This window comes from Hydra vulgaris, chromosome 02 (assembly GCF_038396675.1).
Source record: "Hydra vulgaris chromosome 02, alternate assembly HydraT2T_AEP".
Classification (NCBI taxonomy): Eukaryota; Metazoa; Cnidaria; class Hydrozoa; order Anthoathecata; family Hydridae; genus Hydra; species Hydra vulgaris.
Genome location: NC_088921.1, coordinates 19,179,620 through 19,251,708, shown reverse-complemented (window position 1 = coordinate 19,251,708; position 72,089 = coordinate 19,179,620). Strand labels below are relative to the sequence as shown.

The 72,089-nt window shown below is 27.4% G+C and overlaps 2 protein-coding genes across 3 annotated transcripts; one reads left to right on the top strand and one right to left on the bottom strand.

Annotated features, from left to right (window-relative positions):
- Positions 1-21,138: 21,138 nt before the first annotated feature.
- LOC100201282 (N-acetylgalactosamine kinase) lies at positions 21,139-46,538 on the bottom strand. The gene is made up of 15 exons (XM_065790265.1): positions 46,369-46,538; positions 44,611-44,699; positions 43,254-43,377; positions 33,753-33,828; positions 32,690-32,761; positions 28,824-28,907; positions 27,107-27,165; positions 26,989-27,028; positions 26,825-26,908; positions 23,345-23,419; positions 23,163-23,251; positions 22,513-22,588; positions 22,226-22,378; positions 21,607-21,701; positions 21,139-21,454 (listed from the first exon to the last, which is right to left on the bottom strand). The coding sequence occupies exons 1-15, from the start codon at positions 46,443-46,445 to the stop codon at positions 21,247-21,249; spliced, it is 1,401 nt and encodes a 466-aa protein (XP_065646337.1). The 5' UTR covers positions 46,446-46,538; the 3' UTR covers positions 21,139-21,246.
- An 8,538-nt stretch (positions 46,539-55,076) lies between these two features.
- On the top strand, positions 55,077-71,204 carry LOC100207791 (uncharacterized). Of its 2 annotated transcripts, XM_065790266.1 has the most exons (9): positions 55,077-55,464; positions 55,765-55,799; positions 55,955-57,826; positions 60,296-60,436; positions 61,265-61,356; positions 61,540-61,714; positions 62,594-62,647; positions 68,956-69,600; positions 69,793-71,204. In XM_065790266.1, exons 1-9 carry the CDS (start codon positions 55,442-55,444, stop codon positions 70,950-70,952), a joined length of 4,197 nt encoding a protein of 1,398 aa, XP_065646338.1. In that variant the 5' UTR covers positions 55,077-55,441; the 3' UTR covers positions 70,953-71,204. The 2 variants fall into 2 exon arrangements, with proteins under 2 accessions (XP_065646338.1, XP_065646339.1); XM_065790267.1 differs by lacking the exon at positions 60,296-60,436 and having other exon boundaries at positions 55,175-55,464.
- Positions 71,205-72,089: the final 885 nt, after the last annotated feature.

Sequence of the window (72,089 nt, the reverse complement as noted above, 5' to 3'; positions counted from 1 at the left end):
AATAATGTTCCAAAAAATAACCGCAAACGAAACATAATCTGGTACATAATCTGGTACATAATCCTCCATTTAGTAAAAATGTTACAACCAAAATTGGTCAACGCTTTTTAACCCTAATTGACAAGCATTTTCTTAAAAACCACCAACTACACAAAATATTTAACAGAAACACACTTAAAATAAGCTACTCCTGTATGCCAAACATCAAATCTATTATCAACTTACACAACAAAAATATTTTATATGGTGATCTAAAATTATGAGAAAAAGCCTGCAATTGCATTAAAAAATCTCTTTGTCCACTGAACAACAATTGCTTGTCTAACAATATCGTTTACCAAGCCACCGTAAGCTCAAATAAACCTCAATACAACGATAAAGTATACATTGGGATAAGCGAAACCTCATTTAAGCTACGTTATGCAAACCATCAAAAATCTTTTAACATAAAAAAATACAAAAACGACACTGAGTTGTCTAAGGAAGTATGGGAGTTAAAAGAAAACAATTTTACAACTTCAATCAAATGGAATGTTATTAAACGCTGTAAATCATACAATCCTGCGTCAAAAATTTGTAAGCTTTGTTTAAATGAGAAATTCGAAATATTATTTTACAAAGGGAACAATCTGCTAAACAAAAGAGGCGAATTAGTTTCTAAATGCAGACACAAAAATAAATTTCTCCTTTCATTATTTGATAGCGGAGATTAGTTTTCCATTACGTCTTCTTGTAATATAACGTCAGAACTCATTCTACCGTAGTTTGTAATTTTTAAACGGTTTTTTATATTTTTGATTTTGTACTTCATGGCTGATGATAGGCATGAAACTTTAAGTTTCATTAAAAGTTGTTTTTTCTAAAATTTAATTATAAGTATATATATATATATATATATATATATATATATATATATATATATATATATATATATATATATATATATATATATATATATATATATATATATGAAGACCTCAGTGGAATATATATATATATATATATATATATATATATATATATAATATATATATATATATATATATATATATATATATATATATATATATATATATATATATATATATATATATATATATATATATATATATATATATATACATATATATATGAAGACCTCAGTGGAAAACGGCGTTGTCACATTTAAAAAGTATTGAGAAAGTATTTATTGATCATTAATAAGTCTTTATTTAAAGCAAATGAAACTAAGCAATTTAAAAAAATTTATATTATAATTATTTTATTTAAAATTTATTCAAAAACAAAACATTTTGTAATTTTTTATACAAAAATTTTTTTTTCTTTGCTTTAAATAAAGACATTTATTAATGATCAACAAATACTTTCTCAATACTTTTTAAATGTGACAACGCCGGTTTTTCCACCGAGGTCTTCATATATATATATATATATATATATATATATATATATATATATATATATATATATATATATATATATATATATATATATATATATATATATATATATATATATATATATATATATGTACTCATATTATATATTTGTATATGTATATTTGTTTACGATAAAAAACTTTTATGAAAATATTTCAAATGCAAACTCACGAGTTAAAAAAATGCTGGGCGAGTACATATTGTGTGGGAAACTGTAAAAACCTAAAATCATATTTGCAAAAAGAAAAAAATGGTTGTAGCTATGAAGATGCAGGTGGTAAGCCGCAAGATGGTTCATAAGATTTTGGTTGAAAATTGGTAAAACTTGCTGAAAACTTTAAATTTATTAAATAAAATACTTTTGATCCCTAATCATAAATGGCTGATTAATTGAATACCAGGTTAAAAATCCCTGAAATTGAATCCATATATATATATATATATATATATATATATATATATATATATATATATATATATATATATATATATATATATATATATATATATATATATATATATGTATATATATATATATATATATATATATATATATATATATATATATATAGATATATATATAGATATATATATATATATGAATATATATATATATATATATATATATATATATATATATATATATACATATTAGGGTAGGTCGATTTTAATTCCGCATATTGCGTAATATTGCAGTAGTTAGAGACAGTTAAAATATGAACACTCTCAAAATTTGAGAGATTTTGGATGAAGAATCGTTTGCGGATTTAATTTCTAAGATTTGTAGGATTATGCGAAAAAACATCTTAGAAGGCGTTATATGCAAAAATTGACATTTTAAATATGTTCATATTTAATTGTTTTTTAAAATTAACTGCATTTCTGAATGATTTAAGTTTATAATAATTTAAAACAATTAAGCTAATTTTATAACAACTTGTTAACTATTCGAAGATTTAGTGAAACTTTTATTCTTATATTTACATAAGAATATCAAAATAAACATTTTTACAATTTAAAACATTTTGAACATGGACATATATATTTAGGAAAATATTTTCAATTAAAAAACATCATTAGAATGGGAATAATGTCCTTTCGAAACATATGGTTTAGGCATCTTCCTGCTAAGTAGTTTAGTTAAAATGCAGCTGTGTCGATTCTCGAATCCATAGATATATTAGGATGCTTCCGACACAAGTTTTACCGCTCGCTCAACACTCTGGGAATGAGATGGAAAGTCGGGGATTTCAGGTTTAACATTATTGTCAATCATATATTGGATTTGCTCAATTGAAAAATGTTGTGTTGTTGGGGGCTCCGTAAGTTTAGTATTGATGATGTCAACCAACTCATACCAATGATTAGCATTAAAATTAAATTCCGGAATTTTCTTCAAATTTACTTCCAAACTTTTGTTGATTACTCTATAAATATAAATCAAAGGCAATTACCACATTTTATGTGTCTTTTTTTTTTAATTTATTTTAAATAGTGTTAACCACCTTGCATGGTTAAGCGGTCCAATTTTATAGGCAGCCCATTTATCAGAAACTTTACCAATACCTTTTCCTTTGCAATATTCAAATAAAAGTCTTTGATCGCAACTAAGGTCTGTTAGTGTTTCTTCTGGAATATATCTATCTACAATTGGGTTTTCAATACATTCAAACAAAACTTGAATTCTATCCTGATTATTTTCAGCACATCTTTTGCCAAGTAGACCACTGAAGCTTTTTGGCCCGGTTGTGTCACCATCAAGTTTTGATGTAAGGCGCATCCAAGTAGATGTAGTTTTCTTTTTAAAAACTCTTCTAGTTTTACCACTAAGCCACTTATTGGTCCAGTATTGGTAGCAGTATTATCAAGAAGAGCAGCTTGTATACTTTCCAAACTGTTATGTTCTTGTAAAACACTGAACGTTTTGGTAGCAAGAACTAAGCCTGTAGCACCAGTAACAGGAATCGTCCTATGAGTCAAATAATTTCCACTCGATTTTCCATCTTCATAAGTAAATGTGAGGTGATGTTCAGGTTTAATGCATTTCTTTAGTACTTCTCCTTGAGGCGAGTTTATTAATTTACTTGTTTTAGTTATCTGATCGAGCTTGCTATCAACACCAAGACAAGTTAACTGTTTTTTTTGTTCTGAGTCCACATCTTTACTAACGATTTTTTCTTTTGACTTGGACCTAATTTGCATATGTCAATCAAAATATCTTTTATATCAACGTCATTTTTCAGGAGATATTTTATGTCATATAGTAAAGCATTTGCAAGGGCTGCACCTACGTTAGACGAACATTCGTTTCTGACTAGTTCCATAACAAATCTTGGAAGTTTAATCAAGTTGTATTTTCCAATAGGATTATTTATTGGTTTTTTTATTTATTGGATTATTTATTGTTTCCAAAAGGATTATTTATTGGTTTCCATTCACCTTCATCCTAAAAAAAGTTAATAAAATAAAATACTTTTTGTTTCATCTACTACAAATTTTTCATGTATTTATAAAATATTTACCTCCGTAATGGTTAAACCACTTGTTTCTTTAATTAAGTTTATGTGTGGTATGAGGGATTCATCTTCATCAACTAACATATAAGATTTTTTTTTTTGGTCTTTATCAAGTCTTTGAATCCTTTTGACAGAAAATCTATCAACAGAAGAAAGTTGATATGCACCTTTTGGACCAATTTTTTTCCTCTGAACACGAAGATAAGCTCTGTCTTCAAGAGGTACTTTATTACTTTGAGAGCAAAGACATACAAAATGTTCTTCTATGCAATTTTCTTTATTACATGAAACTTTTCTGTCACTACAGGGAAACACATCTAATGAACAGGAACATGCAGAAATATCAAAAAGTTTGTCTAAGTTTGCATCAAGATTTCTTTTAGCGCTTGCTTTTCCATGCTTGCGATTAATATCCTTAACAAGTACGAGAAGATCTTTAACTTTCCTATTAATAGATTTGTTCGTTATAAGAGGTAAACTTGGGTTTACTGTAGCCCAAATTGATTTTATGTTATTGCTTATTTGCTGAGTCACTAATACGATATATGCATTTGGATTTATATGAACAAGGTAGTAATAGCACTGAATAACCTGTCTAAAAGTGCTTGTATCTGTTATTGATAATTCACATGGGCCACCACAATATATTTTTTCACTTTTCATCCGTGTAATTGTAGCCTTTACTTTTGGCATTTCTCTTGGACTAATTATATATGTAAACTGTATTAAAGTATAACACTTAGAGTCATGGGCAACAGTGTGACTTTTTAGAGGCGGTGAAAGCACCAAAAAAACCTAAAATATCAAAACTTACTATTAAAAATCTGCTTTGCTAAAAAATAAAGAAATAAAACCCTTTTGAAAAAATTTGGGGGCCCATGGCCCCCTCATTTTTTCATTCAGGAGTTAAGTTTTTACTCATTAGTTCCTCCGACTAAATTAAGTAAATCCATTAGTTCCTTCGAAAAGTTGCAAAACAAAAATTATTTTGTATAAACAGGTAAAAACATTACTTTAAATATAATAATCATAAGTATTTACCTTTGATATAAAAGATTTCTTTAATTTGCGATTTTTTTTTTGAACCTACTTTTAAATACTTTATATTTAATTTTAAAACCAACTTTTAATTACAAACAAGATATAATACTTTTAAATACAAGCAAGAACTTTTAATACAAAAATCGTTTGCAAAATTTAAATTTAAATGCGAGTAAACGATTTAGCGAAAATTTATTGGCTTCTTAAAACAATTGCGCTTTTTAAGAAATCGTTTATTGGTCACTTTATAAATTCGAAACGAGATATTTTAAAACGAGATTATTAGACTTAAAATAAAATATTTCAACATTTGAAATTAACAATTTAACAAAACTAGTCTAAAATTAAGACTTGAAATGTAAATCCGCAAGCCATTTTTAAACCAGGATACTTGAGATTTGGCAAAACCTCATTTCTAACCTAGAAACAGTAACTGCAACATTACGCAACTTAAAATTCAAAAAAAAAGCTAAAATCGACCTACCCTAACAGTGGCGGAACTTCAAAATTTGGACCCCCCCGCAAAAGAATGTTTTTTTAAAAAAAAATAAAGCTTCACATATTAAATAGATATTTATTTCATATATCATATTTAAAAACAAAAAGTTAAATAAAGATAAAGATAACTTCAAAACGAAACTAAAACTTAACCGAACTTAAATAGTGAAAACTTTCCTCCTTGATTTCATATTGGCAAAATCGGTAATGATGTTTTTCATTTCCATTTTTATAGGCGCTTTTGGCTAAATAGAAACTTTTGCAAGGTAGCTTAAAAGTTCTTTACCAATGGTATTTCGTAAATAATTTTTTATTATTTTAAGTTTCGAAAAAGAACGTTCAGCTGATGCAACAGTAACAGGTAATGTAAGAAACAATAACAATGCTGTTATCACTTGTGGAACGCTTGCAGCTATAGTTGACAATTTTACTATTAAAAGGTCAGCCAATTCACGTATAGATGATATTTTTGATATTTCATCGTGTAGCATTGACTTTACCATAACCATTTGCAGCGGAAATTCATTTGCAGCGGAAATTCAGTCATCTTCACTATATTTTCTCTGAATGGCTTCTGCACAGCTTATGATCTCACGTTCTTTCATTACCATTAATTTATTTGGATGGATGCAGGAAAATAATTGTACCACTTCTTGCATTCCTTTAAATCTATTGTCGAGTTGGTTGATAACGACGTCCAAAATTTTTATAAAAATATTGATGCGAAAAATTTCCTCACTACTATCAAAACGGTAATTCGTCAAAATGCCTTTTCACAATTTTTCTTCTTTTTTGAAAAAATATTGCAGGAATCTGCCACATAGTCGCTATTTCTACCGCTTCAAGTTTTGCTGAATCAAACATCTTTCTATATTGTTTTAAATTTTTGCTGGCATTTTCTAGAGAACCTGAAGCTGTCGTAAGATCTAAATTTTTAGTTTGCAGTAATTTTGATGGTATATGTACCTCATTAAGGATTTTAGACAAAAGCACGCATAAAAAAACAAATTCGAAACTGCTCATATTTTTTGTATTCGTACTGCTTCTTCGCGTTCTTCACGTTTTGTACTTGTTATTGATATCTCGGAAAGAGCTTTCATTATATCAAGAAAGCGAATTTTAACGGCGAAAAGAGAAGTATATCGTCCTGCCCATCGCGTTGGATTTAACCTTTTTAATGTTATTTGTGATTCTCCTGTATATTTGGATAGTAGATCCCACCTGTTTATGCTATTTCCGAAAAATGAATACACATCTTCTAGCATTACAAAAAATGAAGCAACTTCAACACAACATTTAACCGCATCGTTAATAACAAGATTTAAATTATGAGCTGCGCAATGCATATACATAGCATTGGGTTGATTTTTCTTAAAAAGGGCCTGAACCCCATTGTATATCCCACTCATGACGTTCGCACCATCATAACCTTGACCCCTGCAGTTACTTAATTTTATACGATGTTTTTCTAACAGATTTAAAATTTCTTCATGTAGTCCAGCAGCAGTGTGGTTATATATTTCCGTGAATCCCAAGAAAACTTCTTTAATTTCAATTGATGTGGCTTCATCTTTTTCATTTTTAATAATTTTTACGTATCTAAATACTTGACTGAGCTGATCTCTTTTAGTAATATCTTGTGTTGTATCCATTATAATTGAATAAAAAGGTGAACTATTAATATCAGCAGTAAGAGTGGCTTTTAAATGCGTTGCAAGGCAATGTATGACTTCATTTTGAATTTGATGGCTTAAATATTTTATAGATCTATTTGGCATACTCAAAACTTGCTTCATAACATTATCATATTTAGCTAAAAGTTGAACTTGGGTTAAAAAACTACCATTATATTCATTGTCAATTGATTCACGATGACCACGAAAAGCCAAGAATTTTTACAAAGTGCTAATGTTATATTTACTATCCGCTCTAAGACTTGCACCCAAAAATTTGATTGGTATCGTATTTGTTCTTCTATATTTTTATCAATTGTTTCATTATGTCGCCATTTTTCATAAATGCAACAAGCAAATATATGTTGTTGACTATTTTCGTGAATTTTAATTTTTTTAGAAAGACCACGCCAATCTCTGACACCATGCTCACGCCAGTTATCCTTTGCTTTTCGTTCTTCTGAGAAAAGCCAACAAGGCTCGCAATAAACGGCATCAAGTTTTGGGGAATAGCAAAGCCACATTCTTTCTATAGATCCATATTTTGTGGTAGTTTTATAATATTCCTTGGAAAACCTACGATTTTCTTGCAAGGGGTCGCGTATAAAAGGACCTTTTGGCCGACACGATTCCGATAATACAATTATTTTCTTAATATCTTTTGTTAGTATTTTACCATGAAAATTTGCAATGTCAGTAGAAAATAATTCACTTGATTTTTCTAAATTAATTTGTTCAATGGCGTCATTCGTATCAGAGTTTGAATCTTCTTTGTCTTCATTTCGGTGGTTTCTTGGAGACCTATTCACATCTTCTTCGTTCACATTTTTATTACCAGTAGCAATGTTTTCTATATTAGACGCACAGCTACTATCGGGTGTAAATAAAATCGATCTGAGTATGTTGGCCTCAATCGCAACGGCCACTCAAAGTTTGTACTCTTTAAAAAAAGTTCTTAAAAAAATTATTTTAAATTTCACTGCCTAGAAAATGACATTTTTAAATTAAAAATTAAAAATATGCATTTTTACAAAAATTTTAATTATAATTTTTTTTTTTCTCAATGTTTTTTATAAAATGAATGAATTTTTATAAATGCTCCCAAAACCATTACTTGCTATCTTAACCGAAGTGGGTACTTCAGTTTCGTTTCACAAAAATCAACCCCTATTGACTCCTGTTCAACAAGAAAATAGGGTAAAATGGTGTGAAGAACACCTAAGAACAATATCAAATCAATAGGTATTTAGTGACGAGAGTCGTTTTGAGTTATTTCGAACTCGAGAAGGTTGATGGGCAAAGAAACGACCAAGAAATGGCGAACCAAAGTTCAAACAGAGTCTCATGGTTTGGGGGTGATTAGTTCCAAACGTAAAACATCATTGCTTATAATCAAGGGCACTGTTAATAGTGAAAAATACAAAGAAATACTTTTTGAAGCTGAGCCAACTCTAAAAAATCATTTCCCAAGGAGTTTTACATTTCAACAGGATGGGGCAACGTGCCACACTTTAAAATCAGTTTCTGAGTGGTTTACAGAACATAAATGGTATATATATATAGAAAGAGAAAAAAAAATGTCTTTTGTTTTTTGCAAGGTATATAGGCATACATATATATATATATATATATATATATATATATATATATATATATATATATATATATATATATATATATATATATATATATATATATATATATATATATATATATATATATATATAGAAAGAGAGAAAAGATGTCTTTGTGAAGACCTCTTGCAATTTATTAATTATAAATCAAATACAATTAGTATTATTGTTGCGCAAAACATAATCTCTGCTGTTGATGATATTTGTTTCGATTTCCAAAGATGTAGAGATCATAGATGTCAAGGTGCGCGGGCAATGTCTGAAAAATTAGGAGGTGTATTAGAATTAGATTTATAAATTCAAAAGGTTTTTTTTTCACTGTGTATGCCATAAACTTAATTTAGTTCTTGGTAAATCATGTAATGTTTAAATTTTTAGAAATGTGCAAGCCGTCATAGTGAGTTCATTTTTTCTGGTCAAGTAAAACTAATTGATACATGTCAAACTAGGCTCAGAAACTTAGAGTTTAAGATGTTTTTCAATTGAAGAAATTACATACAACGAAGATAAGAAATATAGCATTGATACATTTTCAAAAGCCTAATATTTTAAAATTTTATGAAAAATATTTCTTATGTTGTGTAATTTTAATAAAATAAATTCTCATAATAGACTATTTCTATGCCATCACTGTTGTTCTCTACTGAGGCGTTTGATATATCACAACAGTGTTTGTGTCATGAAATTGAATGTTTACTACACTCAATTTCATGACACAAATTCTACATCTAAAAAAAATATTGATGTCTATCATACCGACTGGTGCTCGATTGCTCTTGATCTAACTAAAACTCTTGATGTTTCGGTTTAAACATTGCACTTCATATTCGTTTAAAGATCATTTAATTTTTTTTTGAAGACCTTTTTTTTTTGAAGATCAATTTTTTTTTGAAGCTCAATTTTTTTTTTGAAGATCAAGATTTTTTTGAAGATCGTATTTTTTTTTTTTTTTATTTAAAAAAAATTGGCTAAAAGTTTCTTTGGAGAGAAAATTGACAAATTTGAAGGAAAAATAGAGCAATTGAAAAACGAAAACATATCACTAAAAAATGAAATTGCTACAATAAACAACGGGATCAACTTTCAAAACGAATAACACAAAAAAACCATAAAGGAAACGAAAGAACTTAATGAAAAACTAAAAATTCACATCAAAGAAAATGATAAAAAAAAAATTCAAGCGAACTTTATGTAGACAAAATTGCTGAATTAGAAGATCGCAGCAGTAGAAACAACTTGAGGTTCGAAGGTTTTAAAGAAAAAGAAAACGAATCATGGTAAGAAAGCGAGTCGAATGTAAAATATTTTATTAAAGAAAAATTAAATATAAAACATGACATTCAAATAGAAAGGCCCCACAGCACTGGAAAAAAAAAAAAAGAATCTGGACAAAAAAAGTGACGAACAATAGTTTTAAAGTTCCTAAACTGTAAAGACAAAGAAAAAATATTACATCACTATAAACGACTAAGGCTTTGGAATGATCGGATATATCTCAACGACGATTTCAGCGAAAGAACGATTGAAAAAAGAAAAATACTCTTTGCAAATGATAAGGAATTAAGATCCTCAGGTAAGTATGCAAAAGTAGTCTATAACAAACTGATAACGCACGATTAATAATTACAATAACAAAAAGAAATTCTTTAAACTTGCGCACATAAAAAAATAATTACAAAAATGAATGACTTTCAACCACTAACCTATAATTTTTACAAAAAATACATTATATTAGATGAAAACGCAGACCCAGACGTAAATTTTTTTAGTGATATGTACACGGACAGTTTATATCATTACCCCAGCACCATTAAAGAATTTCTTTTTAAAAATGTAAATGATATAAACAGTGAAAGAATCAGAATCCTCCACATTAATATAAGGAGTTTAAGCAAAAATAATGAAAAATTGCAACATTTTTTAGAAGAAATTGAAAACATTTTTAAATTATGTGTTACGGAAACTTGGTGTTCTTCTTTCGAACTTGAAAATAATTCTAATTTTCATCTTTAAGAATTTTGAATTAGTCTCATTAGAAAAACAAACAAACGCGGTGCAGGAGTTCTGATATGCGTTAAAGAAAACATTGCATATAAAGTTAGAAGCGATTTGAGAATTTCTGATAATGATAAAGAGATTGCAACAATTGAATTAATTATTAACAAAGGAAAAAACATACAGTATTGTGCAAATTAATTGCATCAAAATTAAAAAGAATAAAAATCCAGGAAATTTTAAGTTTTCTTACTCTAATAAAATAAAAACTCATGCACTAATATTTAATGTGTCCTCATGTGCTGCTATGACTTTCTGCACACGATTTGGCATGGAATCCACTAAATTTTTACAAATTTCTGTGTCAATCCAAATCTGAAGGATAGTGGCGGTAAGCTTAGTTTTAGTTGTGCAGTCATGTTTTCGCAGTCTTTTTTTAACAATTGCCCAGAGATTCTCCATTGGATTAAGATCTGAGGATTTGCCTGGCCATTTAAGGGCTTTAATATTATTTTTTACCATGAATTTCTTGATTTTTTGGATGTATGGCATGTGGCTAAATCCTGCTGTAATATTCCGTTTCCATTTAGAAACATTTTTAACATCTCTGGAATTAAATGTGTTTGCAAATACTCAATGTAGGTATCAGAGTTGATCATGCCAGTAACTGGGTAGAGTCTTCCTGGTCCAAAAGTAGAAAATCAACCCCAAAACATCTTTTTTTCTGGATGTGTGCCATATTGTTCAATGTGTCCGGGTCGTATAGACTCACCATCAGAACGACGAACAAACTGTGACCGCTGGCTTTGCACTTTTAAATGTGATTCATCCGAAAATAAAGCCTGCAATCAATAAATAAACAAGTTAACTGTTATCAAGTCTCTTCAATTTAATAGCTTCAATTTTTAAAAATAGTATGATTATATAAATATAATAAATAAAATAGCTGTAAATTTAATAAACCTTCTCCATTGTTATTTAGTCCACTTTTTGTATTCCTTTACCCACAAGAAACGCCTCTTCTTCATGACATCTGTAAGTAATGGTTTTTTAGAAGGTTTTCTGGCAAACTTTCTAACAGCTATTAACTTCCTCCGCACAGTACTCGAGCAGACATAGATATCATGCGTAGCTAAATCATTCATTAGTTTGTCACTTGTCAGATATCGGTCATATCTTTCTGTGGTCTTTCGTTTTCGACCACATCTTCCTTGTCTTAATGGTGCCTGTTGCAATTTAATGCTTCTTAACCCGGCTAACTGTAGATTGGTTTGCTGAACATAATGTGGCTATCTCTCGTTGAGATTTATCAGAATATTGGAGTAAAGTTAATATTTTAGATCTTTTTCTTGGTGTCGTGTCCATCTTTGTTTATTTACTTTTTTTAAATTTATTTATCCTTCTAATCATAGTTAAATTAAAGAAAATACAGAATATAACAAAAAATAAAAATAAAAAATGTTTGATGCAATTAATTTGCACAATACTGTACTTATAAGCAGCCGCTATAGGCCCCTGACGGACCGTGCGAAAGTTTTAGCTCTTATTTGCAACATAATATAGTTCGCGCTGGTAACAACAAAAGAAAAAAAAAACTTTATAATTGGGGATTTTAATTTGGATTGTTTTATTTATAACGACGACAAAAAAGTGAGAAGTTTCTATGATGAAATTTTTATAGCAGGCGCAATTCCCCTAATCAATCATCCAACTAGAATAACAAAAAATTCTGCTACTCTCATGGACAATATTTTTACTACAGACATCTTTAATAACTCCATTCAAAAAAGGTATCATAAAAATTGATATATCGGACCACTTCCCTATTTTTCTAACCCTTTACACAACATTATCAAATCAAATTAAATAAAATAGAACTGTAAAAACATATTTACAACGACAAAAAAATAAATGATTTTAAACATCAACTATGATTATTTCATTGGGGGCATATCAACTTTAATGAAGATGCAAGTACTATTTATAATAAATTCTTCGAAACATTCTACATAGTATATGACGCGCACTTTCCAGTATGTGAAAAATTTATATAAAAGTCATAAAACCTTTAATAGCCCTTGGATTACAAAAGGCTTAAAAAATCTTGGAAAATAAAGTTATATATAAAATATTTAAAGTCTAAATCTTCTGCAAATGAAAAAATATATAAAATTATAAAAATATATTTAAAAAGTTTCGTAAAAATCTAAAAAAAAAATATTATACTAATCTGATCAATAAGTTTAAAAACAACTCAACGCGCACCTGGCAAATAATAAAAGAAATAACAGAAAAATCAAAAAATCACTCAAGTTCTTTACCACAAACTATAAAATTTGAAGATGTAAATATATGTGAACCGAGCAAAATTGCAAACATACTTCACAAATTTTTTACTGAAATTGGAACCAATCTCTCTTAAAAAAAAACCTATGACCGAGAGTTCGTTTGAAGACTACTTGTGTCCTATAAATAAATCTCATTATAACAATGAGTATTCTTCTGAATTATCCCAAGACGAGCTCGATATAGCCTTTAAATCTCTAAAAAGATATAATGCTACTGGTGCTGATGAAGTAAGTGGTAACATAGTTGTAGATTGTTATGAAAGTCTGAAAGATATTCTTTATAAAGTATTTAATGCATCTATAAATCAAGGAGTTTTCCTGGATCAATAGAAAATTGCAAAAGTTATATCAATTTACAAACAAGGCAATAAAACAAATATTAACAACTATCGCCCAATTTCGGTTTTTTCAACTTTTTCAAAATTATTAGAAAGAATAATTTATAATATATATTTAAATATTTTGAACAAAATAATATACTATATACCAAACAATTTGGATTTAAAAAAAAATATTTCAACTGAGCTCGAAATTATTCAATTTGTTAGGGAAATCTCAGAATCTTCCGAAAAAAACAATATACCCAAGGAGTCTTTATTGATGTTTCGAAGGCTTTCGATACCGTTGACCATAAAATATTGCTTAAAAATTATTTATTATATTATATACTATTTATTAGTTATTTATCAAATAGAAAGCAATTTGTGACCTCTAATAATGGCCTTCAAAGTGACTATATTGAAATAACCGGTGGTGTCCCACAAGGCTCTATTCTAGGTCCTCTTGTGTTTTTAATTTATATTAATGATTTAAGTAAAGCAGCTAATCTTCGGAAAACTATGTTTGCTGATGATACGAATTTGTTCTTATCAAACAGTAATATTAATGAGCTGTTTCCTGATATGAATAAAGAAATTAAATGCGTATCTGAGTGGTTTAAATGTAACACTTTGACCTTAAACCTTGATAAAACAAAATACATTCTGTTTCACCCTATATCTAAAAAAACGTTTTTTTTACAATCATATTAAAAATTCTTATTGATGAACTTAAAATAAAAAAGGAAATTTTTACTAATTTTCCTGGCATTTATCTTGATGAAAATAGTACATGGAAACCGCATATTGACTACATTTGCACTAAAGTTTCTAAAAATATAGGAGTCCTCTATAAGCCAAGAAATTATTTAAACAAAGCCATTTTAGTCCAACTTTATTACTCGCTTATACATAGTTATATTAACTATGCAAACATTGCTTCGGGAAGTACAAGCAAAAGTAAGTTGCGTACTCTTTATCATCATCAAAAAAAGCAACACGCTTAGTTTGTTTTGAAAATCGACTTACGCATTCAAAGTTTTTATTTAAATATATAAAAGTACTTAATATTTATGAAGTGAATGTATATAAAATACTATGTTTTATGCTTCAATGTAAAATCAATCATTGCACATTTTTAAAGATTTTATTACCTTAAAAACAAAAAATAAATATACACTACGAAATGATAACTTACTCTACAGGTATACGTACTGCAAAAACATCAAAAAAAGCACATCTCAATAACTTTTTTATTATTTGCTTTTGAGAAAAACTGTTTTGAATGTGTTTAGAGTTGCTTAAAGTTTTTCCCAGCTAGTTTGATTAATTTTTAAGAAATAGTTTTGTTGTTATTGTTAACTGAACTTTTGTTGTTTTTTGTATGTGTCCCCAAAAACCGCATTCAATTTATCGATTGTATTTCTGCAGCTAGTAAACCTATGAAGCTGAAATTTGACGTGTCCTAATATTATTTGATCTGCTTTAAATAAAACCAGTTACTGCTAACTTAATCTTGGAAAAAATACCCGATGCACCACATAAACCACAAGATAGGTGTACCTAAAAACAACATTGTTGTTTTTAAAATAACATTTTATAGGCTATACATGTGTTCTCGCTTTTGACTATGATTATATTTGATTCTATGTAACTTCTTGATTCTAAAGATGTCATTGCAGTGTTTTAAACAAAGTTTGCATCGTGTTTTTTACGTATTAAAAATCAATAACATTTTTAGAACATAATAATTGTAAGAATTTATCAAAACTTACTTTGTGTTTGAACCTAGAGCAAAATCTAAATTTTTACTTGAAAGTTGATTTTTAGTATTTAGATATGTTCTGTAAGCAATTAATGTACTCTAAAATGTTTAACGATAATTTTTTTAATCAAATAGAGTTAGAAAAAAATAGCATATAAAATGAAGCCAAAAATTCAGCTCAGACAGGAAAAATTACAATCTATTCGTGGAAAAAGTAAGCCAAGCAAAGCCAAGCAAATGTCAAGCTTTTGGCCTAAAGCAATGTCCTAATTGTCTTGATGTTCTCCGTTCAATTTGCAGCAAAGTGAGTTGCAGAGTTGATGGTGTTAAACCGGTTATGCTTTTACCAGCAAACCAGCACTTCTCCACATCTAAAAGACTGATATACGACCATTATAACAAATGCAAAGACAATCAATAATCTTTTTTTGAATTAAAGTAATCAGTTAAAGTACTATTTTATTTATCTGTGTTATCTTAACATTGTTGTAGTAACCTATTGTCATAGTAATTTAATAAAGTCTGCAGCCATTTTAGATGTCTGTGTTATTACTGCTGTGTTCAAATATTGTTTTAAAGAAAAATATATATTATTTTCTTTAAAAAAAAGTAATTACAATGGTAATTTATTGCTCCTGTTTTTTATATTAAAACATGGTCTATAAAGTGAATTCTATAAAATGTACTCCAAAAACAACAAAAATACTTTATCTCTTTATGAAGGTGTTATAAAGATTTATAACTAGTTGAAAAAAAAAAAACTTTTTTCAGTATCTAGTTATAATCCATAGGTAATAGAAAAACTATATTTTGCTAACTTATTCTCTGATGCGGTTTCTAGGCTCCAACAAAACAAAAAAAAAAACTCCACACTTTTATAATTAAAATTTTTACTCTTGTGCAAATACCAAAGTATTTAACAAATAAAAAAACCACTAAAGCTGCTTTAATTTATAGGCTGACATATTAGCTATCATAATATATCAAGTTATTTGAATCCTAAATCTTTTTCTACATGCTAGGTCACTTAAGGCAACATTGTGGTTTTTGCGGTACGTATACCTGTATGAACCCTTTTGTTGAACAAAATTCAATCAGTTCTCTATAGCATAATCGCTTCCGCATTTAGAGTTATCGGAAGTGTTTAAACTTGAAGAAAAAATATGCTTTACGTCTTACATACGGATACATTACAATTATTTATTTTGTATTTAATTGTTGATAATGAATTCAAGTAAAGATTCAGAAATATCAATAAAGCTTGTACGGGAAATATTCCAAGAAATGTTTTTAAAACAGCAAAAAGATATAACCAAGTTAATTAGCGGAAACTTTAAATTAACTAACGATCGAATTGACGTTTTACAAAAAGAAGTTTCGTCTTTACAACATTTATATGAAGCATTAAAAAAAGAAAATGAAGGCAGAAAAGTCGAACTTTTAAAAGTAAACATTAAAATATTACATTTTGAATAAACACAACAAGGCATTGAAGAAAGTGTTTTCGCAAGATTACAATGACAAAAAATTGGAAAAAAAAATGATTTTAAAGTCAAGGAGAAGAAGATAAAAATAAGATACGCCGACTTGAAGATCGTCAACAAATAAATAATCTTCGTTTTGAAGGAATTGTAGAAAATGACTCTGAAAGCTGGAATGACTCGGAAAAAAGATTTATTAATTTGTTAGAAAATGAACTTAATGTAAAAGGAGTAATTGTTGAAAGAGCGCATAGAATAGGGAAATTAGATACAAAAAAACCAAGAACTATTGTAACAAAATTACTAAACTACAAAAATAAGGTTGGAATTTTTAAGAATGCAAACAAACTAAAGAGCAATTCGAAAAAGACTTTTTGAAGAAAGTAAAAGTCATAGAATTAAAATATTCTATTATCATTTACGATAAGTTACTTGTCAAAGAATTTAAAAATAAAAATTTAGTTAAATGATTTTTTTTTTATAAGATTTGAATATTTTTTGATTTTTATTAATTTTTCTTTGTTATATAATATAACAAAGAAAAATTAATATAATATAACAAAGAAAAATTAATATAATATAACAAAGAAAAATTAATATAATATAACAAAGAAAAATTAATATAATATAACAAAGAAAAATTAATATAATATAACAAAGAAAAATTAATAAAAACCAAAAAGTATAACTTATATTACTTTTATTTAAAATTGCCGAGGATTCAGCTTTGAAAAACTTTAAATTTAATTCATTACTAACTAAAAAATCAACACTTTTAAAAAGATGATTCTGATCCTGATATTAACTTTTATAATAATAATGATCAAATAAAAGATATTAACCCATTGTATTATAATGTAAATTCAAAAAATATCATTAAAGGAATGAGGAACTACTCGTTTTCGATTCTTCATGTTAATATTAGAAGTCTTCAAAGAAATTTTGATTCTTTAAAACAATTTTTATATAAAATTAATATTGATTTTCAAATTATTTGTCTCAGCGAGACATTGCGTGATGACAAAAATATGGTAAACAATTATAATTGACATTTACCAAACTACAATGGACATTTCCAAAAAATCACGCACGGAAACTCTTATATGTTTTTCCTATCATTTTCATAAAAATAAAACTGGCGATCTCCAATTTACTCTCATTTAATTCTAATCAATATAAATATTTTCTAAACAAAAAATGGTATACATTAGTAATATTAACAAAGAATAAATTAAGTTTGAAGTGGAATCACGCACAGAACAGAAAAACTTCAACTTTAGTTACTAGATAAATAAACTTTAATTCCTCGGAAAATATAAGTTTCAGCGGTATACTTTTAAAAAAAAAAAATACTATTTAAACATTAGTAAAGATTTCCAGAAAGTTACAGGGTTGCACTATTAATCATAAAGTCACAACAATCGTTTAAATGCAGTTCACGCACGGAATTCACGTTTATCAATCGTTTAAATGATCACGCACGGAAGTCACGCACGAATGTTGCGAATTTGTTAATTTCATGTTATTATTTTTATGAAAATAAATTGCTTGCGAGTGTTTCAAGTGAATTATTATACTTCTACGACTCATATTTAATATATTTTTGCTGAGAAATGGCAGTCATTAATTATTTCAAGCTAGAGTATGGCGTTTTGAAAGTAATTGTATATTTTTCATAATGTAGCGATATTATTATGCAAAAAATAAAATTATAAAAATATTATATTTAATTTATTCAGGTAGCCTAAAATATAATTTATTAAAAGTATAAAAATTCCAATATTTTTATTATAACTTTAAAACTTTATATCAATAAAAAAAAAGGAAAATTTATATATACAAAATGTATGTATGTGCATATATATGTGTATGTGTGTAAATGTGTGTATTTATATATGTGTTTACATACACAAAAATAAATTATAAAAAAAATAATCAGACTGGAACACATTAGTTAAAACAGCAATTTTTCAGTATCTACTATTGATTGTCAAGAATTTGAGACGATTTAAAAGAAGAAAAAAAAAATTGTTATTTTATTAAAACTGAAGAACGAACTTTGCGATGGTTTAATAGGAGAAAAAGAAAATTAATTTTTAAAAAAACTGAAGATTTGGATGTATAACAACTAAAAATAACTGAAAATCTGAACAAAGTTATAATCGGATATAAAAACTCGAAATATAAATTTCTACAAGTAAAGACACTCAATTTCTACAAGTAAACATTTTCACCACTAACAAGTTATAAAGATAAAATGTAAACTAGGTAAACTATAATATTGAAATATATTAAATAAAAACTAAAAAAAAAAAAAAAAATTGAAACATTTTGAAATCTATTGATGTTAAAGCTTTTACGCAAAGTTGTATTTAAGAGTCAAGATTTAATTTTTTTTAATCTGATTTACTTATTTACTTCAAGCGTGAATGAGTTTCAGTTGATGGAACTAGAGATGATAGCTCCTTTGAGGAGCGACCATGATAGTATTTGTAGAAAAGAGATGCAACTTTACGATGATGGGAAAGAGGCTTAAGCTTAGCAGATACAATGCGTTTTTAGACCTTGTCTAGAAGTGAAAGAGCATCATTAGAACAACCAGCCCAAATATGACAAAAGTATTTCATACAGGGACTAATAAGAGATTTGTAGAGATTTTTCTCTCTCCTGATTTCATTTGGAGAATAAAATCAGGAGAGAGAAAATGGCGAGCACGATAAAGGGAAGCAACCTTAGCAGATGCTGATTTAGTAATCGTTTGTATATATGGTTTCCATGAAAGGCGGTAGTAAACGATAATGTAAGAAGACGTAAAGAAGAGGACTCAGTGAGAGGGTTGCAATTCAAACTTCTTTAGCTTTAATGTCTATTCATCAAAAAAAAAATTACGATGTGGAAAAAATTAGACTAGACAATTAGGCAATATCACTTCATTTTTTTAGTATAGCCTTTAAAATCAAGGAAAAAAATCCAGAAACTAGGATTAACCTTTGATACAGTTATAAGTACTATATGTCAAGCAAAGAAAGAAATCCAGAAAAAAAGGGCTAACCTTAGGCAACTTTAAAAAATATCAGATAAGGTCTTGTGTCATTGGTAGAAACCAGTTAGATGCTAAGTCCGACATTGTTAGAAACGTACAGTAAAAGTGTTTCTACTAATGTCGGACATATCTTCCTAAACTTATTCGAAAAACATTTTCCAACATCCCACCCCCTAAGTACACTATTCAATTGAAATGACATCAAAGTGAGTTACAGCTGCACCAAAAATATCGAAAGAATAATAGAAAGCCACAACAAGAAAATCATTTCAGAAAGACCAAAAGAATACACACCCTGCACACCATTGCACAAATAAAGAAAACTGCCCAATACTCAATGCAACTAAGGCATAGAACAAACAAACTCGTTAAAAAAAAAAAGCCAATAATTTTAAATAAATCCGATTGGTTGTTAATGGCAAACTGAACAACTTTTTATTTATTGGTATTTAATTTATGCAAAAAAAGAATTCGTAAATAATGGCAGAATATTTTATACAACCGAAGCGCCTGTTATAACAGTTTTGCAGGAGATCAATATAACAATAAATTATTGTTGTAAAAATAAAAGAAACCAAATGTCATTTAGGTGTAGTATTGAAAATAATAACTTCAATTTTCATAAAAAAAAAAAGGTTTTTCATGGATAATTTTGCAAATAATGTCTGATTAGAAATGTCAAGTAACATTCAATAAAAACAAACACCAATACGTGCTTTTAAGAAAAAATAGAATCCATAGACTTATTTATAACCAAGCCCCGAGGTACTTTATGTTGAAAATTACATCTTTTCTAAATAAAACTACGCTTGACGATTTGTTATAGTCGCAACATAACAAAAAAAAGACTTGCTTTGCCTTCATGAAAAACTTTGCATCATACAAAGGTACGCAAGAATTATTAAATAAAAAAACAAAAAATCTAAGCGCCGCCACGAAAACAAGCTCTTGCTTGACAACCACGAACCCAAAGATTAAAAAACCAAACCAAATAGAGTAACAGTTTTATAATTGTTTTTGAACTTCACGATGTGAATTAAGAGTATTTTTTTTTAAACGATGTATTTTTTACCTGATAATTGCAAAACGCATGAAACTTTTAGTAGTAAAAATTAATTAGTTATTTTAATTTAATTTCGTCAAAAAATTAATTATATAGCTCTGATATCATTCATCAAAATTCAGCAAAATTAAATTTATACACACACACACACACATGCATACATACACACCCATTAAAAATATATATTTTTTATACTAATATATAAGAACGTATTCTTAAATTACTACAGATAAACTTTTTCTTGTATTTGCTATAAATTATTACACTTCCTCAACTCCATTCATAAAATAATATAATTAAACCTTATAATTAAAATATAATAAAATTACTAATTTATTTGCTTCATTCATCTAATTCCATTTATTGTACATGAAAAAAGTATAAACTATAAAAAACAATTTACTATGGGATATTTTAAAAACTTTAAAGCAATTTATTCGAGGTCAATTATTGCAGCGCCACAACCAGGCTTTGTAGCAAATAATGCGTCAGCAACTTTAGTACGTCGAAATTCATCAATTTCGTAGAACTTACTTCTTACTACTTCGATGAACTCCTCAACTTTTTCTGAAGATACCAGTGACACAGAACAACCTCCCCAACCAGCTCCTGTTAAACGAGAACCAAATGCACCCGCTTCTCTGAAATTTATAACATTTTGTTAAATATTATGATTAACATGTTTTTAAAAATGATACGATACTAAGTTCAGCAATTTTTTATATATCTTTTAATGAGACTTTTAAATAAAGCGTGTGTGTGTATATATATATATATATATTTTTAAAATAACCTGCAAATTTGAGTTAAGATATCCAGCTCCACGCAGCTACATTCGTAATCTACAGCACAACTTGTTTGACTTTCGTTCATTAGGTTGCCAAGTAACTTGAATAAGATAAAAGAAAAACTACAGAATAATGATTGGGACCAGAAAAAAATTAAATGTCAGGTGATATAATGCCTAAATAACTTTTAAACTTGTTTAACTTTTTTTCTACCCGTTGCCCACATGAACTTATATAAAATCATTGTCATTATGATAGATGCGTGTTGTGAAAGATGTGTGTTGTGAAAGATGTGAGTAGTGAAAGCGTATTTCTTATTATGAAAGATATAACGATAAAATTATAATTTGTCATAAAGAAAAAGATTTTAAATGTCACAACATAACGTCGAAGATTGTAATTTAACCAAATGTTTAAAAAAATCGTGATGCCAAAATTGAATGCAAAATGCTCAAAAAATTCGGTTGATGGATACCTATGAACTAAAAATATTTAGTTTAAGTTTGGCAAGAATTGATATAATTATAACTATTAATATTTAAAAAATGATACAAATATGTTATTACATTATATTCTAATACTATATTTTTTAATATTATCAAATATCAGATAAAACTTGCAAACCTTGAGCGAGTCTTTATTTTGTTGCTCGCAAATCTTTTTAAATAACAAAACTCGATTACTCTCAGAATAAACATGTTTAGCACGATTATAAAGTTTAAAAGACTGGGCATGAATTGTGGTTGGATTTAAACACTCCTTAATTAACTCTTCATCCTAAAAAAAATTAATAATTATTTAATAAATTATACATGTGTTATTCTTAATGTTGGATACTGAAGTCAAGCGTGCTAAGACTCATACTATCAAAACAAAACGTACAAAAACGTACAAAATGCAAAATAAAATACAGTTATGTTAAGAAGTTGACATATTTCATTCCGTGAATATGGTTCTTTATGAAAGACCTTCTCCACAATATCTAACCTAAAAGATCAAAGTCTTTAATTAACTTTTTAATAATACTTTTAATTTTTTTAATGAGTTTTGTATTTTTTACAAACTTTTCTAAATTTATAACTGGATGGTGTTAAACAAAAGAGAACAAACCTTACCTTAAAGGAACAAAACTTATAAAATTTAGTTTAGAGAAAAACGACCAAAATTGTTAGATTTTCAATAATGAATAAAAAAAATAAATGTTCCAATGTCACAGAATGACACACACTAATGATTGGCTTGGATCGTTTTTACAAAGTATGTAATAATATGTTTTGGTTCCATCGAAGCATTAACTAAATTTTAGAGCAACTTTTGTTTGAGATTGGTTCCCTTTAACATCATCCAACTATTCTTCATGAAAATATTTTTTAGGGGGTTTATATATATTTTATCGTAGAGATAAAAAAATATATAATTTTTTTTTAGGGAATAGAAATATTTATTTATCATAGTGATTAATAAAATGACCAGATAACTAGTACAGAAGATTATTAATAGCAGTTGGTGATGATTATTAAACATTGAAGATATAAAAGTAATAGAACAGACAGATTCTCACATTTCTTCTAAAGTCTTGTTCAAAACATTTTGAGTGTCCACCAAACGCCTTGTATTACGCCAATTAAAATTGAATTTGTTAGAAAGTATCTAAACAGTTATGTCAAAAAATAAAGAACAACTTTTAATATAAAAGATAAAAATGACAAAACAAGAAAGTAGAAAGAAAGTGAATGTAAATACCTGAGCAGCAATACGACATTCTGCTACACGCATATTATAATATTCACCTGCATTTTCAGCTTTTGACATATCTCTCTGTTAAAAAAAAACAAACAAACTACATTTTTATTATAACCATATAAACTTGTTTTAATGCATATAAACTTATAAATAAAAAAAATCTGATGATTTAAAATTGTAATAATGAATGAAATTTATGAAGCTGTTCAATATATGATGTTGTTCCACATATGAAGTTGTTACATATATAAAGTTGTTCAATATATGAATTTGTGACATATATGAATTTGTTACATATATGAAGTTGTTACATATATGAAGTTGTTGCATATATGAAGTTGTTACATATATGAAGTTATTGCATATATGAAGTTGTTACATATATGAAGTCGTTACATATATGAAATTTATCAAGTTTTAGAAATCAAAATAAAAACTATTGAAGTATATGTAAAAATTGTTGGATTATTGTTCTTTTTATTTTTACAATAAGAAGAACAACACATAAGATAATTATTTTATTTCTCAATTTTTTTATACTTCAAAAAAAATATTTCTCAATTTTTTTTTGAAGTATAATAAAAGACGAGAGTTCACAATTCCATTGGGATTATTTTATGCCAAGTGAAGCAATGTTCCCCTATTGGCTATTACAGATTTTGCTAAAACCTTTTGATTTTGTATAATAAATGTCCCAAAAACTTCAGATTAATATCTAATGCAGCTCTTGAAAACACTATTTTAATAGTGGATTATTTTGCAAAACTTTCATAGAACGTCTTTAGGCAAAAAGTTTTTTTTCATGGTTTGAACATGTTTTAACTTTAGTTAATTTTGTTCTTCAATTATTTTATAAATACTTTAAGAAAAATAAAAAATTAAAACCTGCTATTGAAAATTTTTTTTCTTAACAGCAGGGTAAAGTTAATATTTTTTTTAATCAAAGTTTAATTTTTTTTTCAGGTGCCGAGCAAAAAAAGCGTTTTTTGTATAACATTTCTCATTTTATATTTTCATAAAGATTTTAGAAAACATAAATATTTTTTCTTGAAATTTATTGACAAAAAAATTGTGAAAAAATGCTAAAGACTCTTAAAAATACTTTTACACAATGTTTCTCAGGAATAATACAAAAAGTACTTATTTTTATTACAAACAAATATTACTTTAAAAATCTCTATAAAAATACGCTTTTTTTGAGGTCCGGCTGACATACTTTAGAATAACTTTTTTTTTGTGACAATATTAGAGATTTTACCCCAAATTCTAAAAATTTGAACCCCAATATCCTTAAAACTTGATGTGATGGTGAAAAATGAGTTGCATATTTGAAATCAATATGAGAAACGCTATACAAAAAGTAAATAGTTTGCTCAGCACCAGAAAAAATTTTTTTTTGTTGACCTTAAAAAAAAATATCTCATTATATTATAAACTTATTAATTTAGTTTTCTTTATTAATATCAGTATTATTATTTTGACTTTGTTATAATTTGCAATAAAACTTTTGTTGGTTTTTGTAACAAGTTTTTGTCCCTTAATATTTCTGCAATTGCCCAATACACAAGAGTTTTTAAACGTAAGTTTAATCATTTGAAAATTAAAATATTAAAGTTATTGAGATAATATCTTACTGAAACTTAAATTTATTAAGATGATATATGAGTTTGCGAATTGTTAGATCATTTATAATCTTATATCAGTAAGTCAAGCAACCTACTTGAAACATTCAAAACCAACTTTAAATCAAAACTTAAGCTTAAATTCACCTTGTAGAAAACTATAGTTTTCTAATGCAGGACGGAGTGCAAAGCCGAACAACACTAGAATAACAACCAGGCAACTTTATAAGATAAAAAACTTGTTTTTCAAAGTTATGTTGTGAAAAGGTGCCATTTTGTAGAAACATTGAAATTTTTTTAATGGTAATATTGTTAACATTTTTGTAATTTCTGTATTGTGATACAGCTAACTTTTAGATGGTCTGATATAACACGAACTTTTAGATGGTCTGATATAACACGTTTTGAAAGAATTTAAGTTTTGATTTAAAGTTGGTTTTGAATGTTTCAAGTAGGTTGCTTGACTTACTGATATAAGATTATAAATGATCTAACAATTCGCAAACTCATATATCATCTTAATAAATTTAAGTTTCAGTAAGATATTATCTCAATAACTTTAATATTTTAATTTTCAAATGATTAAACTTACGTTTAAAAACTCTTGTTATATCAGACCATCTAAAAGTTAGCTGTATCACAATACAGAAATTACAAAAATGTTAACAATATTACCATTAAAAAAATTTCAATGTTTCTACAAAATGGCACCTTTTCACAATATAACATGATAAAAGTCCTTTTGATGGGCTTAGGGGGACCGTGCAACATTTAGCCATGAAAGTTTTATACAAATACAATTTACCTATTAAGTGAAGAGAGTTTCGTTTAATGATGTTTGGATAAATGTGGATATTTCTACTTGCAGAGTTTATTATATTGAAATTTTAAACTATGTACCAGGGGCATAGTTTAAAATTTCATATTCAGGAATAGATGTAGCATCTATGCCTAAATATTTTTATCTACTAATTGTTCTAATGATTTCAAAAAATAATTTTATGTTAAATTTATAAAAAAATTCGCTACTTGTAACACTTACACATGTTCCATACAGAGACAATCTCTGTGAGGAACCTTCGATGCATATTTTATGCATCAAAGTTTCCTAAGAGAGTTCAACCACTCAAGGTCCTTTCTAACAGTTTTTTTAATACAGATATAATATTATTGATAAACTGATAAATATTTATATTTTAAATTTTCAGTGTCATACATTTTATGTTGAAAATTAAGAAACTTCTTTTTGTTTGTTTTTATGGGTACAAATTTTTTTTTTTTTAATAAAATGTATTCCTAAAAGCTTTCCTCCTTAAAGCTGAGACAGCCACCACAATCAAGGAGGCAATTTTTTAAAAAAAGAGGGTGATAAATTTTTATACTTTTTTGATTATTTATAAAAAATGGTGTTGCTTATATTCGATTCTTTCTTTTGTTAAAAAACTTATATAATAAAGTTATACTTTTGGACAACATTATTATGTAATAACTACCGCAAATGTTTGTAGTAAACATGGAATAAAGAAACAACTCATTTTAAAATCTTATTTCATTTCATATAAGTTGTTGTGTTCACCTCAAAAACATATTAAGATAACCAAGCTCACCCCATACCCTCATTGAACATTAGTAGATCACGTGTATCTGTAATGGCCAGAAAATTTTATGGAAAAAAATATTATAAATACTTATAATAGTTTTTTATATAATAATAATAATAATAATAATAAAAAAAACTATTCAAAACCATTGGCCACAAAATTGAAATAGTAAATGCAAATATTATATAGAAAAAACTATTAAATATAAATATGTTGAGCTAACTTTACTTTCTAAATATTTATAAATTCTTGCTTACTAATGAGTTGGCAATAACAAATGTGGCACCATCAGGCAGTTGTACATCAGTCGCTTTTAAAGGATTGAATTCAATTAATTTAGCCTAAAAATTAAAACTTATTGAAAATATACATAAAAAAAAAAAAAATTCAAAAGATATTTGAAATAAATAATGCTATTTACAGTGCCTGATTTTGCAAGAAAAGATATGGCTTGATCCATTCTAAAAAATTTATGTATTATTAATATAATTAATAACAATTAAAAATCAATAAATGTTTAAGAATGTAAAATAACAAACCCTCCACTTTCTGTACCGACATATTTTTCACAACGAGTGCATGATTCAGCCAGTGAAAGCTTTAAAAATGTAAAGATAAAAAAATTTAAAAATGAAAAACAAAATTTTGATTCCTAACAATCTAAAAAATAAAATTCTATACTTACTCATTGTTAAAATTAGTCAAAAATCAATTTTCACTATGATTGGATGAAAACTTTAAATTGAGTTATGATTGGATGAAAACTTTAAATTGAGTTATGATTAGATGAAAACTTTAAATTTACGCCAAAACTACTTAATCAAGTAATTTTTTTGAGAAGAATTTTTTTGAGAAGAATTTTTTTGTTCGTTAGATTAGCATCCTTTAGTTCGTTAGATTAGCATCCTTTAGTTCGTTAGATTAGCATCCTTTAGCTTGTTAGATTAGCACCCTTTGGAACTACATTGACACTAGTCTTCTGATACCAATCCATGTTTTGATTGATATATTGGATTGATGCTAAATCTGGCAAAAATAAATTGGTCATTTATGTTTTTTGGTAATAGGGAGGTTATTATTATACTAGAAACTTGCGAGCAAATTTTTCAACTTGAATGTACTTAAATCTGTCAGATACTTTAAAAGTTTTTGATAAAAGTATTGGCTACCTGAAAGCTTCAAGTTTTTCACAGAAAATTTCATCTTCTGAAGTATACAATTTTTTTTTTATCTCTACTTTAAACAAATTTTTAGTTTGTTCATTTTTGCGTCCATTTTTCAATCAAGCACCATTTTTGGTATTTTTTTTTTGAAAAGTTTTCACATTTTCCTTTTTTCAAAACTTTTTAAAAGCAAGATATGCTGTATTTAAAGATTGCAATTAAATCTTGTTGTGAGTTGGATTTAGATGAGTTTCAAGTGAACTTGAAGGTTTCACCTTTTTTTTTGACATTAAATCTCAATTTTCCACCATAAATAAAATAAATAAAAATTATTAAAAAAAAAAAAAAAATTTTGTTAATTTTTTAAACAGATAAAAAAGAGCTTTGAAAATGGTTTTAAAAATTCAGTCACAACTTTTCTGCACCACCTGACCTAAAAAAATACACTTAACTTAATATATATAGGATTAAAGTAACTAGGACCTAGAGATTTTAAGTTTTAAAACTAAGACAAGTACTTTTAAAATGTAAAATAAATATTTAAAAATACCTTGTTTATTAGAAGTTATTATAAACCTATTTACAGTAAGTGAAAAAAAAAATGAAATTTTTTCTTTTGCATATACTAGCTCCAAACAACCTTAGAGTCGTAACGTGTAATGATTAATAAATTACAAAAAATAACCAAAAAATGACAATATAAATGAAAAATGTATGTGTTATAAATTTATAATATTTAAAAATGTATTAAATTTAAAATAATATTCAAACTTGAATGACAATTGTTGTTATCCGCGTTTATTTTTACGTGTTTTTTTTGTGATTTTTTTTGTAAAACAACTGGTAAAATAGGACCTGACTAAAAAAGCTTACTGTAAACTAACTTTTAAGCCAAGTATTATTATATATATTTTAATTCCAATACTATAATGATAATGATGGCTTCCATTTTACAATTTTAGAACTGCAAAGATTTCTACAAAAGTTTAATGGATAGCAATTTTTTTTTTACTGTGTAACAATTTATATCAAATGCAATATTTTTTATTAACAGAAATTACTTGTACATTTAAATAAATAATCAATTTTTTACCTTATCTAACACTATATTATTAGCTTTCATTGAGGCTAGTCCTGAGCAGCAAACCAAAGCAGAGCTGCTTGAGAGCCCTGCACTCTAAAAAAAAAAAAAAAAAATAAATATATATATATATAAAAAAATAAAGTCTTGAAACAAATTTCATTTTTTTTTTTTTTGTTAATTAACATTGATATTATTTATTTATATTATCATTTGGTCAGGAAGGCGTGTGAAAACAAGCCTTTTGACTACTCAAATAATATTTTGTTTTGACGATTTGACCATGGTGTTTAACATTTAAAAAATGCGGTAAAAAAATGGTTTTTAATTACATTAAAAATAAATAACTTTGACGCGTTTATCTTTATTAACGTTTTTATATTAGCAAAATGCTTTTAAATTAAGTAACTAATGATTTTAATTAAATCGCTGTTAATGATTTTTTTAATATAAAATTTTAATATCACGTATATTTTTTATATTTATATAACTATGTATTTTTTAATATGTCTTTATATAAAAAAATCAAATCAACTTTTTAAAATAACAATTCAATTATTTTTTCTTTTGTTTACATTACTGCAAAGAATTAAGATTCTTTTAAACTTTTAAACTATTAAACAATTGTTAGATGCTAGTTGTTTCTTTATTTAAAAGGGTTTGACATAATACTATATTATAAAAACATTAATAAAGATAAGGGGGTTCAAAGTTATTAATTCCAAATGTAATTTAAATAATCTTATCATTATAGTTTATTACTTATTTTAGTTTAGTTTTGATTTGATTTAAGTTATTTTTTTTTTATATTTCAATATTTTTTTTTTACGAAGATTTGCTTCTTATAAGTTGAGTCATTTTTCAACTTTTTACAGTAAATGCTTAGGCCATATGAATTTTAAATGTTTTAGCCCTTATGTAAAATTAATGCAAAAAAAAAATGAAAATTTTAGTTTTTAGGTTTTCAAATTCAAAAACCGGGGTTTTGGATAAAAAAATGTGATGTATGCGGTTTGCTGCAACTTTTTTTTCCGTCAATGCAAGAGAGAAAATGAAATTGCCAGAATAGAACCTCAGTTTATAAAATCTCAAAGAGAAAAATTTGGGACAAAAAGTTGTATGCAAATGGGTGCTCAAGATTTTAAAGTAGCTAACAGACAAGAAAAATATTATGAATAGAATGAAACTGGAAAAAAGAAGTCACATATGATGCATTAGCATAATTAGACATGATATGGTGTATCAAATAGAGCAACTGCTGCAATTTCAACACTAACACTGAAAGCAGAAAAAGAGGCAGGCTTTTTTAAAATATGGTATAAATTCCACTCTAGTTGCTGTTGGCTGTGATTAAACCAATCTTAATACAGGTAAATGCTTGATAATAAATACAGGTAAATATTTGATGTTAAATGCCATGCAAATATTTAAATAAGTATTTTTTAGGCTGGAAAAGAAGTATTATTATTCTTTTTTTTTTTTTTTTAAATATCCAAATTTATTTGGATAGCGTGTGCCTTTCACACAAATGAATTACCTTTGAGACACTTAATGTCAGCTATTGATGGGGAAACAACTTCGAACAATACGTTTTCTAGCAATATTGGTAAACTAAAAACTTCCACTAATGTAATTCAAGATATAGATCTTGAAATTGATTTATTAGATATCAATAAAGGTTGAAAAATTTATCTATACCGGATAACAAAAGCTATTAAAGATAAAATGACATCAGTCAATTAAAAAAAAATTCAAGTTGGTCCCACAATCATGCACGCTGGTTAAACTTGGCAAGTATGCTTTGCAGAATCTGATGTTCACACCATGGATTAAATGGAAAATAATGCTGAGAATTTAAAATACCTTGTACAGTTCTGTGTTGATGTATACTCTGTATTATGGTTTGAGGTATTATGGTCTGTATTATGGTTTGAGGTATTATGGTAAGAGGTATTAAGAAAGTATTTGAGGTTTTATGGTCTGTATTATGGTTTGAGGTATTATGGTAAGAGGTATTAAGAAGGTATTTGAGGTATTATGGTCTGTATTATGGTTTGAGGTATTATGGTCTGTATTATGGTTTGAGGTATTATGGCAAGAGGTATTAAGAAAGTATTTGAGTTATTATGGTCTGTATTATGGTTTGAGGTATTATGGTCTGTATTATGGTTTGAGGTATTATGGTAAGAGGTATTAGGAAGGTAAGAACTTTATTTTGTTTACTTTTATAGTTTTTATTTGTGTAAATTTGTGTGTATGGTAAATTTGTGTGTATGGTAAATTTGTGTGTGTGGTAAATTTTACTAATATAAAATGTTTAGGTAAAACAAAAATGGACTAATGGACCATACCATAATATCAAACAGCTGGAACTTGTTAGAAAAAATGAACTTAAATATTCTGAAAATAGTTTTACCCTATGTTTGTTGCTCAGCCAGGAGAAGTATGGATTCACTGTGAGCCTCATGCTCACAGTGAATCCATACTTCAAGCACTACTTTGTAGCAAAGATAAAGATGAGAGGATGTTTGCAGTGAAGACAATACTTTCAATAAGAAATTTAAGTTCTCTAGGAAATACTGCTGTTAGAAAATCAAGAAAAATTCCTAAAATTAACACTGATGCTGAAACTATTATCGAACTGATTGATTGGAGTACTGATGTTTATGAACCTTTGCTCACATGCAAGATTAGTAAAGAATAACTTATTAAGTTCTTAGAAATCCCATGGAAGTTCCAGAATTCCCTGAACACGGACAATCCATAGAAAGAATTGTGCAGGAAGTTACAAAAGCTTCTGGCATAGTTTAAGGACAAGAAAGGCGGAATGGGTTTATAAAGGCAACAATGGCTCAGAGAAAACTTCTTCCTGTTTTAGAATCTAAACAGAATTTGCTAAAGCAAAATAAAAAAAATAAGTTCTAACTTTGTTGTGTAATTAGTATAATTAATATAAAATACAAATTAAAAACTATTTAATTGGTAGTATTTGGGGTTGCAGTTGAGGAATCTTTTAAATTTTTTTCCCTACATTACAGTCATATTATATTGTTATGCAAGATATTATAGCAAAGTATAGCAAAAATAACAATCTTTGAAAACTTTTATAAGTTTTTCAGTCAAAAATGACTCTCTAGGTGTCTAATAAAGGGTATTTGGGATTGAGGATTCGATTGAAGATATTTTTGAGTCAAGCAGAATTACCGGTCAAAATTTGAGGCAAACCAGGTATATCGCTTTTTACCCAAAACTTCGGAGTTTAAGGTCAAAATTTAAAAAACCTAAAAATAAATTAAAATTTCGAATTTTTTTTTTGGTATTAGTTTTACATAAGGGCCAACACATTTAAAATTCATATGGCCTAAGCATTTATGGTAAGAAGTTAAAAAATGACCCACCTTAATATGTATACAATTTTTTAAACATCTTAACAGCAGTGGTCAAGTTTTTAAAATCAAATAGCATTCGGGTGGTCATATTATGGCGTAAAATCTATGCCTTCCTGGTTAAACCAGGAAGTTAAAAAGTTATTAGTAAAAAAAATTTAAATACACTATTGTTTTTTTTCATAATCTTTAAATTTTTTACCACTTAATTTATATTTTTATATACTATATTTTATGTTTATTTATATGTTATATTTTACTCATTAAATTATACATAACATATTTTTAAATTTATTTCATCTTTATACTTTTTTAATTCATACACTTTTTTTATTTCTCTAAATAATTAATTTGATTCCTAGTTTTTGTTCTGAAATTTTTAATTTTTAAAGAAAGAAAAGTTTTTTTACCTTTTTTTTTTTCTTCAAATAAGATAATTTTAATGACAAATAAATTTAACTCATACTTGATTACTTATACTCGATTACTTACTTTTGGTACAATACCATCAACTAAGACATTCATTCCAACAGGAGTTGTAACATGACCTTCACTTAAGATTGCCTAAACATGAGAATGAAAGAAATAAAAAAATTAATAAAGCAAAAACATTAAAAAAACAAAAAAAACATAAAAATCAATTATACAAAATTAGTATTTAATGGCTAGACTTAACTTTGGTTTGCTTTGTTGGTTTGCAGAGTTAAAATTTTTTTTGGTTTGATTTATATAAAATTTAAAAGGGAATAAAGAAAAAAGCTTCATAGAAATTAAAAAAAAACATATTTATCTACAATTAAAAGGAATATTTAATGATTAAAATCTGAATGAACACAAATCTAAATCTATTATTTATTTTGGTGTTTTCAAAAATCTATAAATTAATAAAAAATTTCTAAATAAATAAGATAATAATAACTTGAATTTTGAATTGAACAACATTTGAATTTTTAACTTAAATTTTGAAGAAACTGATTTAAGTGATTTTGATTTGGTCACAAATATGAAAATTTTTCTTGAGTAAAATTTTCTTGATTTTATTTGCGTAGCGTAAGAGAGAGATATAAAAATGATATAAAAATGACATGAATATAAATTAAAAAATCATGATTAGAAACCGCTGATTTATACAACCATCAAGAAACATGTCTTAAAATGATGATAAAGATATTGATGATGACAACCATGAGACCCCCTCTGATAAAATAATTCAATAAAAACATTTTAATACTTCCAATCCTAAAATTGGAAATCTTAATTTATTAAGATCACATTTTTTCACATTTATTGAGCCCAGGTTACAAAACTGGCCGCCATCCAGCTTTATTTTATTTAACCAGACCCAGGCCTTTCAGAATTAAGTCCAAGCCATTTACTATACTGCATCAACAGCTTTTTAGTAATTGTTAATACACTGTGTTTTTTGTGTAATTGTTGATACAATGTGAACATATTTTACAACTTAAATTTTTAAAGAATTCAATCTTATATATTTTGATAAAAGTGAAATAAAACAAACGATAATGATAAATTTTTTAATGTTCAAAATAAATACCTTATGTCCGCATAAAACATAATCGTACCATTGATGACCATCGATGGAAAAGTTTTTTATGTCAGTCTCAAAATCACTAGAAATAAAGAATAAAACTCTTTTTGATTAAATATTTTTTCAAACTTTTAAAAAAATGTGTTGTTAATCAAATTTTTTTTCATAAACACAAAAAAATAAGGTTGGGAAAAAACTGGATTTTTTTTTTCATTTAAAAACACAAGTCTTGATTTTTACATCAATGATATTTTTGAGCTGCTGTATTGTTTTTTTATACAAAAATATTTGTTTTACATATTATTTAACAATTTAGTTGTGTGAAATATAATTTACTTTTTTTTTTCAACTAAAAAAAATATTTCTCGTAGGAAAATATTCTAATCCTTTAAATTCAGCCCTTATTTTAAAATCTTTAACACCAGGAATGCTGAAACATGCAATTTTTTTAATGAATTCACCCACAACATAGCAACCACTAAAATACTTTTTTAAAAATTAAAAAAATAACCAACAAAATATTTCTTGTAGGAAGATATTCTAATCCTTAAAATTAAGCACTTATTTTAAAATCTTCAACACCAGGGCTGCTGAAACTTGCAATTTTTTTTAGTTTTTTAATGAATTCACTCCCAGATCAATTTAAGCATCCTTATTTCTAAATGTAACAAAAACAATAACAATAAAGTTAAATTTAAAATGCCATCCATTATGTGGAAAAAATGCCATCAATCATGTGGAACAAAAAAAATGCTATCCATCATGTGGAAAAAAAAGCCATCCATTATGTGGAATAAAAAAGCCATCAATCATGTGGAAAAAAAAAAAAACTTTGGAATAAAAGAATAATACAAATAACATAAAAAAGAGTAAATGAGCAGTTTACAAAAAACTTGAAAAACTGTAAATTGTTCGAATCAGGAAAACATGAAGATGAAAGAGAACTCCAAAGCACCGATGTTCAAGGGAAAAAACTACAGTTAAACTCTTGTAATTCAAACTCTTACAATTTTAAAGATCATTTAAATCAAACAAATTCTTCAATCAGGGTTTAATATTTAGGGTTGAACTCATATGCTTCAAAAACTTTTGAAATTCGAACATATTTTGAGACCCCTAGTTTGGATTGAGAATTACATGAGTTCCACTGAATTACTTGAGTTCCACATTTGAATTACACGAGTTCTACATTTGAATTATATGAGTCACAGCTGTAGATGAAATAAAGTTTTTTGAACAAGAAAAAAAAAAGCCCCAATAAAAAACATTTATACTTAAATGGTACAAAATTATGCTTTGGTTAGTATTCATTAATAGAAACATCAATAAAATAAACACCAAATAAAATAATATTAACAATCAGCTTTTATTAATACAACATAAAAGAAGCCATGACATAGAGCTTGTTTCAGAATCTAGAAGTTAAAAGTTGAATGATTGTTCCAGTCATATTTGCAACATTGGTTAGTAAGACAGCATAAACTTTCTTATGAAATCCTTTTTTGTGATGCTCTGTGACAACACAGTTTTCTTGGAGCACATTAATACCCAGAATTAAAAATCATAAAATTAGTGAACTAAGTTACATTTTGATAATATTTTATTGCGCGTAAAAAGGTGTAGAAAAAGTTGTATTATTTTGTCAGACCAATAATGGAGAAATTCATCACAGTATTTTACTTGCAAAGTTCTTTCATTGTACTTAGTGTTTATCAGATTTTAACATATTTTACAGATTTTACCATATATATAGTCTATATCAGATTTTAACATATATATTTTTAACATAAGGAGCAACGCCAATCTGTATTTGATATTTAATTTTTCATTCACCTTGCTTCTAATACTATTCTAAAACAAGTTATTGATCATTACTTGTAAAACTTGCAAAATTTTAGCATGAGAAACTGGGTCATTTAAACATCAGATATCAGAAAATGTGATTAATGCATTGAGCTTCTTTTAATTGTTTGATATTTTTTACAAAATTTTTTGCTTATAACTGTTATAGCTTTATCATGCTTTTTAAGAGTGGAAGAAAAATATGAAATGAAAGAAAATTATGAAATATACTTAAAAATATCTAACAATAATTGTAATAAGTTGAAAATAAATTGTTGTTTAAATACTTGAAAACTTAAATATGCTTTCCCAAAAAGTTTGATATGTGGTCTTACCCATTTATATATTTTAGTTAATATTAATTCTTAAAAACATAAAAATTAAACTTTGTCAAAAAATTTTCAAACAAAAATAAATTTTTAATAAGTTGAATAAATGATTGAATAAATGATTAATTAAAAAATAATTACTTTTTTTTTTGGGAATGAAATTTTATTTAAAAACTAATAACTCAAACTTTAAAAAACCTAATTTGAAATTAATTTTTGTTATTTACATGCTTTACATGTGTGTATAAGGTAATTCCATGTCTAATGACCTAGAAATTTTTGAAAATGTCACCTTATATGTTAAATTTTGCTGATTTTTATACAGTTGAGAGTACTTAGTAAAATTAGAATTCCTAGAAAATTTTAGCCTCTGGCTCCAAAAAGATCTAGAATGTAACCATTATACTTTTAGTAGATATTGGCCAGGTCCCTCTTGCCCCCTCAGAATTGCTATGATTATTTAGAGGTTTCAAGTTATATAACTTTAAAAATACTTGGTCTTTTTACTTAAAAATTTTTATCTGGCTATTTTCAGGGGTGACAAATCCAATGAAATGATTGGAAATGTAAAAAATAAATACTAAGTAACTGTATTTATAAATTTAAATTAATTTAGGCAATTTTTTATATATCTGATTTTGTTGCTCAAAAACCCATATGGCCTTGATGATATCAAAAAAACTTTTTACACATTCTATATAATTTGATTATTCAGAAAACATAAGGATTTTGATTGATTTTTACTGCAAGTATATGGATTTCCATATATGGATGGTCCCAACTTTTTTGTAGAAGAAAATTGCAATCGATTTTTCACTACCTTCCACACTAGCTAGATCTCAGAAACTTTTGATATTTCTGTAGTGCTGATAAACATGTATGTTAAACTTGTTTTCCAAACCGAAAACACCAGGGAGGGGGAGGGGATGAGCTGGTCATGTACCCCAATTTTTTGTAGTAGAAGCTTTGCAATTTTTCACTACTTTCTAGACAAACTACAGCTCTGAAAATTTCAGCATTTGTGTAGTCCTGATAAATTTGACTTAAAATTTTTTCTGGTGTAAACAATCAGAGGATCCATGAAGCCGGAGGACCATTTTCCATTTATTTTCTCTAACAAAATCTTTTCTTTTAATTTTAACAAAGTAAAGATAATAAAGTGTCAGTTGTTGTTATAGGCGCATCAATGATATAAGTTAATTATTTTAGTTTATACTTTCCCTTTGGTTTTTGGTCATTCTATATTCAATGATCTTTTTCAAAATATTTTAAGAAAGTTCAAATGTTTATAAGAATTTTGATTTGCAAGTATACAGAATTAAAAACATTCATCCACTTAAAAAAATGATTTTATTAGAATTTTACATATAATTTATTATTATAAGTTCTGATCTGTAAAAAACATGTAATTTTAAACTTTTTTGAATTGAAAAAAGTTGAATAATGCTAAAATATTAACATTGAGTTCTTTTATTAAATAAGAACTATTAACAGTATCAAAAGAAACATTCTGTCATTACATTGTCATTAGTATAGACGAAATTTATTACCTATTAAATTCATTACTAACATTTTTAACGTTAACAAATATATTACAATTAAACAACCTTGGTTAATTGTAATATATTTAGATAAATTGTAGATAAAAGAAATCAATCATTGTTTAGTTTAGGGGTGACAAATCCAATGATCAAATTATTATGAAGCACATGTATTTATCAATTTAAATAAATTTAGGCAATTTTTTTCAATTAGTTAATAGTAATTAATAGAATTAAAGCAACTGAAACAATTGGTTTCTCATTTTCAACGTGCATGTTAAAGTTGTTAAAGACACCTGTGGTGATGGTGGTGGGCTGGGACATGTGCCCCACTTTTTAGCGGAATCTTGCGATAGATTTTGGGTTTTGATCATTCTGTATTCAATGAATTTTTTTTTAAATATTTAAAGTAGTATATAAGTAGCATAAAATTAGTTTATAAGAATTTTGATTTGTATATAGATTAAAATCAGCCATCCATCTAAAATAATGATATTAACAGAATTTTGATTTGTAAATAGATTAAAAACAGCCATCCATCAAAAATAATGATATTAACAGAATTTTACATTGCATAGTTTTAAACTATTTGAACTGAAAAAAGTTTTTATTTTAACTGATATTTAATTCTAAAATGTTAAAATTGAGTTGTTTTATTAAATAAGAACTAACAACAGTTGCGAAAAAAAACATTCTGTCATTACACTAGTATAGAAGAAATTTATTACCTATTAAATTCATTATTAACATTTTTAACTAACTTATTAGAATTAAACAACCTTGATCTTGACATATAAAAAAGAACTTTTACATTAAAAAAAAATTAATAAAAGAAATCAATCACTGTTTAGTTTTATATTACCATGGTGTTTAAGTTGCTTTAATTATATTAGTTACTATTGGTTTCTCATTTTTAATTTAATTTGAAATGCAAATTAGTAGTTAGTTTTACAGTAAGAATGGATTTGTGTGATTTGTTGAAAACTGTGAAATGGTACATGTCATTAACTAATTTTTTGTAAAAAAACTGATTTAAAGAGATTTGATTGTTATAGAGAAAATGCCAGAGAAGATTTAATTTGGAGGTCTGGAATAACAAATGACAAAATTTTAACAATGCGTCATCATCTTGAAAAGATTTAAAAAGTAGAACAATTCCTAGAACTAGGAGCTATCATCAGTTTAACTCAGAATATATAGTGTATATTAGCTTTACACAAACAAATGAAGATGTTTATATAACATTTTTTTATGGTATTTAAAGTTCTCATACTAATCAGCAAACTAACATTGATACATTAAAATTTGGCAAGTTTATTCTGTGTAAATACTGTGTTGATATGTTTCATTGGATAGGGATAAATAAAATTTATCGTATTAATAACTTTTCATGATGGCAGTTAAGCTTTGTCATCTGTTAAAGATATTATGGCAATGTTTATGAACCTGCACAGCTCTTTTAAAAACTTTTCTTGCCAACTAGAGCAGATAAGTATTGGGTTTTAATTACCAACACAACTTGTATCATTGATGCACCTGCAACAACAACTGACACTTTATTTGCTTGTATTTTGTTTTGTAAATAATTAAATAAAATAGAACAAGTATAACCCAAAAAAATTTTTTGAAGACAATATATTTAAAATTATTTTTACTTTGTTAAAATTTTTTTTTAGAGGAAATAAGTGGGACATGGCCCCTGGTGCCCCAACCCCATGCCCCGGCCCCTCTGGTTGTCTGGTTTGCCCCATGGACCTTTTGGTTGTCTTAATAACCCTAAACCTACTAAAAATAAAAGTGATCACATTTTTAAAATGTAAAATATATCCTAATATCTTAAAAGTAAAATGATCAACTTCTTCGAGCTAAAAGATAAAATTTTCTAGGAATTCTTATTTTACTAAGTACTCTCTGCATAAAAATTAGAAAAACCTGAGACGTATGGTGACATAGCCTGGGTCAAATGACATGGAACTATGCTATAAACAAATGCATGTTTTTGCATGGTGGGAATTGCAAATGATCAAATTTTCAGGTTCTGCATCACATGCAAGGTCTAAAACCTCATACTATTTGAATTTTTTATGAGATAATTTTTTTCAAGCCTATAATTGTTAAACGAGATTCAAAAGAATTTATAAATTGCACAATAACGTTGATACCTATGTTTAAACTCTGTTTTTTTGTTGAACATCTAAAATTTTATATCTCTGACTATAGAGACCACAGAGAATGGTTAGATTAGAGACTATGGCTAACTTTTTACTTATAGGTATCTGGTGATATGACAACTCTCAATAAAATCAGATGGTAAGCTTTTTGAAATGGCTGACCTAAAATGAAAATGTTTGTAGGCATCTAAATTAGCTTATTTTGTAAAAAAGTCAAACTATTACTATTTTTATAAAAAGTTACTATTATTTACTTGATTTTTTTACCTAAAGGCATTTTGAAAAATGGCTACAGAATATATAGCATTAAAAAGTAAAAAAAAAAAACCTAAAAAAAACAAACAAATAAACTTCTAATGCAAGGATTTCTTTAGGTTTCACCATCTACTAAATGAATGCAAGAAACAACATTACCCCTTTCGTGCCAAATATACCAATGAAAATATCTTTCTTAAAGTTGTTGTTCAATCCTATTTAGTGTTAAATATTGATCTTTTGTGCTTATTGACATATAACTAAAGCCTAGGAGAGTAGGAACTATTATTTACGGATTGTTTTCATACTTAAAACACAAAAGATAATTGACAAAAATAAATGTAATTGATAGACTTTTCTTATAGCAGATGGCTTTAATAAGTAGAATTATAAATGATCCAAATAAAGCTCTTTGAATCTTTGTTGAATCGGATAATGTTAGTGATTTGTCTTGTAAACCTTCAGAGTCTAATGATAACGAAGTCCAAGAGAATAAGACCGTTAATTGCTCTCCAACAGCTTCATCGTTAGTAAGTCGGTCATCATCATCAGAAATAATTTCATCGTCATCGCCTGAAGAATATGTTAGGTCTGAAGATGATTCAACAGAAAAAATAGATGTGGACTTGATAAGCTGATAATAAATCAGGAACTAATGATAACAAAGGATTTTATACAACTACATTTGCTGATAACAATGTTACTGTAAATAAGTAAAAAAAATGAAAAAAATTAACAATTACAACCATGAAAACAATCTTTATCAAGAAAAATAAAAAACTTCTTACGATTAAGACTAAGAAGTCTAATTTTAGTAAAGACAAGAGAGAATGGAAAAAAATATAAATTATTTTTCCATTTATGGCAAAACCATAACAAACGTTTAGAAAACCTGCAATACCTAATTGTAATGGCAATAACAAACTAATACTTTTTAATCTTAATTTGAATTGTTTTTTTCATAATACTTTAATACAAAAACTTGTCACTGGAACAAATTACTATCATTCAAGAAGGTTATAGTCCTTCCTTATAAGGCATAGAATGAAATGGGTTGATGTTACGTCAATTAATACAAAGTATTCAGAGCAATCTATTTAGCAATGGGAATAATAAAACTTCATCGCATCCATGACTACTGGAGACAAAAACAATGGTTTTTTTCTATCTCATCTTTTAGTAAAGTAATGTAAAGTAAAGTTTTATAATTGTTTTAAAAAATTTTTTAAAAATTTTATTTTTTACTTGAAAATCAAGTAAATGGTTTAGATGAATCTTTTACCACCTATGCCAAAATATGTGTTCATATTGCTTTTGCACTTGAGTTTTGGTTTATTTACCATCATGCTTGGAGTCATCAAAGTTTTTGTGGGGAACTTATTGAAAAATTAGTAGGAAATCTTGATCTAAAAATAGTGGAACACCTAGTAACTCAAATGAACACATAACATTTCAATATAAAAATGTTGGAGTTCATAAACTTTCCATGAACGATAAGCCAAGAGATTGCAAAAATTGTTCTGAAAAGATTCGAAAAGCTATTTTAGTTGATCAGTCCCAGTGCCATTCTAAAGGTATTTGTAGATCACATATTTTTTGCTCATTTTGCTAAGTTACATTTATGCCTTGCTTCAGTCTCCAATTGTTGGAACATGTGACATTTATAGTTTTATTTTAAAAATTTTATGTACATATTCTTTTGTGTTGATTAAATATAATAAGATATTTTGTTTCGTTTGAGTTAAGTGTGAATTTAATATTTTTTTTAAATAAGAAAAGTGGTTCATCAATAAGTAAGTTTTCTTTTGAGGTATTTTTTATGTAAATAATGAATAACAAAATTAGGTAAAAATAAATAAAAATGACATCATCAAAGAAAAATGTTAATTATTCATTTTCTAGTTATCTAAATAAGGAAAGTAACCCATCAAATGAAAGCCTAATAAATTGTGCACCTTTTTAAAAGCCTTTAATTACTTCTAAAACAATATAGCTAGCAATTTAAAAGGCTTTAGGAGCAAATGTTTAAAATTGGTAAAACGTGTCTATAAGTATGAAATAATGCAAACGTCCTCAATTTACTTTTTTTACTTTCTTATTTTGATTTTTGAATTTGAAACTTTGTCTGCTTTCCAATGATATATACTTTCTAGTATTTGTTATGTAAGGAAACTAATATATTTAAGCGTTAATGTGACATATTAATGCATTTTTTAAGACGTGAAAATAAATTCCAGCCTGAAAGGGTTAAACTTAATGGCTATCAAGAACCTAATACTACGGACATCACACTGTGGAAAAAATTTAGGTAAACCATAATACAACAGTTACCAGACAAAAGGGGTTAAAAGAAACTTTTCATAAACCCTTGAAACAGTCTCAAAACATTCATTTACATAATAGATTTTCATCAAATTTCAAGCAAGAGTATGTATATACTCTTGCTTGATGACAATACAGTATTGAATAATTAGTTTTGCAATAAATCAATTAATCTAGTAAATTTTAATTAAGTTTATTGTTTATATGGGAAGAAGGATTTTTCAAATAACTATATTATTTGTACTTACTTATACTTATACGTGCGTTTAGCTTATTTGGATAAAGTGTTGACTTCGTAAATGGAAAGTCTGTGGTTCAAGACCCGCCTCTTACTGAACTGTTTTGATTTTTTACACACGCATACAGCCAAATATTAATAAAATAAAATGGTAATATCAGAAAAATTGATTGCAAAATTTGTGCTTTAATAACATAAAAAGCATTGGGTTTAAAAATTCCTTTTTTTGGTTTTACTTGTTTTTAAAGCAATTAAAAATAAGAAATGTTATACAAAGAAAACTTTAAACAAGTTATAATAAGCCTATAAGAAAAGTTATTGAAAAATGGAGATATAAATCCTAAGCTTTCAAACAAATGATTAATACTCTACTAATTTTTTTAAACAACTTGCCATTAATAAAATCTTTGCTCATAAACTAATTTTCAGTTTCTAAAAGACGTTTATTCTATTATCAATTAAAAAAGCTAATGAAAATGTAATAAACAGACCATGTAAATATTGTTTGTTAAAAAACAACTTTGAAACTAAAAAATTATTAATTCATAAATTTGTTGCTTACTTACATAAAGTTAAATTGAATGTTATAACATTCTTAAAAATATCATTGTCTAAAACTATGCTCTTATAAAGCAATATTTTCATAACCAATTTATCATTAATCCTTTTGTAACAATATGCAAAAAATAGAAAGATGTCACCTAAGTATGGCACTCTTGTGCCAACCTGAAATCCTTCATATTTTGCTGACTTTTAAAAGTAAACATTTATAAATCCTTAGAAATAACCATGAATAAATCAAAAATTACTTGAATATTTGGTTTGTATTTGACATTCTATAAAGAGTTGTATCATTGGTTGATCCAGCAAAGACAATATCTTGCTCTAAAGCCATTGGAAAAACTCCATATCCACAATAGTCTATGTGTTCACCTACATAGTTTTAATATAATAATATGATAAAACAATTCGATAATTAAATATAAAACTATAAAACACAAGTAAAATATATTGGTGTAAACAAAAAACATCAAATAATAAAATGACTAATGTAAAATAAATAATAATTAATGTAAAGTAATAAAGGATGTTTTTTTCTCTTATTTCTTAACATAGTGTTTAAAGAAAAAGTTTTCAAAAATGTCTTCTTACACCCTTTAGATGTGCCATAAAAACAAGACTAACTTTAAACACTTAAATCGCTTTAAAAATGTGCTTTTAAATAACATATAAGGGTGCTAAATAGTGCTGGATAATTCGCTGAATTCCCAAATATTATCAAAAAAAAAGTATATTTTTAAATAACCATTTTGTATAAAAATTATTATTTTAAATTTTATTGCATTAAAATTAAGATTTTTGCAATATAAAACAAAGAAATTATTTTTTTATAGTTTTTAAATCTTTTTTTTTAAGAGATGTTTATTATAATATATGATTATTATTGAAACTATTATTTTTCGCTTCTATTAAGACCCAAAATGACTTTTAAAGAATATATATTTTTTGAATAGCATTAGGATCTATTAAATTTTCAGAGCAATATAGCATCTATTTTTTGAAAACAACATTCTTCAAACTTGTGTTATGGGTAACATTGTTATGTATTCAATGTCAAATCAGAAGGCTCATGTCACCCCATGATTTAGATTTTGCTAATTTTTTTATATGTTATAGTGTTTATGAAAACTAGGAAAACCTGAAATTTGGAACCTCCAACTCCTTGCGGTTAATGAGATATTTAGGATTCAATTTTCTTATTAATGCTGACTCAGCATTTTTTGTAAAATACTTTTTTGTTGCTAAATAACAATATTTTATGAACAAAATGAGGTATTATCCTGAAATTTTGTACATAGACAATCTTCCACATGGCGGATATAAATTTTAAATTAAAAATTTGTTTGAACACCTTATTTGATGTAAATTAGATAATAAAGTTCCTAATCTCATAAACCCAATAACATAAAAAAACTAGCAAAATTCAAAACATGGGGTGACATTTTTTGTTTTTTTCTGCTTATTTGTGATGGAATAGAACACTATATTGTAAAATAATTACTATATATAGGAGCAAATCCGCCTTTTTAAAAAACACAGATTCAAATAGAGAGAAATGTGCTAGAAGATATTATTTTTATATGTTGTTTTAAAAACCCTACTTACCAATAATATTGACACGACCAGGGGCTCTTGCAAAGAATGATGGAAAGTGGCCATACTTTTTGTGAAAAGTTTCTTTTAAAAGAACAAATCTATTAATAAAAATTTTTATATAAAAACAGTATGACTAAAACAAATTCTTTTTAAAGGAAAATATAATCTTATTATTTTTAATTGTTTAATAAACTATTTATTTTGTATTTTATGGTTTTACATATTTAGCAGTGGCATACTCAGCAATAATTTATATAACATTATTTATTATGCTCCTCCCTCTCATCTTTATCAAAAGCAGCTGGTTACAATGAGCAGAGTAAATTTGTTGATTTTATACCTTCAAACAACACTATTTCTAACATCGTTTTATGCCAAGAGAGAGAAAAATATTAGCAAGTATCCATGTAAAAAATGCACTTTATTATGTAAAATTATTTACACAATAAGTGAAATGTGTCAGCCATCCTATACCAACTATACCAATAAATAGTACATCCTACAATTTAGTTAAAAAAAGTCATTATAACAATACAAATATTGATGACTTTCACGCTTCATTAACACATTCATATTAAGAAGATATAGATAAAGAACATCAATAAAAAAAAATATCATCACTACCAAATTATTTAAATATATTCTTTACAGATACTTGTGGCTTTTCAAGTGATTTTTCATCTACTAAAGCTTAGCTTTTGTAAAATTCTCAACAAAATTTTTATATCAGACTTCTTCTAAATCAGATTCACCGATACGCCGATTTTTTACTACGACTATAAGCAGAGATCATCCACGCTATATTTTAAAATTTCAGAAAACATTTTGCAAAAGAAAAAAAAAAAAAAGGGAAAAAATAGAAAATTTATTTCCCTCATATTTGTCTTAATTTAGCTTTAAACTGATGTTTTCTCAATTTTTTTGAAATATTTTGAATTCTTTGGATGGAAGTTCACTTAAAAAGTTAAAAAACATATATATTGCATAATATTTATTTATTTTTATTATTATATCATTTTTTTAACTGCAGTGGTAAATTTATTCTTGGTGAATAACACTCTCCTTTATTATTCTTGATCTGTATTTTAATGATCTTTTCCATATTCCTCCCACTTAAATAGTTATAGAAGGGAGACAGGGAGCATTAAACCACAGGGAGTATTTTCAAATATTTTCTAAGATAATTAAAATTACGGTATGAAACTTTTATAAATGTTTTGTCTGTTTATAAAGTATCACTGGATCCATAGAAACCTATCTTTATTAGCATTTGTACTTATTTCTACACAAACTGGATATAAAAGGTTGTTTTTCAAGTTTTAAAAGTTTTAATTGACGACAAATTTATGTAAGTTTGGTCATTTTAATGGAAGTTAATAATAACTGAAGTTAATAAAAACAAGTTTCTTTATTTATAAAAAATTTTGTGTTTAAACTCACTTAATTGACATCAAAAAATAAAAAGTTTGGTATAATATTTGATAATATCTTTAAATTTTATACCACACAAGTTTGATTTTTGTTTGCCACAAACCTACAATTTATAATTATAAAAACATGAACAAAGCTTTCGGTATCTTTTCCTTATTTGTGATCAATTTTATTAATTTTTTAATTTATTTTAGATTATTAATTTTTTTTTATATTCTTACTATTTATTTAGAAAAAAATATAATTTATCAATATTAAAAACTTGATCTCAAAATTTATTTTGTTTAATTTATAGTTAAAAGTTTGATGTTAATCAAATCTATAAACTTTATAAACCTTTCTTTCATTTTTAAGTTATCGCCATATAGGTGTTTAACATTCAAGCATGGAACAGTATCTTCTTGGAATGCCATTTTCAACTTCAAAAACAAGTAAGTAACAAACTTTAAAGTATGCCAGACAGCAAAATAACATCAAATAACTTTGACGTGAGAAAAATTCAACCAAAAACGAAAGTATAAAAAATTTGACCAATCCAATGAATGATACTTATTCGATCCGTTAAAATTTAAACCAGTACAACCGGGTAGAAAACGTAATTTACGGGTGGTAACAGTAATTCTATTTGACGATAATATAATTGTTTTCATCAGTTTTTATTTATACTTTTTATCGTACAACCATTATTGCCACGTTTAAATACCAGTTAAACTTGACATACAACATAGCTAGAAATATCCTTGGGCGTCGCGATTCTTAGCCTTAAAACCAACTTCTTTATTGGAGTAATTTTTTATAATTTTATCTAGATTAATAACTATAATCTAGAGGCCCCCAGCACTCTAAAACTGATATAACTTTTTCCCTAATAAAATTATATATAAAAACAAAGTTTATTAAAAATATTTAGCTGATAAATATTAATTTTCATTTGAAATAATAATGGTTTTGCATGAGTAAATCAATCTTTATAATTGACGGGCAACATGCTTCTTCTGACGACAAAGAGGTAGCAGTTTAGATTTATTGGTATTACTCAAGGCAATATTTGCATAATTTATATGGCAATGGATTAAAGAGAAATATAGTTGTGTTGAACTGTGTTTATTTAAAGCATTTCTAGCTTTGTACATTACTCCTATATTTCGAGCAACTTTGTTGCACAACAAATCAATGTGATACTTCCAACTAAGGTTTTCATCAGTATTGATTCCTAAAAAGTTAGTAGTCAATTCTCTTTTTGTTTGAATTTTGTCAATAAAAAGTAAGGGCATGACAGGAGGCAGTAGCATTTTTTTTGAAGTTTGATAAAAAAGTATCCATTTAGTTTTCTCAACATTTAGTGACAGCTTATTTATTTTAAACCAGTCAGAAACTTTTGTTAATTCGATGTTCATATTTTGGAATAATGTTGTTATGTTGTTATGAGATAAAAAGAGATTAGTATCATTGGCAAACATGAACGTCATTAAATTTGAAGCTTTAAGGAAATCATTAATGTAAATTAGAAAAAGAAGAGGTCCTAGTATAGAACCTTGAGGGACCCCACATGTTATATCTAATAAATCGGAAGAAACAGTTGTATTACTGTAAAAAAACTGTTTACGGTTGCTTAAATAACTTTTAAGTATCATTAAAATATTTCCTTTAATTCCATAATACTCTATTTCTTTTTAAATGGATTTTGTGGTTAATGGTATCAAATTTATTGTGTAAAAATTGATAAATCGATCAAAACACCTAACGTATATTGAGGTTTTTCAAAAGATTCAGCAATATTGCAAGTAATTCGGAGTATAGCGTGAATGTTCTATTTGAAGATATTCTATATCAAGTTTTACAATGTTCAATAAAACTGGGTGTTTTTCCCGACAATCTAAAAATAGCCAGAGTTTCACCAATATTTAAAGTGGGTGATGCAACCAATGTTTCAAATTATCGCCCAATCTTAATTTTACCTGTTTTTTCTAAAATTTTAGAGAGAATTTTATATAATGTATTTTTCAATCATTTATCTTCAGTTGAATTACTTTTTTTAAATCCGTATTGATTTTGATACAGTATATTATTTGAAGATAAATGATTGAAAATTACATTATATAAAATTCTCTTTAAAATTTAAAAAAAAAACAAGCAAAATTGAGATAATTTGAAACACAGGTTGCATTACCCCCTTTTAATGTTGGTGAAACTCTGGCTATTTTTAGATTGTCGGGAAAAACACCCAGTTTTATTGAACATTGTAAAACTTGAAATAGAATATCTTTAATGGCTTCGTTCGAGTTGATAATAACATTGCAACAAATATCATCATGACCAACTGATTTATTAGATTTAAGTTTTTTAAAAGAAAGTTCAAATTCCTCAACACAACGCAAATTACCTTTACACAAGCAGAAAAATACAAGGCCGCACATGTGATCAACTTTATATTACACTCGCGTATATAAATAAAAATTTACAACCAAATTTTCTGAGCTTAGCTGAGCGCAGTAGGTGCTAGGCTTTTTATTATAAATGATATCCAATCGTAGATTTTGCTTTAAAAAACTGAAGAAGACGCATAAAGAACGGTTTTAGATTTTTATTCATCTCCCTAAAATCTTATTTGAATAGCACTATTAATGTTGTTGTGGAAATTCATGGAACATTCGATTACGACTATGTTTTAGTTTTTTTATTTGTGACTATTTTTGTTGTGCTTAATTTTCTTTAATGTACATTTTTGTGGATTGTTTTAATTAATTGTATTATGTTAATTTTACGTGAACATGTGTAAAAAGATGATTTAAGGAGGAGAGGATTTATTATTTGTATTTATGTATGCAAAAAGTTTTTGTTTATGTAAAAAGAAAAGTTATGCTTAGTAAATAAAAATTAGTTTGTTTACGAGAAAAAAGAATTTTTAATTTCTCGTTGTATTGAAGGCGAGAAAACTACATTATCTAGTACTTTTAGTTTTAATGTCGTCTAAATAACTTTTCTAAAACGCCGCACAGTGGGACGAAATCCCGATTTCGTGGCCAAAAGTCAAATTTTTGAGTTTTATTTTCGTCTTTTTACGTTCAGATCTTGTTTACAGGTAGTCCTAGAACAAAATTCCGAACAGGGCAGGTTTATATCTGCTCTAGGGTGGCCTGGGCGTCAGTTGACATTTAGCCTCCGTTCGGTACGCACTAAACAAGTGGACACGTCGAAAAATTCTTGCCTGTTTTAAAGTGCTGTTAAACTGAAGAAACTATTTCAATTGGAATTCGGCAAAATGGAATCACTTTCTGGAGGCATGTAGAATATATGGTTATACACTGTTATTGCTAATTTTAATTTTTTTCATATTTAAATCACGCGACAAGTAAACATCAAAAATTGTAAATTTTTTATCTGAAATCGATTTTCTAATGTCGTTTTAAAAATTTAACCGCGGTTATCCACCTTCTTTTGACAAGGAACTGATCGTATATAGTGTTAAATATAACATATTAAAAAACTGGCTGCCATTGAGTGCCATTTTAAAAATGAGACTAGTTTTTATGGAGGAATGCGTGGTGCGACATTAAACTATGTTAATAGATTAATATCGCACCACGCATTAACGGTCATAGAATATAGTGAATTAACATTATTTAATAGCACTAATTACATTTTAGTGCAATAATTTTTTATTTTAAATATATGCTTTAAAAGTTACTTCTCATTCCGTTTTATGATAATCTCAAAGTTTTATAAAATAGTCCTCAAAGAACTTTCAGCAGTTATTACTGTATTTTTTTTTACAGAGTCTTCCAAATCTTCAAATATAGAATTTTCAAGAAAAGATATATTCTTTATGGTGAAAGACAGTTTAAAAAATGAATATAAATTCATCATTGATGTTTTGACAGATGCAATTTTCAAAAAAACGGAACATGTGATACAAGTAGGCGAGGATGAAATGTAATTATCACGGTTATTTTCAAATTTTCGATCGAGATGGAGAGCAGCAGGAAGATGGGAAGATTTTTTTCTGAAAAAAAATGAAGAATGGTTGAAGGGCACCGTACAATTATCCAATACTGAATGCACAACACCTGAGAAGATTGTGAAGAGTGATAATAAAGAAGGAACATGTGGGCGACTTTCGCAATCCTTTGCTTCATCTAGTGAAAGATCAAAGAGGCGAAAGACTCAAGAAGTACGTTCTACTTTTTCTACAGAAGAATTGGCATATGCTGCTCAAATGAGTTTAAGAACTTCTGGTAAAGTGCATGCTGCTCAAGTTGTTAAAGATGTCACATTAACAACCCCAACAAGAGCCTCAAAATATACATCCGCTGTTAGTTCACAAAATGAAGTAGGGGAAAGGCGCCTATGATGGCATACATAACTTTGAAGCTTCATTATTCAGTATCCTGAAGACCAATAATAAAAGTTTTGATATGGATACATTCCTTGTTACATCTAGAACAATAATTACCCTGGGAGTTTTCATCAGTTTTTTTTTTTTATAAGTTATTCTTATTGTAAAAAAAAGCACAAGTATGCCATCATAGGCAACCACTGCTCCTATAATGGCATAGGGGAGGATGAGGCTAGTTAGGAACAAGGGTAACTTAATGTTTTCATTTAACCTTAGAGTCTTCCCTCAGAAAAGCCAGAAATTACTCGAAACCATCCTAATTTACCATTTCATGCTACACACCAGCTTGTAAAATTTTGCGCATGCGCATAGGGTATATTGCGTTTTCACATATTTTTTGGACCAAAAAAAATTTTTGGAGCATCGCTTTCTTTTAACTTTTCTTAAAAATAAGTTTTTCTTATAAAAAAAAAAGGTTTTCCCAACTTGTCAATATTTCAACACACCCGACTCGTCAGTATGCCATCATGGGTAAAAGTCATCATTTTCATTAAAACAAGCTGTGTCTGCTTTGTTCAAAAGATAAAATTAAAGTAACTATTCCACTAAATGCACAAAACTTGAAAATAAAATGCATGAAAATTTCATTTCTGCACAGTTAATTGTAAAATCACAATCTTAAATATATGAAGGAAATAAAACTACAACAGCACATCTCAAAATCGATTTTTGTTGATTATAAAAGCAATACTTGTGCACAAGGGACGTTTTTTCACTAAAACTAATGTAAAGTCAGTATAGTCATGTAGGTCTAATCATTTTTTTACCAAAACCAATTTTAATGGAAATATGACCGGTATGCCATCATAGGCGCTATGCCATCATAGGCGCCTTTCCCCTACCTTTAACCCAAGATGAAGCACTTTCTTTAATGATCGAAAAAAAAGAATCAAAGCACTCTTATCAACTATCAAGAAATGTACCTAGAGCACATAAATGCAAATTATACCCATCATACTTTGAAGTAGAAAAAGCAAAAAAACGTTGTTATCCATTAGTTGTGTACACAACTGTTAGTGAGTCGTGCGCACAGATTAAACTACAGGCTTTACTTGATCATACCACATCTAGAATTATACAACTTCAGGCTGATGTCATTGATACTCTAAATCCGGAAGTTCTGCAAAAATTAGTACTTTACTGTAAATGGGGATGTAATGGAAGCAGCAGTCAAAGTGTTTTTAAACAAAAACTTACTGAGACTGGAAAATCTGATGAAAGCATTTTTTATACTTCTCTTGTACCTTTACAATTAATACACAACAACCACGAGACGGGTGAAGCAACTATTGTGTGGAAAAATCCTAGTCCATCATCTCCGCGATTCTGCAGACCAATACGATTGCAGTTTGTACATGAAGATGTACAGTCAACATTGAAAGAAGTTACCGACATTGAACTGCAGATTGAGGGTTTTGCACCATATGCTAATAAACAAAATGGAAAATCCATTTCAGTAACTTATTGTATGTCAATTTAAAGACATCAACAACATTATAAAAATGGATATTACAACAGATAATTTAAGATTTGGCATATCTAGATTGCATGCATGGATTCGTTTTTTCGAGTGCTGTTTGCAAAAGTGGCAAGCTCGTCGAGAGGAAGATAAAAAGAATGTGAAAATACGTAAGGAAGAAATACAGACTCAATTTAGGATAAAACTGGGGCTTATCGTTGATCGACCAAAGCCAGGATATAGAAGCTCTAACGATGGAAATACAGCGCGCCGCTTTTTTCAAAATGCTGCTATATCTGCGGAAATAACAGGAGTCGATGAAAAATTAATTCACCGATTTCATGTTATTTTGCAGGTAATTTCGAGCGGGTTTGATATAGATGATGAAAAATTCAAAGACTGTTGTGTAAATACCGCCCATTTATTTGTTGCTTTATATCCGTGGTATTACGTGCCTACATCTGTACATAAATTGCTGATCCATGGAGCTGAAATTGTAAAGTATGCCTTTTTACCGATTGGACAACTTTCTGAAGATGCCCAAGAGTCACGCAATAAGGACATTAAAAACTTTAGATTACATCATTCAAGAAAATGCTCAAGAGAATCGAATATGAGAGACATTTTTAATAGGCTCTTATTAACATCAGATCCATTTCTCTCGAGCATCAGGAAATTGCCCCAGAGACCGGTAAAATCTCTACATTAAGAAGCTATACAATTGTTAAAACAACATGAAGTCATCAGACAAGAGACAAGTAACGATTTCGATTTAGATACAAGTGGTTCAACATCAGATTCCAAATCGAATGATTCGAACATTGATGAATATGACATACGTGATTTTTGTTACTAGGATTAAAGAAACAATTTTTTTACATATATGTGAGTTAATCTTTTACCAATTTAAAAAAAATAATAAAATTAAAATTAAAAATTTCTATTTTTTTATTAATAGTATAAATTTGAAATTAATTTTGCAATGTTTTTGCTCTAATTTAACTCCTGAATCATTAGCAATGACCTTGAAAACCAAACTACATGAGATTTCATATTTTCAACGTATGAACAGTTTTGGCCGCCATATTGGAGCCGCCATTTTGAATTTTTTAAATCTTACCTCAGATTCCTAATCAGCGACCTCGAAAACCCTTATGTAGGTAATTTGGGAATTTTGGCCACAAAATCAGGATTTCGTCCCACTGTGCGCCGTGTTCATCTTGAAAATTGTATTTTAAATGGATCATATGTGTTTAAACAGTAGTTATCTGTGAAAAATAGTCATTTCATACATTTCATACTAATATTAACTTTTTACACTAAAACAACAAAGAGCACTACTCAATGAAATTCCAAGCCCCAAACAAGCAATGATCTTATGATGAAAATGCTTTGCAGCTATGATACTAGAGTTTCCAGAATGAGGAAAAGTTAGGGAAAATTCAAAAACTCCAATAAACCAAAGAGGCTAAGGATTCAAATCAAGGATTCATATGCGTAGATTCAAATTCCCAGATCGCAATCACCTATATTTAGGACCGCATCCAATGATTACCTAACCGCATCCAATGATTACTCTTAACAAGCCCTAAAATTACCAATTGTGTAGTCATGACCACTCCAAACTTAAAATGGAGTTTATAAAAAAAAGCATCTGTTTTCACCAATTCGTATATTATCCGGTAAAACTTCTTTAAATAGTTCTAACCCTAACCCTAATTGAAATTGAATCATAGGCTTTTTGCTTTGCTTAATTCTTAAATTTTTAATTGGATTGTTAAGTTATTTTAAAGTAAGGCTTTTAAAATGATCAACCTCAAATAAGGCTTTCAAAAAGATTGTGTGAAACTGTAAATGTTAGTTGGGGAAAAAAAAGATTGGGTTACAATTTACTGACTGTTAGGACCCGTGTTCACAAAAAAACTTGATAAATCATCAAATTTATACTTAAGATTAATGTGCTGTCTACGTCAATCATGCACAGCTGCATCACGCTATGTTAGATTTTAGTATTACATTTTTTTACTTATCACTTCAAGGTGTCTGCTTTTTTTTCTATTTACCTTTAAAGTCCGATTGTTTAAAAAAAAGAAACGATTAACTTTTTTTAAAGTACGTAGTTGTAAGTGATATCATCTAGTTTTTTATTTTAGTGCTCAGAATAATTATGCAATAATCGTAGATTGAATATAACATATATGCAATTTTTGTTTCAAAGATTTTTAATGCAACCATGAATTAGTTTATGATATTCTGTTATTAGAACAAATCTTGAGAAGAAAGAAATTTCAATTTAAAGAGGATAGCTCCCGTTTATTTTTTCTTATTTTGTAATAAATTTCTTTTTTTAAATAAGATGTCTTCTTTTTTTTAATTTTAGATCAGAAAAATATTTTTTATTTATACGTTTTATTTTTTCGTAAGTTAAATTTTATATTTAAGAAGTTATTTACATACTTCGACATCAACATTTTTTTAATACAATCTTCAGTCAAATGCAAACCAAACTATTTTTATATATTAAACTATATTTATATATTTATGTCGAAAATACCAAACTATATTAAATATACTAAACTATATTTATATATTTATGTCGAATTTCTCAATTATAAGCCATTTTATTTCTCAATTATGAGCAAATTATCTGAGTCTGTCATTTTAGAATCAAATAAAAAAATAATAGTTTCAAAAACTTAAAAACTATTTGCTGTTTAAACGACAAATGAAATTGCATCGTCTTAAGTCCTTTTATACTATACCTGATGTAACTTATAGATATTTATACACTGGTGTACTTTATTTCTAATATATATTTTATATTTTAAACACCAATCTTGTTTATCCTAAAAATTTGGGGTTTTGAAAAGATTGTTGTGACTGTAATCATTCGTATCTTCTTTGAGACCATGTCTGCTTTTAAAACTTTTTTTTGAAAGATAAACGTTTCTTTGTAAATTTTTTAATTTAAATTTAGCAATTGTAATTTTCTAATTATTCCTCTTTATTTTTTCAACAGAAGTAAACATGTATAAAGTTTTATGTAATAATTCAAAAACTCACATAAATAAAAAGTCCATAAATTGCTTATAATTTGATAGGACTTGGAAAAACGGAATATTAATAGGTGTTGAAAAGCGCGAAGCGCAACATTTGCGCATATTACATTGTTATTTATAGAAAATACTTAGACAATTTCACTTTTAATAAAAATATAAAAAATACGTTTATTTTTTGCAACTTTTGTGTTATGCTTTGCGCATTCGCCTAACGACTGGCGAGGCTTTGTTTGAACACTGCGTGCAGGTCTCATACAGCAGTGGGTAACAAAAAATCAATCAAGAGAGAAAAAATGTTTTAAGTCAATAAATTTTCAGATGACTTATGATTGTTTAACAAAATAATGTCTAATTATTCCACAAGTTAATTTTTTTGAATACAATTTTTTTTCTATACAATATTCTATTGGAGTAATGAAGATTTTTCATAAAACACAATTTGTTTTTTGATGACAAGAACCCAGTTATAAAAATATAGTTCATACGTATATTTGAATGATTTTAAAAATAGTGCCAAGGTAAAATTTGTGTATTGTTATGAATAACTTTATAAATAAGTTTAGATTTAATACAAAATTAAATAGAATATTAAATTGATAATTTGACTTGTCTCAGTTATTAATTATGTAGTACACATGCCTGTAAAATCAAGAACGGACATTATGTGACTTTGTTAGACATTATTTGACGTTAAACCGAATCAATAATACTAATGAAATTAGTATTATAGATTCAGTTTATTTGCTGTAAGTACAATATTTATTTGCTACAATTAAAATAGTAATACACGTATTTCTTGAATTTTTTAACTTTTTAAGATTTGAAGTGATGCTTTGGTTATTTGTCATTGCTAGTAAGTAAAAGTTTTTATTATTTATCTTTTCACTTTTCTCTCTCTCTCTCTCTCTCTCTCTCTCTCTCTCTCTCTCTCTCTCTCTCTCTCTCTCTCTCTATGTATATATTGTAAAAAAATACTTAAATGTCCGATACGATTTGATTATGTCATAGATCTTTTGTTATGCTACGCAAAAAGCAAAAGAAATAACTTTGATTTCCAAAAAGCTAACAAAAGACAATATCTTGTAAAACCAGTTGATATTAACCATTGGAGTGGTCCTTATTTCAACGAACGCCAAACACAAAATGCATTCAAAAATATGATTTATAGTGTCAATAATGGAAGAAAACGCGAAGAATTAGGTTTTGATGCTCGAAAGATTTTAAACCTTGATCCTGAAAACTCACTTAGAAGGTTAAACATAGACGAAAATCCAGTTGCAGAAACCTTTGCAGGGGATAGTTCTGATAGAAATTCTGTAGAATCTCCTCAGGAAAGATTAGCAAATATGATATCTAAACCAATAATACATTACGAATACAGTCACGACGATCCAAAATGGCGAGTTAAAGACAGGTTGAATAAAATAAGAAAAGAATACAGTGATAAACGTCGCTATGAAAACAATATTTATAAAAATTCAATTCAAAGTGAGGATGAAAGTGAGTATAAACAAAAAATGTTTGAAACCCCATTTAAAAGAAACAATAAATTGTCTGACGACTTTTACGGAAGAAATCTAGGAGTTACACTTTACGAAAGTGATAAAATGGGAAACCAAAAAACGGTAAATCCATTTAACGATGCTGTAAATGGATTTAAAAAATATATACCTCATCGCGAATCTCCAAGCAACAATGCTATTGTTAACCTTATTTTGGCAGAAAAAGCTGCAAGAAGAAGATTTCCTGAAAAGGAAGAAACTGAAAACTTTCATTTATTTAAAACTGTTCCCTTTTTTAAACGAAAAACTCATGTTGGCAATGAAATAAATGAAAATTTTAACCAGTTGGGAAAATTTGAAAAATTAAATGACGAACGAAACTATTACTCTAAGGATGAAGAAACAAAAACTCATCATAACAAACTTGAAGATGAACACTCCGTTGATCAGTTTTTACAAAGTGATATGGGCTTAAGTAATTATCATCTCATTGATAAAGAAAATGGAAATGATCGCGACGAACCTGATAATAATCGGGAAGAATTTAATAATAATCGTGAAGAGAATAAATTATTAAAACATGACAGTTTCAGCCGAATTTCAAATCCATATGAAACAGAAAATAACTTAAACGAGTACAAAAGCAACGCTGCACACGCGCAAAATTCTCTAAAAAGGTACCCCAACTCAAAACGTTCTACACTACTAGCCAATCACGTTGTAACAAAAAAAAATAAAATCAATAAACGAAAACTGAAAAAAAAAACATCGGTTGAACAAAAAGTCTCGAAAAAATTTAATGTTGAAAATTCTAGCAGTAGCAGTAGCAAAAGATGGAACACGTTTCAACCAAATGAAATGTTTCAAAGACATCCAAGCGATTTTTACGGAGAGCATTCCCAAAACAATATCCAAATGATTAGTGGAAGGTATGAACCTAATAATAATTGGAACAGGCTAAATGAAAATGACTACATTACAAACACAGGATTTGAAAATGCACATTCAACTGTTGAGGCTGGTTATATGGGCAAAAACGATCTTGATGTTGAAATGTCTCTTCAACCAATTATTCAAAATGCTTACCCAGGAGAAATATCAAATCATAAAGAAAAAATGAACTATGGAGAAAAACTTCAGAATCTTCAATCTCATGATCACTCTGGCGGTAAACTGACTGATGATATTTGGGAGCATGAATTTAACGCAAACGAGGTTGGACGTAACCATCAAAGTAGGCATGGAAAATTAATGGGATTTTTCGGAAACTCAGACCAAGGTGCACTTCTTCCTGCAGAAACATTAGATGGCATTGCTGCTAATTGGGAGCATGCCCATCAAAACGTGCACTACGAAAATTTACCTCATAACAAAGGTGGTAGGTAACATGTTTTTATTTTTATTTATTTTGGTATTAATAATTTAACACAAACAATATTTAAATATGTTTATTGAGATAATTTTACATTTGCTTTTTTATAATTTTATTATTATTATTTTTTAATTACTATTTTCGCTTATTAGCAAGTTGTAATTTATTGTTGTTTACTTTTATCTTAACTTAAATATGCTTATGTAGAACAAACTTAAGGATGTTTTTTTAAATAAAATTTGAAAAAAAATAATGCCCCGTAAACAAAATTTGTTCTGTTTAACAAAATAATGTTAAAATAAAGTTTTTAAATAATGTTAAAGTAAAGTTTTTAAAAAGCTTCTAGAAATCATTTTTTATAAGCATTTTTAAGTCTTCGCTCAAAAAATATTTTTACTATTGAATAATATTGGGTCCTAGTATTTTGGGTCCTAGTATTTTCAAAAAAAGTTCTTTAAAACTATTATTATTTCACTTAACTAAATAAATATTTTATTGTTTATTAGTATTTATTATAATTCAGTATCTTTTATTATTTATACCAATTTAGCATAAAATTTAATGAAAAGTTAGTTTTAGTCATTTTATCTTTTTTTCTTTTTTTTTTCGAAAGTGGCCTAATTCGTATACTTTCTTTGTTGCTGCGTTTCATATGTAGACAGAAAATATTTCTTAAAATCAATAAGGATCTCAAGAAAGGAAAATATGCCTTAGAAAATATTACTTTTTTATATAAAAAAAGCTTCAAAGTTTTTAAATTTGTCATATCCCAGCAAATATGCAATAGCGAAACTTCAGTGGCAGTTTCACTATATAGACATTTATAGCAGTCCACTGTCGTTTTGCTCATCGGTTACTTAGCGGACAATTAGGGGCAGCTTCCAAAAATGCCTAGCCACTATATTGCATGTTGAATAGAAATATGTTGTTGTGTGGTTAATTATTTTTATGTCGCACCATGGATACATTTATTTAGAAAAAGATCAGCAAAGGTTATCAAAGTCTTCTTTTAACCATATTATTTATGGTTCATTCTTTATATAATTAACCTTGCAGTTTATGGTTATGTTTTTTATATAGCCATAAAGGGCGATTTTACTTAAGCTCATAATAGACAAAATCATCACATATCTTTTATTTACACCACCTTTTCAAAACTTTTAGGATATGTTCACACATCAATTTTCAAATTTAGTGCTATGGTTTAGAATGTTTTCTAAAACATTTTGCATTTTATGTTCACTATCAATTTAATTGTGGTTATTTATTCATCGCCATAGTAGCCTCATACCAAAGCAATTATTATTACTTTGGTATAAGGTTTTTATTTATATGTGAGGTTTCAAACTCTGCAGGTGAGTTTTCACAATTTTTTTTGTTTACTTTAGCAGTTCTCAAATTGCTCTGTATATATATGCTGAATAAATATAATTTTTGTGTGTTAACGACATTGATTTTAGTCTGGATTAAATCACCTCCGAGCGGCCATATACCCTTAAGACTTGTAAAAAAGTTAGCAAACGTTAAAATGACAACATATTCTATTCCAGCCGTGCCGTGCAAATTTATTAGGCTGGGTGAATAAGAATGAGCTATTGCTTTTACTCGGTAATTGGTCAGCTTTACGTGAATAAAAACTTCAGCAATTTTGCTTAAGTTTTTATTTGCGTAAAGCTGAGCAATTACTGAATAAATTGCCTGACTTTACGAGAATAAAAATTTGAGTAAAACACTCGAAGTTTTTATTCACGTAAAGATAACCAATTACTGAGTAAAAGCAATTGCTCATTTTTATTCACCCGGCCTATTTATTTTAAGAATTTAAACTAACTTTTCCACCTTTTTCTAAAAAATGTTTAACTGATAATTAAATATTTAATGAGACTCATAAAGGGGACGTACATAAATTATCCAAAATAAATTTGCCAATTTTCATTCTCCAACATTTCCTTCCCTTTTTTGACATCGATTGCCAAACTTTTTTTATCTTTCAAAAATGATCGTTAAAAACTACCCAGTGGGCATAGGACGTAAAAAAATCATCTTTTAAACGTATTATGAATGTTTTGGAAGTCTTTTGAACGTTCAAAAGACATCCAACACAACTTACTGATGTAAGTTGTTTTGGACGTAAATTAATTAAAGATTAAAAAATTTAATAAAAAATGATTAAAAGCAAACATATTATTAAATCTCCAAGTTAATAAGAGAAATTCCATCATTCCCTTTGTTTCATTCCCTTTACGTCGGGACGACAAAGTTTGACCTATTAAACATCATCTTTACATAATTAATGGACGTCTCCAAACATCAAATTATAAATTATATAATAATTTGTATATATGGTTTTATACGTCAATGCTGTTAATATACTGACATCATCAACAGCACTGATATCCTGTTATTGGTGTTGTTGGTATACTGCTGGTATATCGATAGCAAAGCACAGATAAAGATTGTATGTCTTTTGATCAGGAGGGCACATTATTCAAGCTATTCAGGATGATCCGATGATTGATTCGCAATTTTCGACATTTGGAATTGGATTGGTAATGGATAAACATCGTCATGGTTCTAAGCATCAAAACAATGCTGCCAATACGCATTTACTTCCAGGTTTTTGTTTCTTCCCTTGTTTTTTCCTGTGTTCATAAATACTTTGTGATAAACTATTAGGTATGGGGGTGGCTATTTAAGCATAAAGGCATAAAAAATATTTCAAAAACTACACACTGCATGAAAAAACATTAAATGGATGAATTTTAGATAATTAGTATAATAACGTAATGCGCAACAAAAAGCTGTAAAAAGCTGAGTGATGCTTACAATTTGTTGTTTCAGCAAGTTGTTTCTTTTCGTTCTCTAGTGTTCTAGTAACACCAAGTATATGTTTTACAGAAACACAAAGAAATAATTTAACAACCACTATATATATATATATATATATATATATATATATATATATATATATATATATATATATATATATATATATATATATATATATATATATATATATATATATATATATACAGTATATATGTTGATGTTACCTGCAGTACCAGGTATTAGCTAAATGCTAATGTTTATAGTATAATTTAATATTGCAATATATATATGTATAAATATATATATATATATACCCTTGAACAGGTTGATAAACTTTAGGCAACATTTTCTTAAACAATTCCAGCAAAACATTTTTATAGCAAGTTAAATTATTCTTCTACCAAAAGTTATTTAAATGTGATGTACCGTTCAAGAGATCTGTTAGATTTCATAAAAGTTGCTTAACTAGCCCCGCCCTACCTCAACACCTAAACCACCCTTAACACCCGACCCTAAAACTTTACATTTAATTCATTTTTATTTGAAATATTTTGATTATGATTTGATATTTTTAAGTTTATCTAAATATATCCTAAGTATAACATATATTTTTAGATAGCATGCAAGGGTCGCATTTTATGCACGACGCAGATTACGAGCAACAACTACATAACTACATGCTGTTAAACAACGAAAACATTCCTGATGTTAGTTTGCCTAATAATTAACAAAAATTTTTGTTTGCAAAGTTAATCTTATTATTAATTAATTTGTTTATTGATTAAAATAAAGTGAAAAATTGTAGTTTATAAACTTTAGATGAGTGTAGACACTCCAGGTTGGTTTTAGAAAATGTGGTTTATATTTGTATATAATTATTTAATTTAAAGGATTCTCACCATCAAGAAATGTCAAATGATGAGTACCAGAATCACATCAATAGTCTTATGATGAAGTACAAGCCTTTGATAGAAAAAGCTCACGACGGCTCGGATGTTTCCAGCTATTTGTATCAAAGCTTAATTCCACATCACAAACCAAAACATCCTCACCCAGGATACGACTGTAAGTTTTTATTTAATTTAAAATGTTTATCATTTTGAGGATCACATTTTATGAAGAAAGCCAAAGTATTTTTATATTTAACAATAAAATTTTTTAAAAAGCGACCATATTAATTGCAAAGCAACTATAGAACAATATTAATACATAGCACTTATATGGCACTGAAAGCCAAAGAGATTTTCTGTCAGATTTTATGTCGTGTCACTCAAATGAAACTTTTTCTATTTAAAACTATTTGTATTATAACGAAATGAAAGAATTTTTGAAGAATCCGAACAAATTGCTAAGAGTCATAATAAGGTAAAAGGGTAAATTTGAGAGGGTCTAAGCCCATTTAAGCATTTTAAATGGACGTTACCTTTTTTTTTTTTAGCTCTTCTTTGTTCGGATTTAAAAAAATTCAATTGTTACAAAACAAATAATCTTGTCTTTCATTTGAGTGACACAACAGGATCTGATAGAGATTTTATGTTAAACTTTAGTTTAAAATCTGGCGGTCTCTTTTGCCACCGGTGACGGCCGTATATTGCTAGAAAGCGGCTTTATTACCGGCTGTAAGAAAAAATAATTATACAATTTTTCCGCAGCTCATTCTTTATTCATTTGACTGTTTTTATTAAATAAATTAAAACTATGAATTGACTTGAAAACTATGACTCGACTTGAATTGAAATTATGGGTGGAATGCAAGAAGTGAACTTGAGTCAAGTTTGACTTGAACTTTACATTGTAACCAATAGCGGCAGAGTATGGGTTTTCCCCTCAAAAAAATACTCTGCCGCTATCGGTTACAATGTAAAGTTCAAGTCGAACTTGACTCAAGTTCGCTTCTTGCATTCTACCCTAAAACTATAACTGGAAAGTTTTAAATTTTTTTAGATTATGCTTTTAAAAATCCTTGGTCAAACATGCAACTACCATACCATATACCAGGTGAATAAACCTTTACTTTACCATATTTTTAATGTTTTAACTTTTTTAAAGGATGATTTTTTAGTAAACCAAAAAATGAAAAGAGATTTTTCAGTACAAATGCTTTTTAAATAACAATTATTTTATAAGACATTATTTAAAAGAATGTTTTTGAAACTGAATTTATTTAGAAAACGTTTAAATAATTGTCTTTAGGGTTATGAAGGTTTTTTAAAACACATATTATTGTTTAAAAAGTATAAAATGTATAATTTTAAAAAAAGTTTAGAAAATTTTAATCGTAACAAAGTTAACTCATTAGCCTCTTTTGATGTTTGCGGTGAAAAAATTAGGAAATGCAATAATTTTATAAGTTGCGTCAACATTTGTGTTAACTATAGGGATGTCCTGGATAACATTTTTTTATTATCCGGCCGGATATCGAAAACATTTAAAAATTATACATCCGGATATCCGGTCGGATGTAGTTCAAATCATAAAATATATTCCTTATTATGAAAAAATATTATTTGATAAACCTTCGTATATAATGCGTTATAAACCTTCAAAATGGCGAGTTTTGTTTGGAAGCTTCTCAAAATTAATGGTAGCCGCGATTTTACAGTTGTTCGCATTCCATGTGGAAAGCAGATAAGCAGGGGATGTAATAAATCTGGTCAGAAGTCATTTTGCACAACTCCATAACCACGCAAAAAAAATTTCTCTGTAAATTGTGTGAAGATAAAAAATAATTAATATTAAATCTTCTTCAGCTGCACAAGAAAGTTCAAAATGTATTGATTTCTGATCAAGTCTCCTTTTTAAAAGCTTCTCAAGTAGTTAATGTTTTCTTTAATCACTCTATTATAGAAAAAAATAATGATATTTTTAATTATTGGAAACATAAAGAGAAGTTTCCACTGCTAAAAGAGTTAGCACTTAAGTTACTAGCACCACCTGCACCCTTTGTATTTTCCGAAGATTGTTTTCATTATTTATGAGAAAAAGCGATTAAAGCTAAAAATGTTAATATCTCTACGTTGTGGTAAAAGTAATATAAATGAGTGATAAACTGATGAACTTATTGCGCCTACATAATTTTAGTTTATATATTTATAATTTTATAATATTATAATTTTAGTATTTTAACAATAATAGTTATAACAACATTGAGTAGAAACCATTAGATTATTTAAAAATGTAACATTTCTAGATTTCTTTCAATTTTCAAATGACATTAACATGAAATATCTATTACATAAAAAACTGGATAAAGTTATTATGGCCAGATAACGGATACCAAATAATACTCCTATTCGGCCCCGATATCCAGGCGGATAGCATATCCGGGACACCCCAAGTTAATTATTTGTTCATTTTAAGATTAATATATACAGAAACTGAATTGAGTCTTCTTGTATTCCTTTTTCTTCTTGTATCAACTTAAGTGTTTTTATATTTATGATTTTCGATAACTAATGTTTTTATCAATAGTTTTCTCAATGTAATTGTTATTATTATTATTTTTATTATTATTAAAATCAAGGTCAACAACGTTGAGAGTGTAGGGTCTTAAGCTCTAGAGGCCTTTTTTTCTTTTGAAATTTATTGATACAGAGAACCTTTTTTTTCAAATTAAAGATTATGCCCCCCCTGCCTCCTGATCACTTCAAAAACCGCATCGTCGTCGTCGACTTTTATTCATAATAATATTAATATAGCAGTTATTGAAGGAAAGTAAGTTATTGTTATTGTTTTTAATATCTTTATATTTATAAGTAATTTAAGCAATGTAACTATAACTAAGTAATTTAAGCAATGTAACTATAACTCGGAAACGTCGGCATATTTTCCCGATGCAAACCAACGTTGATTTAATACCAAGTGTTTAGAAATGATATTAATTAAAACATTAATACCGACGCATTAAAAACAGCTTGCACAGTAACATTGGTCCAACATATTTCGAACATATAGTCCAACATATTTAAAAACATTGCGAAAGTTTTTTGCTTTTACAATTTAAACCCAATATTGGTTCAATGTGTATAATCTAACGTTGATTCAATGTACATGGACCAATGTCGATTTAACGTTTATAACCCGACCATGGTAAAAACTATATACCTGGGTGTTAACCAGGTATATAGTATTTACCGCATTTTTACGATTATGGGAATATTTGTGATTATGGGAATATTTATTTATTTTACAAAATATTGGGAATTTTTATTGATATTGTCCTATTACTTCACAAAATAATAATAACAAAAAAAGCTCATCGAATTTTGGGGATTTTAAACCCATTGGGAAATCAGCTGTATACACGGGACCATTGGGCTGGCTAACACTTTGTCGACTTTGATTCAATGTATATGGATCAATGTTAAAACAATGTATACAACCACACGTTGTTAATGCAAAATTAAATTAACAATTTCGCATTAGGAACGTTGAAAAAACTTGAAACCCGAAACTTCACCAAAACAAGATGCAAGAATGAAGCAATTACCATTTCAAACTCCGGCAAAGATTGTATAGGAAAATTAACTTGTTGTGGGCAACATTTTGAACTGTTCATGCTTATTCCTTAAGTAATCTAATTAGAAACAACGTCTATCTAAATAGGGTTTGCAAATAGGCTGTTAATAATTGTGGTGGTTATGAAGTATAAGCTTGTGTGTGAAATGTTGATGTGTTCATGAGGATATTGACTATGTTTTTAGTGTTCATTTGAGAGAGTTTATCCAGCCTTATAGCAATAATTGAGAAAAAGTATTCCAAGTCCTTTCTTAGTTGCAGTCAAAGAAAAAGATTGTGCCAATTTGACTGCTGAAGTGTTGGAGAAGTACAATTTATTTTCCTGCTAGACTAACTTAAGATGTAAAGCAAATGGTTTTTATTGCAAGCATTTGAAGATGCAAGCATTATAATGAAGCATTTGATTATTTAGTGACTTGCATCAAGGAAAGGTCCAATCAAGAAGATATGCGATGTTGCAAAAACCTTTTTTTAAAAACAGCCCAAAAACAGCTTTTCTATACCGAACAGTTTAAAGAGTTGATGAAGTTATATATAGTGTATATATAAAAGTGAATAGTTTAAGAATATATGGAAGGAATTAAGAATACACAGCAGTCTTAACTCATTTCTTTTAAAATCAGATTTAAAAGTATCTGAGGAAGACATTTCCAAAATATTTGGTATTCAGTCATTCAAAATTAATGCTGGTTTGCACAACAACAAATGGTTCAAGTTAACAATCATCTAATGGACTACGCTGTACTAAAATTTACTGGGTAATTTTACAAGTACAATGAACCCCAAAACTTATATAGCTTTATAATGTACTTATATAGCTTTATTTTACTTGACTTATTATATTATATTTCTTATACTTAATGTACTTATATAGCTCTATAATATACAATGCATATTATACATATATAGCTATATATAACTATATATAGCTATACATATATGTTGATTTCTACAAAGCTTTTGTTTTACTTAGCTACAATGTTAAGAAACGTAGACGCCGACTAGCTCTAAACTTGTCGTTGTTTACAACATAACGCTGTTTTGTTATAGAACGCCTTCACTTATATTAAACATCAAAGGTTTGATTTGTTCTCTTATTATGTACGTGTTAGCACAGAGCACCACTGAGGAGTATATAACTATGAAGTTTGCGCCTCTTTACTAACCAGTGTTGCTATTCTGGCCAAAGTCGGCTTTAAACATCGGACCTCTTGGAACCAGAACATTAATCACTGCGCAACGACTGCCAAGTAATTTATTTCAGTCTTACTTTAGTGAAATCTCTTACAAATACCCAAATCATTTTACAATTTACAACTTTGTATTTCAAAGAACTATTATAAAAATACGTTCATACTAAATCTAATATTGTGGACCATTTTTATGAACACAAATTTTCAAATTTTTTAATTAACAAAAATCCTGTTTAAAAATCACTTTAGAAAAGTTTAAAAAAAGAATAACTCAACAAAAAAAAGACTTTTAATACAAAATAAATAATAATAATAAGAATATGTCTTTTAAAATAAATGCATAAATAAAATAACCTTCTAAAAACTATTTATTGATACTATAAATTTTTTTTAATTTCAATTTTTTTTTAATTTTATTTTTTGTTAAAAACTTGGTATACCATTAATACCATTATTGTATAAATTTATCAATATAAATGAGGCTTGATGATAAGACTGTTCATGTCTTCTTCTTTATGTCTTCTTTTTGCTCCAACTCATTTATTAGGACATTTATCTTAATAATAAATTAAAATAATAAATTATTAAACAGCAAAAAATCACTTAAAAAAAAACTTGAATTAATCAAAAACTTCCTTCGAATTTTCTGTAAACCAGTTTTCAAAAACCATTATATCATCTTCTTTATGTCATATTTTATTTTAGTCATATTTAGTTGGTGCCATCATATTTAATATTACCAAATACTTAAATATTGTAAGATTTGATTTTTATTACCTAGGGATCGTTTCTTGACCTAAGAGCTGATATCAAGTGATGTATTTATGATTTATTTTGGCTTTTAGCCGTCTTTTGACTGGTAATGAAACTGTTAGGAAGGAGGTAGCTGTTAGAAAGGAGGTATCTGTGAGGAAAGAGGTAAGGTATAAGATTTTATCTGTGACAGCATATAGTGGTTTAATAAACCCTCTCTTAAATTTCGGTTCTTGAGAGAAACTGCTCTTGAGCTTCGGCTCAATTTCTTTTAATTCTCAGTTTCTTCAATTAATGGAGTTTCGGTTCCAGTAAACCACTAACCCCGCTTTCTGGAATCTTACGTATTTCTGGTTTCGGTTGCATATGTCTTTAGAATAAATAAAAAGGTAAGGTAATAAGTAAAAATGAAACATTTAGGAACTTTAATTTAATTTTTTTACAGAGGAAAAAATTGAATTTTTTTTTTATAGCTAACGAGATTTTTGAGCGGTATTTAAGTATATTCAAATCAAAATAAATTTTTCTTATTGTTTTTTAAGAAACTTTATTTAATTGAAAATAAAAATCACTTTGTTCTAGACTCACATCTCATCTCTCTCACATCTGGAGATAACGATATATGGAAACTGATAGATAGTTAACAGAGCACTTAATAAAAAAAAACACTAACCAATAACAATAAAAAAATAAAATAATAATAAAAATTAAAAAACAACCAATTGATTGAAAAAAGTTTTCTATTCTTAAGTTGCCATTTGAGGTGGCACTTGCTTCGCTTAAAACTTTACGACACTTTTTTTAATTGATTTAGTGGTGCTGGTGGTTATGGTGGTAGTGATTATCGTGGTGCTGGTGATTATGGTGGTAGTGGTTGTTGTGGTGCTGGTGGTTATGGTGGTAGTGGTTATGTTTAATACAACTTAAGGCTAAAGCTATGATGGTGTCCAACTACTATTTGACCAACCCAGTTGTATTGCCCCCCTCCCCAATATAATTTTTGTTCCTACGGGTCTGCAAGGTTTGAAGTTCATTAGTAGCAAACTTCATATTCACTTTCACTTTTCACTCAATTTTATTTTCTATAAAAAAGAAATTTTTACGCGGTTGAAACTTTAATAGTTTATCAAAAGAAAAAAAAAAAAAACTTTGTATCATGTTCCAGAAAAAGATTTCCGCATCATCATAAAATATTTGCAAAACGTTTTTTCAATAACTCAGTAAAAAAATAAAATAATAAACAGGAAAAAATAAAAATGATATTTCTTAACACTTAATTAGTTCTCAGTGAAAAAAAGTCTTGCCCTACATGGGTTCCGTGCGAGTTATGGGTGGAATTCATGGGAACTTACATGGAACTCTTGTGGGACAAGCGTTTTTTTCACTACATACATTCATACACACAATATCATTTTCATTTTTTTCTGTTTACTGAGTTCCATTTTACATTTAAATTCTAAATGTATATTATTTAATTTTTTAACAATTTTTAAAACTATATACAAATAATCAAAACAATGTTATAATAGAAAAGATAAAGACTGAATAGTTTTATTTCTAAACTTATAACTTTTGTTTTTAATATTTTTGATTAGTAGTTATTTTTAAATAGTGTACATTTTTAAAAAAACTTAACAGAAAAAAAATAAAATACAAAAATTTTGAATCTTTATGATTTGTATTGCACTCGTATTTATTTGTGTTGCATAAAATTTTTATTTGCATACAAAACAAAATAATTTAATTTAAGTAAAAAAAATTCATAAAATAATTTTTGTTTTAAATAATCATTGTTGTTTATATAAAAAATTTTAAAGAGAAAAGTTTTGGTTGTTTGTTTAGTCGAGAATCACCCACTAGAAGATGAACTTAAAGAAACTACAACAGAAATTACGACCGAAGCAAAGCCTGATTTTATTGAAGGAAAACCTGAGTTAGTTTTTCCGAAATTAGTTGAAGCAAAAACTGATTTTGTGGAAGCTAAAACGGAGTCTATTGAAGCAAAACCAGATCTACTGTTGGCAAAACCTGAATTTTTAGAGGCAAAACCAGAACTCATTGAGGCAAAACCTGAACCCGTAGAAGCAAAACCTGAGCTCATCGAAGCAAAACCCGAGCATCTTTTGGAAAAACCTAAAATTAAGGAAGCAAAAGCTGAACTCATAGAAGCAAAACCTGAGCTTCTTAAAGCCCAACCAGAACACTTTAAAGAGAATTCTGAGGCAATTACAAGTTCTAATCTTTTAAAGGAAAACCTCCAAACAGTTGGAGTAGGAGATGAAAACAATTCTGAACCAAAAACAGAAAAACTAAATAATAAAGAAGCGAGCAACGTTAACAAATCAAACGAACTTCTAAAAGGTGAAAATAAGCCAACAGAAAAAGAGCCTTTGAAACCAAACTTGGGTGTTAAATCACCATGGGGAGAAGCGCCTTCAAAAATTCCTTTGCAACACCATCGTTCAAGTACAGAAATATTGTTTAGTGGTATGTTTGCAATATGTTTTAAAGAATTATTTCATAACAATATAAATAAATTAAATATAAAATAAATTATAATATAAACTAAAATATTAAAGCATTTTACTTCATGTTATAATACATTATAATATTTTTTTAAAATACCATTAATATTTACAATATTTATCTATTTCCCGCTAAACATAGATCCTTATTTAGATCCTAGTCCTATAATCCAAGCTTACAACCAGTTAAATTTACTAGTTCCGGCTGCACTGCAAATCAAGGCTTTACAAGAACAACTCAAAGAAGTTAAGCAAAAATCCGCTTTGCAAATTGCTTTATTGGAAAGTAAAAATAGAAACGCTTCAAAATCTGAGAAAGATACATCTTTACAAATATCACCAAACAAAGCAATGTTTACTGTTAACCCAGCTGAGAGGCTTACTTCTGAAGCAGGATTATTATCACCCTCAATAATACAGGAACTTGTAGCTCAGGCAAAGAATATTCGGCCAACCGGTGATATAAAGTCAGTATTAGAAGCTTCAAGTAGTCCTGGAAGTAAAGAAAACACTTTGTCACAAGCAAACTTAATTCAAACTTCAGTTGCTCAAAAAGCATTGTTAAAGCTAATAAATGCTGCAGTAGATTCTTCTTCTAAACAACAATATAAAGACCAAAAAGATGAAGCTTTAAAGCAATTAAATTTACAGACTGATCAGTTGAAGTTGCTTGCATTAATCAAAAATCTTCAGCCTAGTAGTGCTACCGCAGTAGAAAAAGAACATTTAAATAATATGTTAAACCAGATAGCATTAAATAAACATTTAGACTCGGCAACTAGTGCTGCTGTATCATCACCTGCCGACATTAACTCCATGTTGTTAAAAATTGTTTTAAAGCAGCAAAATCCAAATTTAAATGTTATTAAGTCGAAAGGAGTTTCATTACTTCAAAACGGTAACGAAGTTTTCAACGTTTTTGATAAAGAAAAAAATAAAGGCTTTGCAAAACAAAACAGTTCAGAAGTAATTCGTTTGTTGATTGAAAAATTACAGCACAAAAAACATAAAAAAACAAAAGACGCTTTTGAAAATCCATATGCAAAGATTGGATATGTTGGAAAACGAGGACCACTATCATCGCAGCAAGAATCAAGCAATGACGAAATTACTAACATTGGCACTAGTAATGAAGCCAGTATTATTAATGGTACTTCTTTTAACAAGATTTTACAATCAGTTAATCTTCACTATAACGAAGATGATGAAAACGAGGCAAAGTCAAAAATAAGTGTTAAAAAAAGTAAAACGGCGGAGAAAAATAAAAATAAACCAAAAGAAAAAATGACTCGTTTGGAAAATTATAAAAAATAAAGCTTCTTTTATAAAGAACATTTAGGATGTAAAATATTCATTTGTAGAATTAATACTTTGAAATTAAGTTAAAGAAATCTGAAAAATTAGAAAAATGCATATAAAGAAACACTAAATAATCATATCTAAAATAATCAATCCATGAATCTACAGGAATGTTGACCCTAAGCATAATCTGAAGCATGAGTATAAAAAGAACACTAGAAAAAGTTTATAATGTATTAAATGTTATGTACTAAAATTATTATATACTTTTTTTGTTATTTATTAAATTTTATATATACATTTGCATTCCATAAACAAAATAAGTTAAGATTTAAAATTTTTCTTCCACAAACTAAATTAATTATTTGTATTTTAATTGATATTAATTAAATAATTAATATATACTCTAAGGAGTTAATTTATACTCTAAGAAAACGACGATATACAAAATTATATCCCTAAAACAGCAAGTCCTATAAAATCCCCAAAATTGACAGTTACTTAAAACTAGGAGGTGTAATAGAATGGAGGGGGAACAAAGCTGAAAATTGTTAAAAATTGTAGTACATTTGTAGTGCGTTTTTCATTAGCGTTAAAAAAGGAAAATTTTGAAATTTAGTTTGCAACCTAAAATCTAGTTTGCAACCTTTGTAAGCTGTATCCTTAATGGATTACTCTCTTAAAAGTTGACTGGATAAATTTTTAACAACTGTTCCAACTATCAAGTAGTAATCATAACAAAAATCATGATCTAAGTAAAGTAATCGTTTTTTGAATATCTTGATACTTGGTATAAATATCAAAGTTTTAGACAATTTCTACTACTTGGTTGAACCTTATCTTATGCTTCCCCGTTTAGATATAGGTTTGTTACGTTCTTAAAAAAACGTTTTTTTGGCAAGGAACTTGTTATATCTCTCCAGGATTTTATTTTGTGTTGTAGTATTTTTGCTGAATTTTAAAACAAATTGCTATATTGTAAATATAGATATAAAAAAACCTTTTTGTAAATCCGACAAAAATACTACCAACTCTTATCTATCTTATTTATTAATTCAACTCTAATCTAAAAATTTATTATTTATTAATTCTAATTGTAATCTAGAAAGTTATTATTAGTCGTTCAAAAAGAACAACGTAAAAAAATAGCAA

What these genes read in the sequence shown, in the direction of transcription:
- LOC100201282 (XM_065790265.1), bottom strand. Translation starts at nt 46,445, where the DNA reads ATGGCATTCCAAGAAGATACTGTTCCATGCTTGAATGTTAAACACCTA. An exon ending in ATAATATAGTGTTAGATAAG is followed by an intron (nt 27,166 to 28,823) that starts GTAAAAAATTGA and finishes ACATTTTTAAAG; the next exon opens with CTTTCACTGGCTGAATCATG. An exon ending in GTCGGTACAGAAAGTGGAGG is followed by an intron (nt 27,029 to 27,106) that starts GTTTGTTATTTT and finishes TAAATTTTTTAG; the next exon opens with AATGGATCAAGCCATATCTT.
- LOC100207791 (XM_065790266.1), top strand. Translation starts at nt 55,442, where the DNA reads ATGATTTTAAAAATAGTGCCAAG. An exon ending in TCCTCACCCAGGATACGACT is followed by an intron (nt 61,715 to 62,593) that starts GTAAGTTTTTAT and finishes AAATTTTTTTAG; the next exon opens with ATTATGCTTTTAAAAATCCT. An exon ending in TACAGAAATATTGTTTAGTG is followed by an intron (nt 69,601 to 69,792) that starts GTATGTTTGCAA and finishes ATCCTTATTTAG; the next exon opens with ATCCTAGTCCTATAATCCAA.